Below are 72089 nucleotides of genomic sequence, written 5' to 3'. Positions count from 1 at the left end.
GTTAGGAACCGGAACTGACACAAATTTTCCGCAGGGATATAACAAAATTCGAAGACAATTTAGAGTATCAACCAATCTCATCGATAACATTTTATTGTCAATAGATCAGAGTTGACATTATCATAAGCATTACTGAATATAAAAAGGGTGGGCGAATTTGAGGTTATGAAGAAAATTGGTTTAAAAACTAACTTTTTTTGGACAAGTTAAGTTTTATTGATACCAATGTAAATTAGATATATGAAAACTAGTAATGAAATAAGATGTCGGGCTAATGTTCTCCTGTATGAAGTCGGCAGATGTCCGCTCTTTTCGCTTATCTCGACACATAACCTCTGCGTTTCAAATGGCCCAGAGAAAATAGTCCATAGCTCGTGGCACTACAGTTCACGAGAGTAGCATTTCATTCTTAAAATTTTCCAAGTTTGAACGGCCAATTTAATTCATAAGCTCAAATTTACCCACCCTTTACATATGTCTATTTGAAACGCTAGTTTTTCCACTAGATTTATTTTTATATGGAATTATATAAACGTTTTCTATATATCAGGAAAATAAACCATCAGCTAGTTGTGCTGATAGCACAACTAGCCTATAGTGATACTAAAAGGGAGATCAGCAGATACAAGAAGGAACTTTTTAAATATTTCAACTATATTTCCTATACTCTCATATACCGAAGGAAAATTGGACTTAAACCACTGAAGAGAGTCTAAGACTCCCATTTCAAACACACTTTCAAGGTTGCTTTTTTGACGGTCTCCTTGCCTGAAATGTGTACACGATTTTCATTTCAGACAAGATTTTAACTGATTTAACTGTTAAAATAAGATATGATTTTAACTGGGAATTGGAAATTTGAGGTAGCATATACGTCCGAAATCATACTACTTTCAAGACGTCTCAAGCGATTTCCTGAAATTGTTGTCCTTGTGGTTTCTGAATTTCGATTTAAATGTGAATTTTACGAAAACTGCAATTCACAGCAAGAACATTGTATGTACGTGCAGGATATCTATGCTTTGAATTTTGTTAAATAGCGAACATTCTTTGAAGTAGGTATTACTGGATAGTAAACCAGATTCGAGGAAAAATCTTTGTACGTGAATTTACATTTTAAATGGTTAACGTTGATCCTATAAGGAGCATAGTTCCTCAATAATTTGGTTGAACATATTCCTGTCTTATGCTAACACTCTCACTTCTCTCCAGCCCTTACCCATTCCGGATATTTCTGCTTCGATTTGCCTTCTCCAAGTACATATGAGCTGGTCGTATCTTTTTTCTGCTACCTTGTTGATTCCACTCAATTGCATTTCCTGTGATATCATTACATGGCCTTTTCAAGGTATGGCCAATACATCGCCATTTACGTCTTTTTACTTCTGAGGATATGGCAGTTTATTGGATTGTTCCGAGAGCATTATATTGGATATCACCCACGGCCATAATATTCCCAAGATCATGCAAAGACACTGGTTTACATATTTTGCATGTCTCAAGGGGAAGCGTTTCACGTCTCACAACATTGTTCCGAGAGCATTATATTGGATATCACCCTCGGCCATAATATTCGCAAGATCCTTCGAAGACACTGGTTTGCATACACCTGGATATTTTGCATGTCTGGAGGGGAAGCATTTCACATTCGTGTTAAAAATGTTTAACTTTGTACGCTGGGAAAGTAGAGACGAATTCCAAATAGGTCTTAAAATACCGAAGGTTTGTAGCGCTTTGTGTACACGATTATCAATGTCTTCACCCGACCTCCGTTTTTGGAAATTATGCTCCCAAGATAGCAAAAATGGCTGTCATTTTATATTTGAGTATTGCAAAATTTTAAACTACTCTGTCAGATAACGGTTTCCACGTGATAAGATAATTTTTTGCTCTCTTTGTTAAGAGGAAACCAACACCACTTGGTCTGAAAAGGTTTTCAGGTTTACCAGAGTATAAAAAAGGTGAGACCATTGGAAGTAATGTACTCGCCCACTCCAGGCCAGTTTCGGAGATTACTACAAAGTGGAGCTTGTATTTAAGCATTTCTTTGCAGAGCTGTGCTAGGCGCGATGGTTCAAAAAAACGTTCGTACATTCCAGGATCCAAATCTTGTCCTTATTTTCATGCTAAATGTCGTCAACTGTTGATCGGATTGTTCATTTGTATTGTTTAAGGTTTCCTTATTCGTAGTATCACGGATGAGCAAACGAATAGTCTACTGCATTGTAGTCTGATGATGCGGCTGCCATCTAAGCCAACAGACTGGCTGTTACCCGTTTGTATAGCGAACCGCTTAATGTAAGTATAGACCTCCGCTTACAGCCGCACCAACTAGGAGATCAAACGCTGCGATGATTTAGGGATTTACCAGTTCCGAGAATACAAATTGAAAGGTGGTACTCACACACCATGTCAATGTTGACAACAAGGCAGACTGTTCCGCTGACTGTTCAATACTGCTTATTCATGCAAAAACACTTATTCGCAGATAACATTTATATCTAAAGGCCGTTCCCTATTCACAATTTATTATTGTTGTCCCGTTGCCTTAAGCTCGGACCCCCAATTCCTAGGACCCCTATGGAGATTAGGTCTGATATATCTCAAGGTTGTCATGTAGAGTGTTCGGAGTCGATAGACTAGGGATACTCAGTAATAAGAGCAATGAGAATCAGTTCATATTTGAAATTATGTTATATATTATACCCATAGATCTGTATATCAAGCTGACGACAACGATTATTCGCAGTAAACTACATCGAATGGATTCTTCGAACTTTCTAAAGGTACGTGAAATGGGAATCGTGAACGATTTTTCAGCATAATGTAGGAGAGGAGTAAGGCCTACATATGGTCTTACTGACTCTATTTCAGTAAAAATGTCGGTGGTTTTCGCGGAGATGTTGACTGTCATTATACCCTTCACCATCGTGAGAAGATATAAGTTTGTCATTCCGTTTGTAATTTCCACAACCCTATAAAGTATATATATTCTGGATTCTTATATATAGCGGAGTCGAATATCCATGTCCGTCTGTCTGTCTGTTGAAATCAATTTTCTGAAGACCCCAGATATCTTCGGGATCCAAATCTTCAATAATTCTGTCAGACATGCTTTCGAGAAGTTTCCTATTTAAAATCAGCAAAATCGGTCCACAAATGGCTGAAATATGAGGAAAAAACAAGGACAACCTCGAATTTTGGCCTATTTTTGACCTACATATATCTGGATTACTAAGTCATTAATATAGACAATATGGATATCTAATGATGGATATGATATCAAAGACCTTCGCGACGACGTATATAAGACCATAGCAAGTTGGACCTACAATGGGACAAAATCGGAAAAAATATTTTCTAACCCCAATTTTTTTTTCACCAAAAAATTTTTTATTCTAAAATTTAAAAAATTTATTTTAACAATTCCAAAAAAATTTGTTTCCAAAAAATGAAAACAAAAAACTTTGGAAAAAAAATTGTGTTTACCTAAAAATATTTAAAATTTGTATTTTGAAGTATAATTTGGTGAAGGGTATATAAGATTCGGCACATCCGAATATAGCTCTCTTACTTGTTTTTCTTTTCGAATTAAGTGTAAGTCCAAGGACAAGGTTGGACTTTATAAGGGAATCGAAATGAGAAGCCTGATTGAATTATACAAGGAAGAGACGTCAGGGAATAATAATGGATCACATGGTTACTATAATGAATGCTATTCGTGTAACCTAACCTTAAACTCAATTTGTGTGATAAAGAGAATTGTGTAGTTTGTTTTCTTCAAGCAATATTGCAAAATTATAGTTTCGAGCTTGAATTGTCGGATGACATCTTTCTGTTATGTGACAATTCTGACAAAAAATTAATTTTTAGTGCAAAGCAGGAACCTTTTCAAAGTGACACGAAAAAGAGAATTATAAAAAAATTGTTAATTTAAATTGCAACAATCATGGCATTTTTTGTTTTGCAAGTAAAATAACCGTTATTGACCATGATTAAAATGAAAAAAAATTAAAACATACTTGAGCATAAAATGAACATGCGATTTCATTTGTCTTGATCAATGTCAGTGCACTAAATGAACAGAAATAAATGAATGAATACAAAAAAAAAAAACATCAACAAAATAAATAAAATCAATTATGCACGCGATTAACTTTTAAAGATACAAACTTAAATTAAATATTGTAAATAGTACTAGTAACCATAATTTTTCATTCGTTTTTCAATATTTTTGTTGCAAATTTGTTTACAAATTTAAATATGGTTTTGTTTTCTTGTTATTTGGTTATTTTTGTGTATTGTTTTTTTTTGCAATTCAATATTATTGCTATTATGCCGCATAACGATTTCGTAATTAAACAGCAAAAAAAAAAATTATAAAATATTCCATGTACGAATATACATGGCCCATAAACAATAAGCGACCTATTTGACGTGAAATGAAATAAAGTGAAATTGAAATTACGTTTGTGAATTGTGGAAATACAAATAAATTACAAAAAAAACCTTACTTTAGTTGGTCAGGTACGAGTTTGTTTTTCTATCAGTTTTTTTGGATCTCAAATGAATCATTTAGATTTAGAGTAAATTACGGGCGATAAAACAGTTTATGCAAAAAAGGGGTTTCACTTTTAATTGATGTAAAATACATACATTAAATCGAATGTTGAGTGTTCTTTTTTTGAAGTTGGGGATAAACCTATTTGAATTTAAAAGTCTAATACTTAATTTGATGATTCAGTGATTCAATTTTAATGAGTCAAGGCAGCTTGGGAGATTATCGAAATTCTGTGTAATTCAAAATGTAATTTTGTCAATTTTAATTCAAAACAAATTACATAAGTCTAATTTAATCTGATATCTTATTGAATATACAATATGTACATAAAAATGTAAGGAATACCTCCCGTAATTAAATGATCGAGAAAACTTAAAATTGTCTAAATCCAGTTCCTAGATAGTATAAAAATTCCGACAGAACTTTTTATACCCTTCACCTTCGTGAGAAGGGTATATATAAGTTTGTCATTCCGTTTGTAATTTCCACAATATAATTTTCCGACCCTATAAAGTATATATATTCTGGATCCTTATAGATAGCGGAGTCGATTAAGCCATGTCCGTCTGTCTGCCTGTCTGTTGAAATCAATTTTCTGAAGACCCCAGATATCTTCGGAATCCAAATCTTCAATAATTCTGTCAGACATGCTTTCGAGAAGTTTCCTATTTAAAATCAGTCCACAAATCGCTGATATATGAGGAATAAACCAGGACAAACTCCATTTTTGACCTATTTTTGAATTACTAAGTCATTAATATAGACAATATGGATATCTAATGATAGATAGACCTTTGCAACGACGTATATAAGACCATAGTAAGTTGGACCTACAATGGGTCAAAATCGGGAAAAATATTTTTTAACCCGAATTTTTTTTCACCAAAAAAAAATTTAAAAAACAAAATTTTTTTAAAATTTAAAAAAAAAAATTTTCTTTTTAAAAAAATTTTAAAATAATTCGAAAAAAAAAATTTCCAAAAAATTAAAAAAACAACTTTGGAAAAAACTTTTGTTTACCTAAAAATATTTAAAATTTGTATTTTGAAGTATAATTTGGTGAAGGTGCTTGTTTTGCTTCTATTTAAGCACCAAGATCCAAAGTATCTTTTGAGCAGCCCTTTCGTTTAAAACAATAACTATAGTTAGAATGAAATCCCGTGTGTTGAGATTTTACAAACATACCTTGGGCCAAATATAATACCTCCAAGAAACTAAAATTAAACGATCAAACATTTTTCGAAATATATAATGTGATAGGTTTATTATCGTTGGAAAAGTAGGTCAACTTAGACAAATCCTCAAAATAAAAGAAAATCTTCGTTGTCAAAAATTCAAAAGAATATTTAATCTTCACAAATGAAACATTTTCTCAACAACCCTTTTGCGTGGGAAACAACTTTGAAGGAAAAGATAAAATTTATTATTTTTAAAAAAAATATAAAAGTATTCTTAAGTTTCTTAAACATTTCAAGTATTACATTCTATTTGTAGAATAAATACAAACAAATACAACCGTTGAACAAATAAAGGTGGGGAGGTAGGTAGGTATTAAACGTGTCGCACAGCCTTGGTCTCGTCACAAAAATTACATGGATTCTTAACTTGTTTGTGTAAACATTAATAGGTCACTTATCTATCATTTGATTTTTTAAATTATATTTAATCGATCATATTTATTTTTGTTTTTATGAAAAAAAAAGTCGTTTGATAAGACTTCAAAAAACATTAATCTCCCACAAATGCGTTAAAATAAAAGTTGTATTGCGTTTAGTGTCTGTAAATTTTTAGGCTTAAATTTTTGTTTGAAATAATAACAAGTGAAAACATGATTTTGACAGTCAACAATACTGGTAGAGATAAAATGTATTTCCAAATTGTGTCTAGTATAATTGGCTGGCCTTAAGTTTGAACAAAAAAAAGGTAAGGCACGTAATTAAAAGATTTGAATAATTAATGTTCTTTTACGTGAGTAAATATCAATACGTATGATGATTTAATAACTAAATGATTGATTAGAATTTAATAGAAACAAACTAATTTAGGTTTCAATGGGGAATTTTAAAATGTTTCCAAATATTTTTCTACTTTATTTAAATGTTTTGTTTTAAAATATGTAAGAAAATGTTATAATTTGTCAATTTAGAATTTTCATTGTGTAATAAATATTCTATTTTGTTAAAAACATTTCATTGATTTATTGTTGCTCCAAAAATTTGTGGAATATCACGTAGTTTTTTTACTTTAAAATTTTTAGATTTTTTATTTATTGTTTTTAAAATTTGTTTAAGTAGTTGTCATTTGAGTTTTTACAAAATTCAGAATAACAAACATTTACTAATTGCTGTTGAATATTTAAAACCATACATATCGCTCATTTGCTGCAACAACGTCATAACTCGAAATCCGGGTGTTTTTAACTGAGTAATACAAAATATGCGCCGTTCTTTAGTCTTTCATATAGTTTTATCAATTTAAAAAAAAGTCAATTATTTTTTGTATGAGAGTGTTTTTTTGTTGTAAACGTCAAAATGAATATTTGACAAGTAAAAATTTCGGTTAAATACAGATTAGAAATATATTAGTATCTACTATTTAAATCAGGTTTTATTTCAGAAATCGCATGATTTGTTGAAAATTTATTTAAGAAATAGTAAAATGTCATTCAAAGTCGTTTTTCTCGAAACAACTTTTTTTTGAATTATGACGTTGTTACATCAAATGAGCGATATGTAATTATTTTTCAATATTTATTATAAGTATCGTAGGTTTACTTCATTTGCGGTCAAATATATTAAGAGATTTTATTGACGTCAGACATGATTTGCTACCGATGTAAGTATATTAAAGGTTATGGTATTTATTTCTTTCGGCATTAAATCTGGAAAGTGCATGCCTTCGTGCTGATATTAGTAACTCCCCCAAAATGGTCCTACATTCTTTTATTTTTATACCCATCATATTCTGGGTCCTCATAAGATACTAAGACCATCTAGCATGTCCGTCCATCTGTCTGTCTGTCTGTCGAAAACACGATAGGGCCCAAACGAAAGGAGCTAGTGTCTGAAAATTTGCACAAATAAAATTTGGCGAAAATAGGGCAACATTTTTCCCTAGTCCTTATACAATTGACACCCTGCTTAGGATTTACATTTTTAACAACAAATCTACCGTTATTCTACAATGAATTCGAAGTCATTATGTTTAGTTTTAGAAAGCGTAGACACAATGAAATAAGAAGCTAGAGATAAAATTGTGCACAAATACATATCTAGAAAATTCAACATTGTCGGGTTATAAGATAGCCAAAATCTGATTTTCGGCAGATATCAGATCAAACATTTGACATCTCGACAGCTCGAGTTGTGTGGCCTTTAAATATGAATACGTAAAATTGAACAAAAATATTAATTTTTCAGGCAATCCGCAGCTGAGGTTTGAAGAGTCAAGTTTTTAAGACATGTTTTTAAAGAATTTTCACAATTATATACACAGAAAAAAGAAATTCATAATTGGAATGAATTTTGTAATAAATATTATTAATCGAACTTGATTTTTTTTTCCCAAACTTTTTTCATTCAGAATAAGAACATGTTCATAAATATTGTTAATTTGTACATGACGGAAATTTTTGCTTTTTTTGCATAAATTTAATAATATTTTATAATAAATTGAATTATAATTGCATTATCTAATGAATTAATTCAAAACTATTTGCATAATAGCCATATACTGGCCAATATTTTAAGATGAATCAACAATATCTGAAAATTAAAAATATCATTAAACATAATAAAATATAAATAAACATAAACATAAAGCATATCATCCCTTAAAAAAAATTTAATCATTTTCGCGCATATTGGCTCATTTTGTAGCTGAAAATCATAAAAATAAATAACAAATTTTCCAAGAAAAATTTCAAACATTTTTCAACAACATAAAAATATAAATGAAATTGAAATTATATTTTTCAAGCCTTCTAGATTTAATTTGAAAACATAAAATATGAACAAAATCCTAATATTTAAGAAATTATTTATAAATGTTATGAATTGAAATCAATGAAATCAAATCATAATATTTATGTTGAAACTTTTTTCTGTGTATAAAAAGAGAGTTTGGAAAAGCGATTGCTGTATTTATAAGACATCTAACATCTGATACAAAGTTTTAGTCAAGTTGTCTTTTCTCAATGACAAGTTGAGAATAATATTGATGTTATACCAAAACACATTAATTAAACATATTGCCCAAATCTTCGTCCAATCGAGATATATTGGGCAATTGTTAAACGTAAATTAAACAAATAAGAGTGCTATATTCGGCTGTGCCGAATCTTATATACCCTTCACCAAATTATACTTCAAAATTTTAAATATTTTTAGGTAAACCAAATTTAATTTTTTTCCAGTTGTTTTTTTAATTTTTTGGAAAAAAAAATTTTTCGATTGCTATTTTAAATTTTTCGATTGTTATTTTTTTTTTAATTTTAAATTTATTTTTTTTAAATTTTAAATTTTTTTTTTTGTTTTTTCAATTTTTTTTGAAAAAACTTACTATGGTCTTATATACGTCGTTGCAAATGTCTTTGAAATATCTATCATTAGATATCCATATTGTCTATATTAATGTCTTAGTAATCCAGATATAGGTCAAAAATCGAGGTTGTCTTGGTTTTTTCCTCATATCTCATCCATTTGTGGACCGATTTTTGCTGATTTTAAATAGCAAAATTTTCGAAAGCATGTCTGACAGAATTATTGAAGATTTGGATCTCGAAGATATCTGGGGTCTTCAGAAAATTGATTTCAACAGACAGGCGGACAGGCAGACGGACATGGCTTAATCGACTCCGCTATATATAAGGCTCCAGAATATATATACTTTGTAGGGTAGGAAATGAAAAATGTAGAAATTACAAACGGAATGACAAACTTATATGTATATACCCTTCTCACGAAGGTGAAGGGTATAAAAAGAGTGCAATTACAGAAAATAATTAGATTTTGATGACAAAAAAGCGGTAGAAGTGGGAAGAAAAGTTGTGCAGCTATTAATGGAAGGCATAAGAAGAAAATCCAGAAAAATTATTCGCAATAAAGACACATAACCCTGCAGTTATATTTTTTTAAAGCTTAATAAATTACCTTTAATTTCATGTATAAGATGTTAACATACATTGTTTCATTTAAAAGTTATGCTCGCTGTAATCCGTACCGATTTTAAGTGGCCACTTCTTTATGATGATGTTGGGTATAATATAATAAATTCATAAAATGTTTGCATTATATTGGGAATTTTCTGCAGGCTAATTGTGGTCAATTACTCATTTACTAATATAAATAATAATAACAGTAAATTATGTACAGCATTTCTCGTCGAACAATGTTTTAGTTTTAACAATATATATATAAGTAATGGTTTTTATGCACATTTGACCACAACTATACAATACCTTAGAAAAGAAAAATGTAAATTCCAACCAAAAATAAAAAAGGTGTGAATATTTAAAGAAAAATATTTAATAATATTAACAATTGTTACCTTCGGACAGCAACAAGGATTTTCTTTTCAGGAAATCCTGAAATGACCTCCCGAAATACAACTTTATCGGTCATAAATGTTTAATTTATATAGGTATCTACACAAATTTCGCTTCAAATAAGTCGTATAAATACGGAAGTCGTGCCACCTAATTTTATGATGATCGGTCTTTAATTGACAGTAGCTCCCATATAAGGCCCGCTTTCTAAAATCACTATACTTTTTTACTATGTCATTCTGTTTGTAATTTCTACATATATCATTTGCGACACCATAAAGTATAGATATTCTGGATCGTTACAGATTGCGGAGTCTATATAGCCATGTCCGTCTGTATGTTGAAATCAACTTCCCGCTCCCCAAATGGCTTAGATACATGATTCATGGATCGAAAAAATCTTAACACACGTTTTTTCTTAAAACTTTTAACTTAAGTATTATTTGATCAAGTTACCTTTGTAAAGCATGTCAGTTATTATGTTTAATGTTCATTTGTTGTTAATCTGATTAAAATGAGTGACGAGAAAAAAATGCATACTAAAATTATTAAATATTTTCAACGAAATCCAACTTGGTCCTACAAAAAGTTGGCCAAACAATGAAAGGTCTGCCGTCAAACTGTTTCCAATGTTATTAAACAGTATGGGGAGAACTTGTCCGTTGATAGAAAATCTGGTTCAGGTAGAAGGAATGGTCCACATGATGTTTCTAAAGTCAATAAATAGAAAGCATTTTCAAAAGAGCTGCCAACAGATCTGGTAGGAAAGCAGTTCGGTTAGCTCAGTACTCGGAGTATGTGGTACGAAAAGTTAAAGCCAATGCAGGTTTAAAAACATACAATGCTCAAAATGTTCCTGACAAAAACTCAAAAAAAACAATTTTGAGGCCAAAGACAGAGCACGGAAATTGAAGTCAAATTTTGTAAAAAAATCTACATGCTGCATAATAAATGACGAAACGTATATTTTGGAGGACGAAATCAATATTTTTATGCTGCTGATGCTCGAGGGAATGTTGTAGAAAAGTTTAGGACCAAAAACAGATAATTTTCCCAAAAAGTTCTTGGTATGGCTAGCAATATGCAGTTGCGGCAAAAGAAGCCCAACATTTGTTACAAAGGGCTCTATAAATACCGAAATTTACATCAAGGAAAGTTTACAAAAAAGGATGCTTCCACTCATAAGATATCTGTAATGTGTCCACTTATTTTTGGCCTGATTTGGCATCCTGTCACAATGGTAAGCAAGGTCTTGAGTGGTACAAAAACAATAATGTGGTATTTGTACCAAGAGAGGCAAATCCTCCAAACTGCCTGGAACTATGGCCAGTGAAGAGATATTGGGCTATTGTTAAAAGAGAATTAAAGAGCACAAAAACCTATTTTGTCCAAAAGTTTGGTATATTTTAAATGGAAATGGACTTACTGTTCGAACAAAGCGACAGAAAGCACTATACAAATCTTAATGGAAGTGTTTCATAAATTCATCACTATTGATTAGAACTATAAAAGTAATATTTTTTGTAAATTATGATAATAATTTCAATCAAATAAAAAAAATAAAAACTGTACGTTTAGTTGTTTTATTTTTTATTAATACTTAAAGTATGTTAAGATTTTTTCGATCACATTCCTTCTACATTATAGTCCCGGTTCGATTGCTGTTTAAAATCGAGAACACAAATGACTGAGATATAAGAAAAAACAACGACTACCTAATTTTTTTTTACCTATTTATACCCTACACCACCATAGTGGGGAGGGTATTATGCGTTTGTGCAGATGTTTGTAACGCCCAAAAATATTAGTCTAACACTCACCTTAAAGTATACCGATTGACTTAGAATCACTTTCTGAGTCGATTAAGCGATGTCCGTCCGTCCGTCCGTCTGGTCGGCTGGCTGGCTGTCCATGTAAACCTTGTGCGCAGAGTACAGGTCGCAATTTTGAAGATATTTCGATCAAATTTGGTACATATTATTTTTTCGGCCCAAGGACCAAGCCTATTGAAAATGGCTGAAATCGGTCCACTATTTCACCTAGCCCTCATACAAATGTCCTCCCGAAATTGGACTTTATCGGTCATAAATGTTTAATTTATATATGTATCTCCACAAATTCCGCTCCAAATAAGTTTTATATACACAAAATTCATGTCACCAAATTTTGTTACGATCGGTCCATAATTAGTCATAGCTCCCATATATACCCGCTTCCGAAAATCACTTTAACGTGCATAAATCGCTTAAAAATGTTGGTAAACACACAAAATTCAACATAGTTAACTTTAATATAGACATAAATAACACGACCTAATTTCATGGTCATGGTCACTCAAAAATATAAATTATTGAAATTTTAAAAGAAAATTTTTTTTTGCTCTTTTACTTAGTGTAGGGTATTATATGGTCGGGCTTGACCGACCATACTTTCTTACTTGTTTTAATCTATATCTGAATAACTAAGTCAATAAATTGACAATTTGGACCTACAATGCGCCAAAATCGGGAAAAGTATTTCTTAACCTGAGTTTTTTTTTTCACCAAACAATACTTTTAATCTTTATGGTAAAGTATTCTTTGGTGAAAGATATAGAAGATTCGGCACAGCCAAAATAGCTATCTTACTAATTATACCCTTTACCTTCGTGAGAAGGATATGGGGCATTTCATGTCAAGTGAACCAACTTTTGAAATCGATGTCTTCCGATCGGGATGAAATTTGCACCAAGGTTAGCTCTATTGGATAGTAACTCAGACACAATTTTTCAACAACATCGGTCGAGAACTCTCTGAGTTATAGGGGGTAAAATTTTGACAATTTGGTCAAACAGGGGTTTTTTCTTATCCATGTAACTTATTACCTATTGTTCTTAGCAAAATGTGTCCCAAATAGTATAGATAGCTATTTCTTCGATCTTTCGAAAAAAAATATTTAAAAAAAAAAATAAAAAATTTTTAATATTTTTTTTCCGAAATCAAAAACTTTTTTGACTTTTTTTTAAAATGTCCATTCCTTTAAAAATATCTTAAAGGAATGGACCTAAGCTTTCTTTTGACTACAAAAAAATTTTAAAAAAAGGGCCCATATTGGAAAAAAATTTTGATTTTGCAAAAAAAAAGTCAAAAATTGTAAGTCTTGAGTTAAAAAATATTTATTTTGATAGATATCCCACTCGCATCCCACTAAGCGACCAAAAGGGTCTTCAAGGATAATATCTAAGATTTTGTTTGACCTAAAAAAAAAGATTAAAAAAGGGTCCATTTTGAAAAAAAAAAGTCAACAAAGTTTTTGATTTTGCAAAAAAAGTCAAAAATTTTATGTTTTGAGTTACAAAATATTTATTTTGATAGATATCCCACTCGCATCCCACTAAGCGAACAAGTAGGTGTTCAAGGAAAATATCTAAACTTTATTTTAAGAAAAAAAAAAAAAAAAAAAAAGGACGCATTTTAAAAAAAAAGTCAAAAAAGTTTTTGATTTCGGAAAAAAAATATTAAAAATTTTTTATTTTTTTTTTTAAATATTTTTTTTCGAAAGATCGAAGAAATAGCTATCTATACTATTTGGGACACATTTTGCTAAGAACAATAGGTAATAAGTTACATGGATAAGAAAAAACCCCTGTTTGACCAAATTGTCAAAATGTTGAAAAATTGTGTCTGAGTTACTATCCAATAGAGCTAACCTTGGTGCAAATTTCATCCCGATCGGAAGACATCGATTTCAAAAGTTGGTTCACTTGACATGAAATGCCCCATATATATAAGTTTGTCATTCGGTTTGTAATTTCTACATTTTTCATTTCCGACCCTATAAAGTATATATATTCTGGATCCTTATGGATAGCGGAGTCGATTAAGCCATGTCCGTCTGTCTGTCTGTTGAAATCAACTTTCCAAAGCCCCCAAATAACTTACATACACGATTCATACATCAATATCTCCGGTATAAGCAAAAAACCAGGACAACCTCGATTTTTGACCTATTTTTTGTCCTATATCTGGATTACTAATTCATTAATATAGACAATATGGATATCTAATGATAGATATTTGCAACGACGTATATAAGACCATAGTAAGTTGGACCTACAATGGGTTAAAATCGGAAAAAAAAATTTTTAACCCGAATTTTTTTTTTCACCATATGTTTTTTTTCGCTAAATATTAAAAAAAATTTAAAAAACAAAAAAAAAAATTTTTAAATTTAAAAAAAACAATTTTCCAAAACAACTTTGTAAAAAAAATAAATTTAGTTTACCTAAAAATATTTAAAATTTTTATTTTGAAGTATAATTTGGTGAAGGGTATATAAGATTCGGCACAGCCGAATATAGCTCTCTTGCTTGTTTATTAATATTTATGTATGTTAAGATTTTTTCGATCTCAGCCCTTAGTCCCGGTATGGTTGCTTTTAAAATCCACCACTACCTCAATTTTTGAGCTTTTTTAAATCTATATCTGGATTACAAAGTCATTAATATGGACAACAATGACTTACACTGTGCAAAATCGGAAAAAATATTTTTAAACCACTTTTCTTTTTCATAAACAAAATTGTTTTACCTTAAAATATTTTTAATCTTTATTGTAAAGTATTCTTTGGTGAAGGATATAAAAGATTCGGCACAGCCGAATATAGCTCTCTTGCATGTTTTAAATTACACCGTACTACAAAAAGATAAAAAAAATCGTTCGTTAGACGAACCGGATGATATACGTATGAAACTATAAATTAAATGGAGAAAAACTGCGTTTTCAGTTTTTCATTTCATGATCCTGTTCCTTTTAAAAGGACTTCAAATTTTCAGAGCAGTACATTTTTACTTCTACTTCTGATACTTCTAATCTAATCTTACTATACCAAATTTATTTGTCAAATGATCAAGAAGAGTTGTAAAATATTTCGTATTATTTTTATTTTTCCTGTAAGGATCAAAAGATGCCAAAAATGTTTTTTAAAATTGTTATCCTCGAATATCCTTTTAGATTTCCAATAATTTTTTTTTCAAAAAAATAGTGAGTTAATATTCTATACTAAATGTCAAAATTTTACCCTTTATAAATTAAAATTATTAGTATACAAAAAAGTTTTATCAAGAAAAGTGCATGTTTATAACCTACACCACCCCTACATAGTGTGGGAGGTATAATGGGTGAAGGCTGATGTTCGCAACATACAAAAATATTGTCCCATACGAAACTGCAAATGTCCGTCCGTCGATGTGAACCTTGTAATCAAACTACAGGTCGCAAGTTTAACGATAATTCGACAAAATTTGGCACAAACCTTTATATTGCCCCATGGATAAAGCCTATTGAATTTGGTTAAAATCGGTCCATTATTTCTCCTAGCCCCCATACGATTGCCCTATTTGAAAATAGTTAAGCTCTCATAAATATCTTAATTATAAACATCTTCAAACCAAATTCAGCACAATTAAGTTTTATATAAGCCGAACTCTCACGACAAAATTTTGTGACGATCGGTCAACAATGTTCCATAGCTCCCATATAAGCAACATTCTCGAAAATGTCATTAATATACATAAGTCACTGAAATATGTCAGTATCCAAACAATCCATATAATTCAACACAAATATATTTCATATATTCGAAAATCATCCCACCAAATTTTGTGACGATTGGTCCATTATTAGTCATAGCTCCCATATAAGGCCCACTACCTAAAATGTTGGTATTCAAATAAGATTCAACACAAATAAGTATCATATCAAAAGAAAACCCTTTATAATCATATACCCGGTATAGGGAATCATAAGGTCGGGCTTGCCCGACTATACCATTTTACTTGTTTATTAAAAAGTATTCTTCGTTGCTTTTCACAACGGTTTTTGTTATATTTTTTTCGAATGAAATATTAAAATAAAATATTAAAAATCAAATAATTCAAATTTAAAATATTTTTTAACACTTAAGTAGTGTAGATAGAAGGATGAAATTTTGGCATGTGGTATTCAATATTTGGATATTTAACTCACTATTTTTTTTGAAAAATAATTATTGGAAATCTAAAAGAATATTCAAGAATAACAATTTGAAAGGACATTTTTGACATCTTTTGATCCTTAAAGTATAAAATAAAAATAATACTAAATATTTTACAACTCTTCTTGATCATTTGACACCAAATTTGGCATAGTAGGATGCTCAGAAAAATGTACTCCTCTGAAAATTAAAAATCCTTTTAAAAGGATCACGAAATGAAAAACTAAAAACGCAATTTTTCAATTTAATTTATTGTTTCAGACGTATATCATCCGGTTCGTGTCTAATATTGAGTGTCGTACGGTGTTATATGAGTATCTTATTACATGATGTGTTTTTTTTTTGTTCTCGTATTATCGATTTGATAGTTAAAATTGATTTTAGCTAATGACATATTACCATATAAAAAAGAGGGTAATTAAATATTCTGTCATAAACTTATAGCTACAGGATATCATATTAATTTGAATAATCATTTTCCATTGTTTAACAAAATATAGGTTGCTAATAAACAATATTTCGCTTTCATTTTTGTTTTGTCGAAAATAATTATTAGTTTTCACAATTGAAAAACAATGTAATTGATCTTACATTGATTTCATGCTCATTTTCCAGTTCAAAACACTGTGACGCTGACACTGACCGCTTAACAGACTGATGAATGAATAAACGAGCGAGCAAGCGATCAAGTGAACTAACAATTCAACAAAACGCATTGCACACATTTTTTTCATACACACTTAAAAACACCGACTACTACTATTTACCACGGTAAGGTTACTTGCAGCAATACTATTACTACCATTTATTTACTCGCATTTGATTAGACAAATCTAAACATTTAGCCAAATAGCTGAGTTAACATATAGATGGACGGACGGAGATACCGATAGACAGACATATAAATGTGGTTACAAATTAAAACTAGAACAACTTTTGCTATTTTGGCAAATAGATTTAAAACCAAACACTTTGTACATTCGTATTTTATATTAATGAAACAACAAGTACAAGTTCAACTTAGCAAAAAAAACAGTAAATGAACGCATAAAAACCCTGAAATAAAACAATTTTTTAAGTTTTTTATTTTCAAATTTATTTAATTTTTCAGAATTCAAACGAACAATAATAATAATAACAAATGAAAAATGTATCTGTATCCATCAATCTAATACTTGTGTATTTATTGTGTGCATTCATGGATCTATATGCGAGTATCTCATAGATATTTATTGTTGTTGTTGTTATTCATGCGAATGAATACACACCAGCGCCAGCAGCAGTCATAAAATAATTATTAATGTTTATATGAGAAATCAATACCAAACAATAACAAAAAAAAACAAACACACTCAATACAACTCACACTGTACGTCAGCGCACGATCGGAGTAAAATTTCGATTAATAAACAAATAATGACAACAACAACAATAACAGCAATAACTACCAAATACAACAACAAAATATGCCGAAACATGAAAACAAATAAATTTATGAGTTCACAGAGAGCAAATAGCGTAAAAGTAACCAACCAACCAACACATTGAGTAAAAATTGTCGTAGTTACTCCGACATGTTGAGCATGATCATGATCACTACCAGCATTGTACAGTGGGTGAAAAGTATGACGATGCATTAGTAAACCTTGACCCTCTAGGCTTAATTGATCTTAACGGCACGTTTTTTGAATTTTTTGTGTAAAGATTCTAATTAAATAAAGTGTAAATTAATAAACCAGATGAAATTTGCATTATTTCAATTTTTTTTTTCTTTTTAATTAAAAATTCCAAATACAATTAATTATAGGGTGTTGCAAAAACAGCAGGTATTATTTGAAACCATGAATTCCACTAAAATAATTCCACAAATTGAACTTAGGTCTTCCGATTTTGGTTATATAAACACATAATATTTGTTTGATATCAATCTCAAACTATCCAGGCATAAATAAATGCCAATTTAATCATTATATCATATTGTTACGTTTTAACCTTTTCAAAACGTTGGTTTATTTCCTTTAAATAAACCGGATACTTTTGATTGCAAATAAAAGCCGTTTAGTAGTTTAAAAATTGTAACAACTCTTTATTTATTTAAAATGTACAACAACCACAGAATTAAGTAGCCACTCATTGTTATATACACGTTTATGAATTCTCAGAAATACAGACACAATTTATAATGTACACGAATTTACTTGAAAAACACAACACACTTTAAGGCATTCAGTTGATGTTTATTCGAAAAGCATCTCTGATAAACTCACTCACGACTGCAACCTCTGCCACTATTTATAACACTGCCATCTGCACTCTAGATTGCTCTTTAACTGTCAAAGTTCGAATATTCTAGATCATACTCCATCTGTGGTGTACTTTCTACAATGTTCCTTAACTGAATATTCGAATTCAAACAGCGTTGCCAACTTACGATCAATGGTCAACTGAAAGCTTTTATTTAATAATGCCCACAGATATGTGGGTCAAAGTTTTCATTTTTTGATCGAAGTGAGCATTATACTAACTGAAAAAATTGTTGTGAGTTATTATCTGAGCGAATTCTTATGGTCAGAGTTATATTATGGAATTTTATGGGGATCATCTTTGTGGAAGATCTTAACCCTCTAGCTCCTCTCTTTAGAGGTCAATTTGACCCTTTTATTGAGAAAATCCAAAAATGTCCTTTCAAAAATTACAGTGTAGTTAAAGTAAAATGAGTTATTTTGTTACCATTGTATATAAAATATATAAAAGTGGGTGGGATCTGAATAGTGGAGTGGTATCTCCCATAGCATAGGTGTGTGCTCGATTTTCTATTGGACCAGTAGATTTTCAGTATTCTTCTTAGGCATTTTGTTGGTGAAAACTTGCAAAGTCTCTAGCAAACATATTCCACGTTTCACAGCCATATAGGAGCACAGACTTAACCCACGAATTGAAAATTGTTATCTAAGTGCGGGTGGAGATTGATGGTGATTTCCACACTGTAATTAGTTGGCCAAAAGCTTGCCGAGCTCTCATTGTGCAGTTTGAGACATCATCAGAATTAAGTTAATTAAAACTTGAAGAAAACCAAATAACAAAATTCAAATCTACGGAAGGTGGTTTTATACCAAAAATTTTAGTTTTACTCTTTGTGAAAAAGCTAAATACTGAAATAATTCCACTTTCGATAGGGGTAGAATTCTGTGATAGCTGTCAAGCTCAAAACCCATCACATAAAACTAAGAAAAATAATTCCCGGGAATTCTCGCACAATTTCCCGGAATATCGGAATTGTAAATTTTGCGGAATTCCCGGGATTTCACGTCGCGGTAATTCCCATGAAAAACTCTAGTTAGAAGGCATATGTCGTCGTCATAGTCAAGATCGGCCAGGTGGCTAAAGCCCATGTTATGCCTCTGTTGATGCTCGTTGCATTTCTCATGACAATGTCCATCACTACGTTAAAGAGTAACGGCGACAAGATGCAACCTTGTCGTACACTAGCTTTAACCTTATCGCTAACTGAATTCCTCTTGGATAATCCCTATTATTTTCCTAGGCACGCCTTTACATGTGAGTTCCTTCCAAATGGTAGTGTGGACAAGTGTGTCGAAAGCTTTTTCAAAGTCGATGAAGACCAGGTATAGGGGGAATCTCCATTCCATTGATTGTTCAATAATTATGCGTTGGCTATTAATGTGGTCTATACAGGATTTTTGAGCTTTAAATCCAGCCTGTTCGCAACGAAACTCTTTGTTGAGGGAGTTAGCAAGTCTCATGTTGATAATGTTTGCGATTACTTTATTTATCATTGCTTAGGAGTGTGATCCCCCTCCAGTTTTTACACTCCGTGAGATCACCTTTCTTGATGATCAAATCCTCTTTCAGTTCGTTGGAAAGTTTATTATCCTTCCAGAGTCTTTGCACCATATTCTGAAGCAGTAAGGCACTTGTTTGGGAGTTTGCTTTTAGCAGCTCTGGGTTAATGTTGTCAGACCCTGGAGCCTTGTGGTATTTAAGGGCACAAATAGCGTTTGATATTTCGCTTATAGTGGGGGAGATTGTAGTTATGTCATTCCTTTTGATGTGCCGAGTGCAGTTAGATAATGGTTGGTGTATGTTCACGTCCATTGACAACATGTTGGAGTAGTGGTGTACCCAGATATTCAGCTGGCTGTTTTACCAGGTGATGAGATCTCCATTGTTGTTTCGTAACGTTTTGAGGAGTCGAAGTTCTTATTAGCGAGCTTTTTCGATATCCTGTATCGAGGGTTCTACCTGATTGGCTGCCGTTTGTGCCAGGACTTCCGTCCATTTCCTCTCGTTTCTGCCAGCTCTGCTCTTTACTTCTTTATTTTGTGAATACTCGATGTAAATAATGTCCACACAAATCTCCGTACCTAAATTTACAAATATCGGCCAATATGTAGTTGGTAATAGATCCTATATAAGAATCACTTCCGAAAAACACAATAACGAAACAACATGTTACATAGATCAGTTGTATATATTCAACAATCATACTACTGGATTATGTGACGATCAGTCCATAACTCTCATATTATACAAGATAATTAGATTCGGCAGCCTTGCTTGCAACCTTGCTAGACATAATGGGCATCGGTATTAACCTCAACTTATTCGGAATAATCTTGAAACATGTTATAGTTTTAAACGTTCTATTTAATATTATCTTAAAATGCCGAAGATAGAATCACGTCGTAGTTCCATTATACGATATATGTAATATACTCCAGAGAGCTTAAATAATCTCTCTAAATTATGAAAAATTTTGGATTACTGCATTAATGGATTGAACTATAAGTGACTGTTGGTCGTAAATGAATTGCATTACTAAGTTAGCCAAAGGCCATGTTCAGTTGATCTTCACATTCATGTTGTTACGATGATGGGTATTCCATGAACTCCATGAGAATTTCTATGGTTATTGGTGGTCGCGACAATCAATAGAGCTGAAATAATCTCTGTAAATTACGAAGAATGTTGGATTACTGTTAAGTGGATTGAATTATAACTGATTGATGTTAAAAGGATTAGATCACTACGTCAGCCAGAAGTCATGCTCAGTCGATCTTCACACGCAGCATTTGGTCGCCGTGATGTGTCTTCCATGAACTCAATGAATTGTCAGACCCTGATTTGAAGAGAATTGGGATGGTAATCAGGTGATCAAGATGAATGATCGAATGAACTTAATAACCTAAATTTGTTAATATAGCAATAGTAAAATATAACAGAGATTAAGGGACAGCTCAATATATATTCAAAAACTATTAAACCGGCTTAATATTTGTAAATTTTCCCACTTGCCCCACTGTCAATCAAGTGTAAACAATAATACAAATCAGCATTTCAACAACAACAATTGCAACAAAACAAATTAAATTGATAAGAGAGAAAGCGAAAACAAAACAAAACAAATAAAAAAGAACACAGATACTTTTCGAATGTAGTATTTTATTTGTTGATCAATGCTTTTCTGTGGCTGATCTTTGCCAGTTTTTTTTTTGGTTTGCTTATAAAATGGAAGAGAGTGAGTGAGTATTTATATCATGTATCGAGAACAATTGCTCAACAAGCACGTTCGTTCAATCGATACGAGATACATTCATTCAAAACATTCGTAATAAAACATTAAGCGAGTATTGAAATTTCAGTAGACGTTGAGTCTTTAAACTAAACGGTTTGTTTTGAATTTCTGAAGTTCAACTCGAGTTGTGGTAGTGACGGCACGCGACTACTGTCAACGCTCGCTTATACGTTTAAAGTGTGTGTTTTTTTTTGTTTGATTTTTCTTAGTTGTTTTTGTTTTGGCAAAAGTTGAAATCTGCAATTCAAAACTAAATAAATTATTGATAATCAAAGACTTGAAGAAAAAGAAAAAAAAGCAACAACTCAAGAATTTTACAAGAAATCTGTGGTGGCTGTATAAAAATATAAATAAATGCAAATACAGTAAATGCAAACAAAGAATAATTATAAGTGTTTTTTAAAAATAAAAAATAAATAAAACAAGGAAAGAATACAATGCAATTTTAAACTCCTTGAAAGATAAAAAATAATGTTAGTATGAGTGTTTTCTTTTTTTAATTTAAATAATTATATTTATGCTTTAGTTTCACGTTTATTTCTTTGAATTAATTCAAATTAAATTTATGTTAATTAAAATTATAAATTAATATTTGAATATGCAAAATAACAATAAACAAATGTTTGTTTTTTCTTGCTTTAGATATTTTAATCCGCCATTAATTAACGGGGGATTTTTTTTTATTAATTTAACATTTATTTCAATATTTCAATCAATAATAATTTGTGTGTGTGCACAAAGTGGTTTACAAACAAAAAATACACAAAAATAAGAATAAATATTCGAAAAAATAATGCCAAAATGAGTCTATTTGTTTTTGTTGTTCAATTTTATACATATAATTTCATTTTTGTCGCTTTTTTTTGTGTGTCTTTAAGTATTTTTGATTGTTAATGTGAGACACGTTTTCAGTTTCTTAAAAAAAAAGTCACTAACACCCGTTTTGAATTCAATTATTCGGGGAACTTGTCTTGGATTTCGTACGTACCATTAATCAATTAGGGTTGCTAAAGTAATTTAGTTTCCATCATTAAAGGTATTATGTGCAGAGCAATAGGCGCATGTTTGTTTAGTGTGTGATATACCAGTTGGCTTAATATTTTGAATGAACGATTTCGTTAATTTTAAAACTAAAACTAGCTATTATTCCCTCACTTATTCCCTGTGTTAAGCAAATAGCTAAGAAATCCGAGATCCTTATTAACGATCAATATCGGTACATTTCTCCAGCAAATCGAATACGTACAGGCTTTCTCTAAGTCTATTCTAAAACATGCTAAATCTACAATTTCAAAATTCACACATTTTTATTATTGGGTGTATGACTTAAAAATGCGTAATTTTTTTAAATGTTACCATTTATTTTGAAACTTTTGTGAAATATTTATTCAAAGTATTGGCCATTGTTAGCTATGATCTTTTCCAATCTTTCTGACAACATATGGTTTCCGCGCCAAAAGAACTGCTCATCTTTTGAGGCCAAACACGAATCAAACAAATTTCGGATACCCTATTGTGAATTGAATCGTATCCCGAACGAAACAAATACTATTTGGATATATCTGGACTATAAGGCGGGTGCGGCCAAACTTCCCAACCACTTCTTTCTAAATCCTTTTTAAGAGGTATTGTAACAAGTGGCCTAACGTTTTCAAGGTGGAATATTACGGTTTCATATCTGGCCGCATATTCTTGGACATTTTTCGACCAATGCTCGCTTCAAACGAATCAGTTGCGTTCGGTACAAGTTCCCTGTGATGGTTTGACCAGATTACATCAGCTCATAATAGATAGGATACTTTTGCTCCCACCAAATACAGAAAATTACCTTAGCGCCATGTATATTTGGCTTTGGTGTCGATTCGGCTGATTGGTCGGCCAACTCTAACGCTTCGGTTTATCATTCCATTTTTCATCACAAGTAATGATTCGGTGCAAAAATGTCTTTTATAGCGTTTAAGTTGCATTTTAGGCATACAAAATCGTCGTTCATGGTATCTCAGCTTCCCAATTTCCCTGATTTTGGATGAATCCTGCTTAGAGTTTTTCTTTTCCCGCACTTTTTCATTTCCCGGGAAATCGGGATTCATTTTGAAATTTCCCGGGATGCCGGGAAATCCCGCCTAGAACAAATTATTTAATTTTAAGAATGTAGACTTCGTTAAAAATCTAAAAAAGTCTTTGGTTTTAAAATGTAATTGGATACAAATAAAAAAAATCCAATACAAATTTAATATAAAGAGATAAACTGACTCGATTTCTAAATTTGGCTATTTACAAACCTGTCACCATTTGTCATTTGTATCGGAATATCTTCAATTTCCATTAGATTTTGATTTTGTTCTTTCTTAGTGGTTTTATTCCAAAAATTTTCGTTTTACTCTTTGTGAAAAATCAAAATACTAAAATAATTCGACTTTCGATCGGAATAGAACTCTGCGACAACCCTGAACATTCGCTAGTTTTTGGATTAATTTGAATAATGAACTTGTTAAATCTTTTTTGTTGTATGAATCTTCTGCATTTGTTTTGGAGCTTTAAGCATCTTTAGAGAAAGTCAAGTTCAAAAACATCACATAAAACTAAAGAAAACAATTCCCGGGAATTTTGCAAAAATTCCGTGATTTCTCTTCCCGGGAATTCCCGTGAAACCCTCAATATTGAAGAGGGTTTACTATTGGTTTATCTTACATCGCATTTTTATAAACCCGTAAACATTTGTTGACATCCCAAGCGGGAATGCGAAAGAAAGAACTGATTGTAAAGGTATTCCAAAAGGGACTTGTTGAAGCTACATCAGTCTAATTGGCTATCATTTATTCAGTATGTTTTTCAAATCACAATGGACAGATATAGCGTTCAATAGCATGTGAAAATAATAAAATTGTTTTATCAAAATGAGTGTTGTGTTCGTGCAACGTTCCGCGCGCTTCTTCCATTTTACGCGATAAGGTCCATTTCTAGATGAATGGGTACTTCAAGAAACAAAATTATCTAATTTGGGACGATACAACGTAACACACGCCATCGGTCAAATTCAATTTGATTAATGCGCCAGAGTCATGGAAAATTTAACATTTCGGATGATAGACCATTTAAACGAATAAATAGTATCGATAATATCTCACACACACTTTATTTTATTTAAATTTTAAGATAGGAAGCGCTTATTGAAAGACCCTTTAGAATTCCTAGATGTACAATGAAATTCTAGAGCATGTGGTTTGTGACGGTTCTGCTTCGGGGTCTTTTCGGGAGCCTTTACAACTCCTGACTTTGTTGTCAGTCGCTACCGAAATAGAACAATGGTCTTTATTCATGAACTGGACTTGTTGAGCAGATTAAAGGATCTGCAAAAAGATTGTCTGGTCTCCAAAACTATTCTGTTGTCCGTAAATCCTTTAAAATTAGTCTTTATTTCTATTATGACATTTTCATTCGAGTTAAATATCTTTCCCTGAACATGTTTCTTAAAGTTTAGGAGCAAAAAGTAGTCTCTAGGAGTCTGGTTTAAGCTTTAAGTTTTGCACCGAATTTGTTGTCATAAAAGTCGTACTTGGATTTTTTATTTTCATCGATCATTAATTCAATTTTAGACTAACTCGGTTCCTCTTTCGATAATGAATCACTATCATAGTTGTTTTTGCTACAGGATGTGTTTCGTGAAGTTCTTCCAAATTGAGTTGTTATTATGTGTAGATGGGACTGAAGAAATATTGAAAAGACAGATGATGCTACTTCAAAATATGTCATAGATTCGTAGCAGACTATAAGGATCTTTAAATTCCTGTAATTAAATCAATTTGCATCGTTTAATGCAGAATATTGAATTTGTGACCTGTCTTTCGAATTCGTGCATTTTCAAAGTAAAATCCTTCTCAACGTAAAATCGATTAATATTGAATGAATAACTTAGATTATCCTTTAGAGAAATAAGGAAAATCAACCGCCAAACATGGATCTCTACAGAGCGATCTCTCATAGATCGTCTCAAATAAGTGAATTTGCAGGGTCAATGTTGTCCAAAGTCTGCAGATGCGGTTATTAAACCAATAAATATAAAACTGAGCTTTGTATAAAAACCTTTTCGCTTAAGTCATTGTTCGGATATAACGAAACTCTAATCAGATTTCTTTCGCTTAGAAAATGATGGAAAGCATTCGTTCAATATAGCAATGAATGCTTTCCTTCGTTTTCTAAACGAAAGAAATCTGATTTGAATTTCGTTATATCCGAACAATGACTTAAGCGAAAAGGTTTTTATACAAAGTTCAGTTTTTCTATTTCAACTCTAACAGCGCATAAGCAGTTTTCATTAAAATTTAAACTCAGTCCCAGTTTAGACTAGGCAATTCGTCAATTTTTGTTTCTCCCTTTTGAACTTGCCTTTACGTCATTGGTAGGCGTTCATATTGTTGAGATTACGAACATTTTCGTGAATTTACACGTACACAACCCGAAAGTAAACAAAACACACAGCAAGAGCATAACAAATACAAATTACTCATTTAGTTGCAAACAATAAAGCGTAAAAATACAAATATTTCATTCTGTTGCTTGATGTTGTTGCGGATTTTTTATTTTTAACCCATACATGCACACAAACTACAATTTCTCTTTTTGCGCTTCCCTGCTTTACGTCCACACAGGAAAGCAAAAAGAATTTCGGTACGTTTGGCCTCTCTCCAACGTACTCCGACTTTATATAAACAATCAGTAGAACGAAAGTTTTTCCAATTTCAATCGTCTTCGATTGATTAAGTTTCATTCGGCCTTCTTTTCTTTCGAGATCAAGGAATATTGAATGATAAATATGTAAAAAAAAGATTTTGTAATTGTTTTTACTTCAAACCAATATTTCAATACCCTAAGTTATAATAAATAAAACTTTCGGCAACCCTTAATTGAGATAAACCACAAAGATAAAAAGTTTTAAAAACTCTGATAAAATCTTAACCCAAAAAATCGCGATCTTTTCTTGTTTGTTTGTTTGTTGTCTGTAATTGTTATTGTTGGACAATATTGAAGTGTTTAAATAAAGCTTAAATAACATTTATTTCATTGCATTTTATTTTATTTTATTTCAAAATCTGTCTGGCTTTTGAGCTAAATATTAAAAATTACAGTTGCTATTAAATACAATGTAATTATTTAAAATATTCAAAACCGGCATTTAAATAAAGATAATGTAAATAATCTATATTGAGAGCAATTTAATATAGTGTTAAATGAAAAAAAAATTAATGAAAAAAATATTAAATAATGAAAAAACACAGATGTTTAAGATAAACAGTTGCAAAAAAAAAGAATTAAATTAAAATATTTGCTATACATAAATTATTTGTAAAAAAATTAGTATAAATATGAACTTTGTATTTGAAAAACAACAAAAAAATAAGATGAAAAAGCTAATAATTAAATTTGAATATTGGAAAAGAAAACAAAAAAAATAGAAAAATATCCGTGTTTGAAAAGCTGTTTTTTTTGAAAATAAATAACGAGAATATTATTTAATACAAAATAATTTTCAAATTAAGAAAACAACAAAATATTTAAATTTATAAATACTTAAATTGTAAATTGTGTTATTCTAAAACACACCTGTTATTATAGATAAAGTGATAAAATAGACATTATATCGAGTATCAAGAATGTTCCTTGAAGTTAAATAAGACAAATGTTTTTACAAGAGAACTAATTTAATAATAAAATCAATTTAAACAAAAAAATAAACAATTGGCAACAATAATAACAAAACTACAATTATAAAAGTTCAGCTGAATGGTTGGTTCCCTCCCTACAAAAACATCATCACATCAACATCATTATAACAGTCATCCATCGACAGGCAGCGTCTATCGTTTCATAATTTTTATTATCAATTGTAAAAACTGAAAATACTACAAATAATGATTGTGGACAAGAAGAGCATGCAGGCAGCACTGGCAGAAGATTTCAATCAAATCAATTTAAATAACATAAATTTAAATATTACAACAACAAATACAGCAACAACAACAATGTCGAACACTGAGCCACAAATAGACTTAGCTACAACAACCGCATCCACAACCACAACAACACCAACAGCAATAGTGCAACATACACAACACAAACAAACCAAGTCCATGGCTCAATCACCTCTCAATAAAAGGCGTCACACTGCCTTGCCACATTCACTGATTATGAATCAACAGCAACAACAACACCATACCCAACACCACCACCACCATCAGTCACAAAAACAGACCCTAGAGGAACTGAACGATTTTGATGTACTGGAATATAAACCGATTTTAAGAAAATCTCTGTCAACGCCCACCTTTAATGCTTTAGAAGCACCCCAACAACATCCCCTAAAAAGTGAAGTTACAATAATTACCAATCATAATCATCATCACCAGCAGCAGCAGCAACATCATCATGAGCAACAGCAAGAACATCATCATCACCTTTGTCAAGTCCATACAAAAAACATGATTAATTCATGTAAAAATAAATCAACGATTTTAAATAATAATTGCAACACCTTATCAGCAACAACAGCAACAACTACAGCATCGAATATCACAACAACAACAATAGCTACTAATTCTAATTCTTCCTCATCATCAGATACAACAACAACATCATCATTAAATCAACGCTTGGGTTGTGCTCATTATAAACGTCGAGCTATGTTTGTGGTAAGTTTCAATTTTGTTCAATTCACACACAATAATTTGCATCTAAATTACAATGCTGACTACAGGCGGCAATTGCCAACTATATTTGAGAAAACGGACTTAAAGTTTGCATTCAAAATAATTGAAATAATTATTGAATATTCCATCTGATTCCTATTTAATTAACTTTTTCTACGTCCATTATTATAGATAATTCAGAAAGTAACATTCGAATAAAGAAAAAGTACCATAAAATCTCCCCCTTGGATTCTTATTAGCTCAGGATCACATTTCTAGGCCCATTATTAAAGAAAATTCAAAAAGTACCATTAGATGATGGAAAAAGTACCTATAGTTCTCACATTTTGGTACATAAATATTATACCCTATTCCTAACTCTAACTTCACTCCGATACATATCAGCTAACTTTAATGTCGATAAGTTAAATAATTTAAAATATTAAAAAAGTACCAATTTCTCTTTTCCTCCTTAAACACCCTCTAGTGTGAAATTTAAAAATACTTCATTTTGCCAAAATTGTTTGTGCTACAGACATGTCTCAAATCTTTGTTAATGTGCCCAAGAAAAATATGTTTTAAAACAAATAAGAGAGACTATATTCGGCTATGCCGAATCTTATATACCCTTCATCAAATTATACTTAAAAACAAATTTTAAATATTTCCAAAGTTATTTTTTTAATTTTTTGTTAAAAATGTTTTTTTGAATTGTTATTTAAATTTTTTTTTGTTTAAATTTAAAATTTTTTTTTTAAATTTTAAAAATTTTTTTTGGCTTTTTAATTTTTTTTTTTTGTGAAAAAAAATTTCGGGTTAAAAAATATTGTTTCCGATTTTCAACCATTGTGGGTCCAACTTACTATGGTCTTATATACACACGTCGTTGCAAATATCTTTGAAATATCTATTATTAGATATCCATATTGTCTATATTAACGACTTAGTAATGCAGATATATGTAAAAAATCGAGGTTGTACTGGTTTTTTCCTCATATCTCAGCCATTTGTGGACCGATTTTGCTGATTTTAAATAGCAAACTTCTCGAAAGCATGTCTGACAGAATTATTGACGATTTGGATCCCGAAGATATCTGGGGTCTTCAGAAAATTGATTTCAACAGACAGACATGGCGTAATCGACTCCGCTATCTATAAGGATCCAGAATATATATATTTTATAGGGTCGGAAATGAAAAATGTAGAAATTACAAACGGAATGACGAACTTATATATACCCTTCTCACGAAGGTGAAGGGTATAAAAAAGTACGAAACTGTTTATCCAGATTTGGCTCAATATACACCTTGGCAATCGAGTTCCAACTAACACTCTGTTAGTTAATTTTTGTATGAATACAGGAACCAATGTTAAACATTTTATAAAAATGTTCCTAATAATATCAAATAAAATGTAGTTTCTCCCGATTTTATCCCCTTTTTGGTACCTTTTTTATCCCCATTGTAGTGCTAAAATTGTATTCAAATAAATTTTTGTATCGTGGTGGGAGCTCATAATAAACTATTCATATTGTTACGTTTTAACCTTTTCAAAACGTTTGGTTTATTTCCTTTAAATAAACCGGATACTTTTGATTGCAAATAAAAGCCGTTTAATAGTTTAAAAATTGTAACAACTCTTTATTTATTTAAAATGTACAACAACAGAATTAAATAGTCACTCATTGTTTTTTTATACACATTTATAAATTCGCAGAAATACAGACACAATTTATAATTTACACGAATTCACTTGAAAAATACAACACACTTTAAGGCACTCAGTTGATGTTTATTCGAAATGCATCTCTGATAAACTAACTCACGACTGCAACCTCTGCCACTATTTATAACACTGCCATCTGCACTCCAGATTGTGCTTTAACTGACAAAATTCGAATATTCTAGATCTTACTAATACATACGCCATCTGTGGTGTACTTTCTACAATGTTCTTTAACTGAATATTCGAATTCAAACAGCGTTGCCAACTTACGATCAAATCAACTGAAAGCTTTTATTTAATACTGCCCACAGATATGTTACAGTTTGCTATTACAGCACTGTTATTTGAAAGCATTATACTACTTTTAAATCAGCCCTTAAAATCGTTATATTTGAATTCAAGTACAATTTCGTAACAATATGTCTATGTCAGTTTATAGAAAATCGTATTTTATAAAAAAATACCAAAAACAAACACAATTTTTATCGCTTAAGGTTTCGAATTTCCAAAAAGTACCAAATTCATGTTTGTTATTTTTTTATAAGTAAATAATCTGATAAAAATTTGTTTCTATGTTTATTGGTTTAAAATATACATAGAGTGCTAAAAAAATGTACCAAAATACAGTTTTTAACCGATTTCTCCCCTAAAAAGTTCGAATTTTGAAAAAGTACCAGACACCTGTCATGTTATTTTTTAAATGGAGTAACGTGCAATTTTAAGTTTTTTGTGTGTTTATTAGTTTTGAAGATATAAGGTTACCGAATTTACCCGTTTTTACCCCCTAAACGTTCGCATTTCCAAAAATCCAAAATTAGTGGATCGTTTTGGGGATGGAGGAACCTACAGTTAAAATTTCATGCTTTTAGCTTTTGTCGTTTGGGCTGTGCGATGATGAATCTGTCAGTCAGTAACGTTACTCTTTTATAAATATAGATTGAAGATTGATCAGTACCGATGTGCAATTCTGACGTTGCCATAATGTATTAAACAGATCTTCATTTGCAAAAAATCTGTAATCCTTATTCCTTTTTTCCTGGACTTCCTCTGATAGATTTCCAAGTGGTACAAAATGATGCTTAATATCGTCTTCTCCATGATAAAGAATTTGTTTGAACTGTTGCAGACATATTTCTCAACTGTTGCAGTTCACCAAATTTTCTAGCATCAATTTGAGCACTGCACACAAGTACATCGATAATTGTTTTAAATCTTGAAATAAGATTTATATCAACACCTGGATCTCAAAATAACCTTCTTGTTGTATTCCATCATTTGTATTGCCTGATCCTTGTTTTGGATGATCTATAATCAATTCGCCTTGAACATGTTTCAATTTTAAACTTCTTAACTCCTTATTAGTGTCGTTGTTTCTTATAGATCCTGTAGGTCAAAAATGTCATTACCGATTCTTAGTATTTATCATCGTTAGCACCAATTGGTAGCTTATTTCAATTGTCTGGCCGTCAATCTCTAATTCGAATGTCTGCAATGTTGCAATTTGGGCTCTAATATCACTGACTTCTTTTTTAATGGCATCATGAGTTTCGTTTTTAAATTCAAATTTAATTGATCTGCTGTATTTCGTAGAAGATGGTATTTGATTTTTCCATATATCCTTTGTTTGCATCCTACTGGTCGAAGCCTTCCAAATTCAATCAATATCAATCGCAATGGTAGAAATGACACCATGAACATATCTGTGTCTGAAGTATTTTCACATACATATTGCTTGTATGGTTTTTATCCAGAAGAACCATTTGCAAAAGAGAGTTAACTTGCAGTTTCCATATTTCTTCATTTCCTTTAAGTAGATCTTGTAATAGTTGCCCCGAGCCTTTTTCAATCTGAACAAAGTTTCTTGAATATTCTCAAATCCGATTTCTATCGCTACAGTTGTCGCGTGATTTTGGTGTCTCCCAAGATTGTTTTGGTTTATACTTTCTAAAAATACCTGGACAGTAAGTTAGCTCTTTAACTTAACGATAAGCGAGAATTTCTTCAGTAAATATATATCGCACTGGTTCCTCTAAAGAGCGTCAACTCAAAATTTTTCAATTTTCACTTTTTGCAAGAAATCGATGTGCAGTGGTCACATCTACCCACTGTAAAAATCTGCTATCATTTTCTCTACTATTTCGCCTAAAAATACAGTTGCATCCGTACAGTTGTTTCATTGTAATGTATTGAAAAAAAATAGTTTTTTGCTTCTATTGAACATTTTAAAATCTTGAGTTGACGATCTTTAGAGGAACCAGTGCGATATGTCTTTTAATACTTATTTTACAATGAAGCATAGAAATATTAAATGTTCCTAAACTGCTTCTCTAAATTTGATTCAAACGAGATAATTTTGGATAAAAAAACACCAACGAACGTATCAATTGAAGAACATCTAAGTAGAAATTGTTCCGGAAGTGAAAATTTCAGTCATTGAGTATTTTAGCTTGTAGCCTTTAGATAACTTGACAATCAAGCTCATTCAGGGTCGAATGGCAATCATATTTGCAGCTGCCTGGATCATTGAAGAATCTTCGGCTCATCATCGATCCAGAAGAGGTTCTTGGGAAAGATACACTGGGCGACCTATCGTATAGGTATCGTGAACTTGTTTGAATGACAATTTTAGATTCTTCACAGCCTCGGTCTAGATCTAGTAATCTACCACAAATATTAGGCAGTTACCTGACAATATGTTCATCGACGAGTAGTACATTCGAATGTTGACCGATCAAATTCATATTAAGTTAAAAATCGCTGTCGCTTGTCGCCGGCCGTTTCAATTGTAATTTACTTTAAAAGTGTTGCAGTGGATATCGATCGATCTAATTGTATTTCATTTCACAATTGTTGTCATACAGATTTTTCTGACAGGCTACCCCTATTTCTTACACAATTCTTTTCAACAAGTTGATTCATGTCTAAATTGTTTAGAATACTACACGATGTGCCTCTCTTTTCTTCTATGTTCTTTTGTTTATTTTATCACTGGTGTTAATTAATTTTGATTACTGATATGGGTACAATTAATGTAAAAAAAATTTAAAAAAAAAAAAATAAATGAGAAGTTTAGTACCAATTACATGTAACATGTAAACAAATGCTTGTATTTGTAGTTAACAAATATTTTCAAAATGTTTTGAATTCCCTTAAATATACATTTCGTTTTTTTTTTTTTTGTAATTGAAAAAGAACAGTAGCTAATAAGTAATCAATTGTTTAATTATTTAGAACGTATGTAACTTTGTTAAGCAAAATCTATTTTAAAATTTGTTGCGGTGCACAATTACTTGGAACTACGACGAAAATATCGTACTGCTATAAAAATATTTGTATTTGTTATTAGCGGCTAAAAGGTGTTTAAAATAAAATTGAAATATTAATAAGTGTGACTGAAAGTCGTGCTGATTTAATTAGTGCTATGATTTGACTTTTTTTAATCTTTTTTAAACGAATTGTTGTTGAAAATTAATATGTACCATATTTATCATTTCAATAACGGTGGTTAATTTGGATATTATTTGGTAGCTCTTAAACGAAACAGCAGACATGTTACAACATATGTCGCTGGAAAAAACTTTCGACGACTGCAGACATTTAACGACAACAGCCGAAACAATAAGACCTGTCGCGTATTTGTATGTTAACATAAATACAAGATTGAGTCTGACAAGTATTAAATTAACGCTGATAGATGGATTATTCTGAATTGGAACGTTTTACAATTTCGACAGATTCTTTTACAAACAAAACCTCTAAAAAATCCAACAGCATCTTCTTATAATTCATTAAGTTATATAAAATATATAATTTTAAGAAGGGAATAAAAGAAGTCATTAAAACAAAAATTAATTTTCAGAATGACAAGACTGACGGTCATGTAAAAACTAACTAATACAACAAGCTTCCGTAATCTCCTGTCATCCTCTGCTCTGGCCGTAATGTATTTGCGTGCACACCAAACCATCTGTGTACAGAGATTATCGTTATCACATTTCGCAAAATTCCTATTTGTCTTGGTTGGGTCGAACTGGGGCGATAACGCAGGTAGTCTCAAGCAACAATTCTTTAATTTGCGAAAAATAGTTTCCAGACACATTAGTATTCTATAGAGTGCAACTGTAGAATGTCTCGGTATCTCGTTTGGAGATGCCAGTTTTGACCTGGTTCGATAGTCTGAATAACATACTCGTCCTTTAAAATCATGAGTGTGAAACGAGTTTACAGAACATTTGAATATCTGTTTCACAGGTCACTTTGGGTATCGGAAAGAAAATAGCTCGGAATCTTTTTGATATAGCAATATTGAGATCCCTGGATTATAACCCAAGCCTGAGGATCATGTCGGTTTCCTTCTACAAGCAATACCGTTTCTCCAAGCGTTCGATGGCGGTATCAACGACGTATAGAGACATACTTCCATCACTGCGAAGGATTTAGGGTCCACCATTCAATCTGAACCTTCCTACAGAATTACAACGGCGTTAGTTTACTTAAAAATGGGAGATTTACTATAGATGGCTTATCTTTTGAACGTGGTTTTTGTTTTTAATAACTTTATGTATTTTGAACATTATAAGTTTTTGATTCGAAAATGTCGAATTTTGTGCCAAAGTTTTGCTTTACTTCTTTAATTTGAAAAAGTGCCGCTGAAACCCACCGATTGCTCACCGAAGCTTATGGTGAATGTGATCCATCTGTCTCAACGTGCGAGAGATGGTTTGTGCGGTTCAGAAGTTGTTATTTGCGAGCATCTGGATTCATCCAAAAGCAGGAAAATTGGGTACCATACGAATTGAAGCCGAAAGACCTTGAAAGATGATTTTGCATGTCCGAAATGATGTTTGAACTCTTTAAAAGAAAATCATTTTTACACCGAATCATTACTTGCGATGAATCCATTACGATAACCCGAAGCGTAAGATCGTATGTGAAGCCCGGCCAACAGGCCGAATCGTCGCAAAAGCCAAACATCCATAGCGCTAATGTAATTCTCTGTATTTGGTGGAAGAAAAAGGGTCATATATATTATGAGCTGCTGAAATCTGACCAAACCGTCACAGTGAAACTGTACCGAACGCAACTGAATCGTTTGAAGCGAGCGAAAAACGCCTAGAATATGCGGTCAGACATGAAACCGTAATATTACATCGTGACAACGCTCGGCTAGATGTTGCAATACCTTGTAAAAAACTATCTAGGGAAGTTTTGATTCATCCGCCTTATAGTTCAGGCCCTAACCCTTATCTATTCATTGCTCTTCATTGCTTTTTTTTTTGGACCAGCGCTCAGGGGATGACCCCTACTCATGCAAAGCATTGTGTTGGAACTAGGAAAATAGGTTATGGGAGGGAGGATAGAGGGAGTAGTGTTTGTGGACATTTGATTTGAATTTTCCTATATTGAAAGTGACAGGAAAGACTTCAGGAGCAAGCGGACAGTACTGCTAAAGAACGAATTTTCCCTGTAATGTGATGTGCGATCCACTGTCCAGTCGACAACGAATTGATGTGGCCTTGCCGAATAGCGTGTGTTGCGTAAAAAACTACGGATTTCGGGAACAAGTTCCCTAATTTCAGCAGAGCACATACCATTGTAGTATCGGTAGAACAGTGAAACACAACTCACATTGCGACGATATTCCAGTGAGTCAATAGAGCTGGATACCCTACTGTCACCGATAAGCATATTCGCCCTCTCCTGTACGCGGTCGAGTAACTCCAAAATAGACTTCGAAGCACCGGCCCACACATGAGAGTTGTATTCCATTTTAGGTCGGATATAAGTGGTGTTAATAGTAAGGAGATCAGATGGAGTGAAGTATTTCTTACACCGTTTTAGAAAACCAAGGCACTTGAATGCTTCTTTCGACACTCGACAAATGTGTTTTGTCCAGCGGACATCGCACTGAATACTCATGCCTAGAACATCAAGAACTTCTGATTCCTTAATATTTACACCACCCATAAAAACAGATGGAGCAACATGATCTGTTGTGCGTTTGTGAGTTAACATACAACATTGAGTCTTGCATTTAAATCGACTCATTTCGCACAACCCCATTCAGAGATTTCACAAGATCTTGGTTGAGCATATCATTCATATTTTATAATTGAATGAATATGAATGGTAAATGTTGCTGTCATCTGCAAAAGAGTAGATAGGGTTGGAAGTTTGGCGTAGAAGGTCGTTTATAAAGATAAGAAATAGAGTAGGAGAAAGGAAGGAGCCTTGCGGTACCCCCGAATTGATCTTGAACTCGTTTCATGAAATTCCATCTATAACAACTCGTATAGTGCGATCTCTCTCTCGACACCAAAAGCAATAAGTTTTGCTAAAAGCGCACCATGCCATACTCTGCCATACTAGCAAGTCTACCGTAGAGTGTCCTCTACGAAAGCCATACTGCCGGTCGCTGAGTAAATTGTTGGACTCTAAATATTTCACAAGATGGTAGTTAACCATACTCTCCATAACTTTGGAAAGTGCAGCGATAATTTCCAGGGTTGTTAGCCTCTCCCTTTTTAGGAATTGGCGTTACATTACATACTGGAAATTTGACGGCACGGTATAAAGTGCTGAAAAGGTTAGCTAATGATCTAGCGTCGAAGAACACTGCTTCAAGACCAGTGTTGGTATACCATCAGACCCAGGAGACTTATTTATGTTGAGATCCGCTGTGAAATTTCAATAAGATACTCCAAACCTTCACGATCTACCGAATTATTTCCAAAATAATAAGTTTCTAAACCACTGTACGGTATGCTACTTCAAAGGTGTCATATTAAATTAATAAATAAAACAAAAAGACAATTTTTTGAATTTTGACAACTATTAGATGTGAGAAAATTTAAAGAATTTACTGACGTGACATTTGAATGGTAATAGAAATACAAATACATATTATTTATTTACATTTGTTTACAAATTGTTGTAAATTTTAAGAAAAACACGTAAATGTAATTTTTTAGGAATGTTATTGTTATGAAAATTTCACTTTTATTATTCTATTACATAATTAACGGGGCGCCAGAATATAATTACTTAGGGAATAAATCAATAATTTATTTTTCACAGATCTATGTGGCTTTAACATTGTTAGGGTCTTACAAGTTAAGTAAGGCGAACAAAAATCATATATTGACCAACTCATCAAGTGAAATCATTTTTCAACGATCTTTTATATAAATCATCTCACACACAGTGCCATTTAGTCTGCTATTTCTAGGACATATTTCACTTGTTAGAAATTTAAATAATAAACTGCTTAACCCGGCAATTCCCATACCCTCGCAAAAGGGAGAAACAATTTATTTTTATTCTAAATAGTAAATATACGCCTAGTTTACGCTGTAAAAAAATTTAAAATAAAAAAACTATTGGTAGTTGTGCTTTTATAGCGGTGTCACCTATAGGTGACACTGGGCATAATTTATTAAATACTTCGAATTTTATCTTCCTGTTCCATCAATGTTATGCCCATGTAAATAATTTAGCTAAGGCGGACCAGTAATGAAATTATCAAAGTACAGATTAAAAGGACCTAGATCTTAAGGAAGTCTTGAGTGAAGTTCTAAAAAAAATTGCGACACCTAAGATATACTCTGACTACAACTTCAAGCTTGGACCCTTGATCCTTGATATAATACGCAGTTTAATAAATATCCTTTTGCCGTAGCTGTAGACCAAATTTTATACCCAAATCGTAATGGTTTCCCATGAATATGTTGCTTTGTGCTATGTCTCCCATAATATGGAGCAGTAGTTTCATCAATTGAAATAAAACAAATTACTCATATCTGCAATGGGGCATATTAAATCTTTGTTGTACAATAACTCAAAGCAATCAGTGACACTGATATCTTCAGGAAGTGTGCCAGGAATATCTTGATCGCTGTCCCTTTACCGCATGAAGAAAAAACTGAAGTATTTTTTGACCACTTCTTTACCGTAAGTTCTTTCTTTTTCTTCTTCGGGGCATGTTCCTGGACTGCAATGTGTTCTGATACTTGTGGCGCATCTTGATCCACTTCTTAATTTTCTCTGTTGGGTCTGGGTTGCACTTCAACCTCTGAGGCCAACATTCGGCTAGGAAAGCATCATTTTCATTTCCACTGTCTTCATTAGTAACCTCACCATCCTCAGGAGGAAACAATATGATGTTAGCAGGGTCATCTCCAGCCTCTAGTATATCAACAATTTCATAAAACATAGTCAATAGTCAAAATTTTGCAAGATATAAAATTTGTGGTATGCATTCATACACATGTATGTATAATACCCAGTGTCACCTGAAGGTGACACTTGAAAAACAGCCCATAATTTTGGGTAGAATATAATAGATTTTCTAAAAAAAGTTGCTCACATTGTTAGCCTGAATATTTAGCAGTATTTATAAAAAAAAATTATTGTGATACTTTCCCTTTTGGCATTTTTATAAAAATTTATTTATCATAAGACACACCAGTATGTTAAAATCAAAAACCATGCTTAAAGATTTTTAAAAATCCCCTAGTTAATAAAATTCTAGCGTTGCAAAAATAAAATCAGATATACAACAGGGTAATGTCTGTATATAAGTAATATTAACATTTATCAGTGATGTCCGTTTTCATGTTTAAAACTACCGTTAATCTTTGTCACCTGTAGGTGACACTGGGAATTGCCGGGTTAAGATTTAACTTGATAACCAAATAAATATACAATTCAAATGGTGACAAATAAGTTTACAAATACTTTTCATTAATTATTTATACGACTATGCATATGTTTTATGTACCACTTGGCATTGTCTATATTTGAATTGAATTGAAGTTTAAAAAATTAACAAGATACAATAAAAAAATATTAAATTATCTTGATCGACAGTTTTTCAAAACATTAAACAAGACAAAAAAAAAACTGTCAAACACCAGTTGCAGTTAAAACAATTAAATTTTTTATTAAATATGATCGTTTTTTTTATAAAACACATTCATATTTGCATAGTTTCTGCTATTAATATGATAAATATTTGATTTAAAATGTAAAGCAAGGCCTTGGTAAACGGCTGGCTATAAATCAATAAGATATTTTTATCTTCGATATTTAATAATGAATTATCTGTGCCAACCATAGCCAAATAACAATAAAAAACATAACAAATATTGGGATACAAATTGAGATAATATATTACTGAACAAATTTAAATTTTACTCACAGTTTCTGGATTATTTATTGTTTCCATCTAACGTCTTCAGCCAGTAGCGGTTTTAGAAATTGCTATCGTCTTGCAATAAGCGTATCGTGTGAGCAATCCAGTGCCATTACCATCTTTTATTAAGAATGACATCTAATATCAAAGGCTTTTATGCCCGCATTATGCGGTAGTAGTGTAAAGATGGTATGAAATTTAACCGGTTTCATATGCATTTAAAGATAAAACAATTAATAGACGAAGTATAAATTAATATGTTGAGAAAAACAATAACAAAAATAACAGAAAATAAGTATTTATTTATTTATTCTATGTACTCGATCGTACTCAACTCCATGCTTTAGAAATGATAATAACTAAATATACGTATGGTTGGATGAATAGAAGGGGAATTATTCTTTTATTTATTTTTAATAAGAAATAATTAAAATAAACATTGTAGTTTATTTTTATCAGTAGTGAATACTAAGTTTCAAAATATATAATTTGTACAATACCCAGAAGCAGCGTGATTGAGATAGATGGGTTAGGTTTTAAGACAAGTGAATTAAAGTAAGTTTTATAAGAAAGAGTGAGTGGATTAGTGAAATTATTATAATGATTTAAATTTAATGTTATTTCTAAGGAAATTATAGAGAGATACTAAAAGTATCTACTAAACTATTTAACGATCTTACAAATAATAATAATAGTATAGACAAACTTAGCACAGAAACGAACCCATAAACAACGCCAAATAACCAAGTACCCATTTAAAAGTTTATCAATCTCTAATATATATTTCGACATACATTTATTCCACATTCGATTATTGTTTTGCAATAATTTATAAAATAAACTAGTTACAAGAAGTGTTAATTAAATGGTTTAATTGGAAATTCAAACAATATTTGTTTGGGGTGGGGATTTCTTCACAAGTTTATTCAATTTATTCTGTAACAAATAAACATTAAGAAATTATGTTACAGATGTTTTGTATGTTTACCATAAAGTCAACATAAATTTGAAAATTTTCCTATATTTTTGGTGGCTGTCAAAAGAAATTTAATTAACACGGTAACACAAATTATTCCAAAAAACTATGAAATCTATGCAGGTTAAAATCAAAATTCAATTGAAAAATAAATAATAAAATAATTTAAAGAAGTTTAAATGATTGACTTTACTCTAAAAGGCAATTATTGTGACTGTACTCAAAACGTTTCGTTAAGTACAATATATGACAGTAAAATATTTTTCTGATATAGGGTTATATGGGGGGCAGGGTCAATTATGGACCGATCCTCACAAAAGTTAGTAGAAAGATTTAGGTTCATATAAAATTAGTTTATGAACAATTTCATCACGAAATTATTTATTATAAGACAGTTATGAATGTTCAAGTCATTTTCTGAGGGGGATATTGTATGGGGACTAGGGATAAATGTTGTCCGATTTTCACCATACAATTTCAGAGTACTTAGAAATAATTTGTAAAAAAATTATATCGGGATTGCCGCATAATCAACATATTTATGACTGCTCAAACAGTATTCCGGAGGGACATTTGTATGCGGACTAGGAGAAGTGTGTTACAAACGGAATGACAAAATCAATATACCCTGCATATTTTTTGATAATGTATATAATTATAAATAAGACCTATAAAATGAAACACAAATAAGAGCGTACTAAACTCCCATATAGACCAATATCTAAATCGTGAAATTCTCGGAATTAAGTTTCTCTTAATAAGCTTTGACAGATCATTAGCTTGTTTAAGTACAAACCACATTAATACGGATTTCTCGAAATTATGGGTCTCTTAATTAAGTTTTATATAAAGCTCACTTCCTCAACAAATCCAATGTCTTTATTGTTTATTGGGATAATTCCCTGAATAAATTTTGAACTATTATTAATTTCAGAGTATAACACAGTACAACATTTTTCAGTCCATTGCTTTGGGACTCAATTCTGACAATTGTACGTGAAAGTAGCCCCAAAAATAAGAACTTCTGTATCATTAGTTTTGTCAAGTTGGCTGCCATAATAATTTAATGGCCATACGAATTTTTTTCCTCAAGGTGGATTTTTATCACTTTTTCTATATTTTAGCACGGTTATATCTCGTATACCGTACGGAATATCTCTTTTGTGGCTGAAGAAAAGTTGTAGATATTGAATAGTAGAAGAAAAGTACGGAATATACCTACCCGAAAAAGTTGCATCCAGTGCCTTAAAAATCGCAAAAATGCCCATTTTTTCAAATTTTTTACCAATTTTTCACCTTTTTTGCTCAATAACTGGATTACAAATCCAATTACGGACCAAACACCATGAAATTAGGTCGTGTGATTTGTGTTTATATGAAAGTTATTTATCATGAATTTTGCTTGTATACCATAATTTTCTTATATGGGAGCTATGAATAATTATGGACCGATCATAATAAAATTTGGTGACATAAATTTTGTATATATAAAACTTAAATAAATCTGTTAAAAATGATGGTATAGAAGCAAAATTCATGATAAATAACTTTCATATAAACACAAATCACACGACCTAATTTCATGGTGTTCGGTCCATAATTGGATTTGTAATCCAGTTATTGAGCAAAAAAGGTGAAAAATTGGTAAAAAATTTGAAAAAATTGTAATTTTTGCGATTTTTAAGGCACTGGATGCACCTTTTTCGGGTAGGTATGTTCCGTATTTTTCTTCTACTTTTCAATATATACAACTTTGCTTCAGGCACAAAAGAGATATTCTGTACGGTATACGAGATATAATCGTTTTAAAATATAGAAAAAGTGATAAAAATCCACCTTGAGGAAAAAAAATTCATATGGCCATTAAATTATTACGGCAGCCAAATTGAAAAAAACTAATGATGCATAAGTTCTTATTTTTGGGGCTACTTTCACGTGCAATTGTTAGAATTGAGTCCCAAAATCATGTGTTGTACTGTGTAATCAATAGGTCTGGAAAATATAGTGCTAATCTTTTATCATCCACAAATATTAAATCAGTTAAATAAATATATTTGGTTATATAGAGGGCCACTCAATTCTATTCATGCATCTTGTATACACTGAAGTGACTAAAACAATTTTAAATTTTTTAGAAGGAAACTAACACAAAACTATTTATGTAGCTCATTATATGAGGATGCTTTATCACTTAAACATGGCTCTGGCATAGAAGGTGTCAAATTGAAGGGTTATGTGACAGGTCCCATATTTGTATACCCTTCACTTTCGTGAGAAGGTTATATATAAGTTTGTCATTCCGTTTGTAATTTCCACAATATAATTTTCCGACCCTATAAAGTATATAGTATATTCTGGATCCTTATAGATAGCGGAGTCGATTAAGCCATGTCCGTCTGTCTGTTGAAATTAATTTTCTGAAGACCCCAGATATCTTCGGGATCCAAATCTTCAATAATTCAGTCAGACATGCTTTCGAGAAGTTTACTATTTAAAATCAGCAAAATCGGTCCGCAAATGGCTGAGACAACCTCGATTTTTGACCTATATCTGGATTACTAAGTCATTAATATAGACAATATGGAAACCAAATGATTGTAGGACAAAATATTTTTTTAACCCGATTTTTTTTCACCACAAAAAATTTTAAAAAACAAATAATTTTTTTTAAAATTTAAAAAAAAAATTTTGTCAGAAAGTCAAAGATTATGTTTATTTTTTCGGTTTGGTGTATGAAAGTAGAAGCAGTCTATTGCTGATCATGGTATAATTCTAGATGTGAAGTTGATATTGAAATTGGAAAGAGCGAAGAAGGCTAATGATCAAATATTAATCCTGCAAAAGGGTCATTGGAAGGACTTCGTCGGGTTCGCCACCAAAAATCATTTATACAGTAATTGTATGTATGGGGTTATTTTTTGGTGAACTGCTCTAGTGAAATGGATTATGCGCACCTACTGAAAAGCAATGAACTTCTCAATTATTTTATAATGTACTTCGCACTGAAGTAAAAACGTTAAGGTTCAGATTGAATAGTCGATCCTACATCCTTCGTAGTGATGGAAGAACCTCTATATAAGTCGTTGATACCATCATTGGACGCTTGACGAAACGGTATTGCTTGTAGAAGGCAACACACATAAATCCGTTCATTCCAGGGATCTCAATATTTCTATATCAAAAAGATTCCAAAGTGTTCTGTGAAACAAATAATCAAATGTTCAGTAAACTCATTTCACACTCATGATTTTAACTGACGCGTATGTTATTCAGAATATTGAACCAGATTTGGTTGAGGTGTTATTGTATAGACGGGAAGCATATTCGAAAATACACGACATCCAAACTAGCATCTCCAAACGATATATCGAGACATTCTATAGTTGAACTCTATAGGATACTAACGTGTCTGAAAACTGTTTTGCGCAAACTAAAGCATAGTCGCTTGAGACTGACTACCTGCGCGATGGCATCTGTATCAATATCGGCCACCAAATAGAAATTCTGGAAATGTGATAACGAAAATCTCTGGACACAGATTGTTCGTTGGACACGCAAATACATTAAATCTCCCATATAATAACTTCTGAGCAAGTTCTCAATTTGAAGGTTAGGAAAAACGCCCAAAGTCGAGGCTGACAGGAGATTAGGAAAACTTGTTGTCTTAGTTAGTTTATGCATGACATTGATTTTGTGTAAACAAATCTGATCAAACTGTAAAACTTCCCAGTTCAGAATAATCTATCTATCTGCGTAATTATTACGAGTATTTTTTTATACTCACCAGAATCAATCTAGTACTTATGTTAACACACAATACGGGACAGATCTTATTGTTACGGCTGTTGTCGTTAAATGTCTGCAGTCGTTGAACGTATTTCCATAAGGAATACAGCTTTCGCTGAGTTGATCATCTATGGCCGAAAGAGACCCGTGTCGTTGTTACAGAAATAAGATACAATTGCCGTGGGAGCAAATATTGTAGTTGCAACATATATGCTGTAGTCGAATGTCCTTGACAATATTTGGCAGAGTAAGATTATTCGGGGGTGCAAGATATTTACTTATCATACCGAAAGTAACGTGAAGATTTCAAATACTTTAACGAAATTTGAGCGAATGACGACCGATTTAACACGTTTCACAGTGTCAATGTAAGCGCCTTCACAAAGTGGAAATAAGTCCTGTGTTAATAATCACTGACGTTAGTCCTGTGTTAAAAAAAGCTTGAAATCCACCCAATTCCACTGCACCTCAACATGTTAGATAGCAGTGGCCACATTCAATTAAGAAGGAGGGACACAGTAGACCTATTCCAAAGACTAGAAGGAATAATGTGAATTTAATCAGAGCAACAATGGAAAAAAATCTCTATCTTTTCCGGATAAATGACGAATCGATCCTTATAGCATTAAAGTTGAAATGATTTAACAACAATTCTGAATCTTATTTTTTTAAATTCGAAATAATAAAATATTTTGCTTGATTAGAGCTGGATAAGTATAATAATATTTCATCAACTTGTTTACACCATTGGTTCAAAAAACTTATAAGTAAATTATATTTAATTGCCAAAATAAGAATGATGAAATTAAGTTTACTTCTCGTCTGATCTATAAATAGTCAAAACATTTTTATTGCTCTACAAACAAATACGTCTTCAAACACCAAAATGTTTATAGAATAAATCAAAGATCACACAAACAAAAACAGTGTAGCCACAAAAAGCAATCAATTCCATTTAAACGCTGTTAACACATTATACGAGTAATCGAGATATTAATTTATAAAATATTTACATTTAATTTACACCTGTCTAGCAAATTCACATAACATTATATTTTTTTGCAAAGTGAAATTGAACGAATAGGGAAAATAAAACCGGCTATATTCCAAGCTACATCACAAGGTTTTCGATAACAAGATAGTAATTGGAAGGTTGTTTTTCAAACTCATAATTTTGGAACAAGAACCGAAAGAAAATTTCTTTAGAGTTTCATATTTTAAGACGGATGAATTCACTTCCTGAGTCGATAAAGTAGAAATAAAGATATTCAATGACATCTTTTTATTGTGTGTTACAAACATCAGCATAAACTCATAAATATTTCCCGAATAACAAAGGTGTAGGGCATTTAAGCAATATTTCTTCCCTTTTTAATAAACAAAATGAATGACGTATTATATTTCCACTTTTCAACCGGCAGTCGTCGTTGTGGGAGTGAATTATTCAAGCAGTTTATCAAATGTTTGTTTGTATAGAAAATATTCGCTTATATCGATTATTTAGTGTAAATTAATTGTCTTGTTTTGTGTTGTTCTGTTGCTGCTACTTTTAATATTTTTTGTACTTGATGTTAATTAAATTTTGAATGGGAAACCACAAACTGATCGATTATTGTGAAATAAATCATAAAAGAAGAATATCTTTTAAAAGTTGTTTATTTTGATTTTATATTCATTTTTCTTAATTTACATAGAGCGTTCTTATGTGATCAAGATGATGATGATGATGATGACAAGAAACAACCAATAAATATACAATAAATAATAATTTTATTGATTGACTGACCACCTTTTCATATGTGACGTTTTATTAATAACAAATAATATAATTTATATAAATTTGAGAGAAAAAAATACTGGTAGTTAAGCAATTCTTACTGTTGCCAGGCTATAAAACGTGAGACAGTCCAAAGTCATACATATGTTTTCGTTAATTAGTGCTAGGGGTGTGTTCTGTTGTTTTAAGTTCTAATGATGCATTTAAAGATTACCACTTGCTATAGATATTTAAATATTACTTTAGGGAAAACGTTTATGTCTGGGAAGTTACCTCTCACTATCGGCCATCACACGGGCACTTCAGTGAATCGCGAGGAGCAAACGAATGATGTTGTAGTGGATGCTCATCGGGAAAGCGTTAACTACATCACAATATGTTTTTTAATGATATTAGGCTGATGACATGACAACAGGAACAATATGAAACACTCAATGTTGTCTGATCGCAAGCATTCTGATCTCCTCATGTATACAGTCTGCATATCCGGATGCGTTAATGGTCCGTTTGTAAGCCTTGCCACTGGATGTCGATAATAATGAGTTCTATATTGAGTGAGCAATTGCCTGTATGTCGCTACAATCGTGTTTTTCTCAGACTCTAAGAACTGCTAACCAGAATATTTAGGACCTTATTTCTGTTTATCAGTTTTCGATTTCCATTGTTGTAACAGTGAAACGCCAGGAACAAACTAATGATGTCGGATTGGTACTGAAAGTCCATCCGGATGTGTCGGGGAAGGGTATCCTACATCACAATCTGTTGGTTAATGATACTAGACTGATGACATGTCATCAGGAACACACAATGTAGTCTGATCGCAAGCATTCTAATCTCTACATGTTGACGGTCTACATCCATCATCTTGATATCTGGATTCGATAATGAGTGTGATAATTAGTGCATTTCTAAAGTTCAATATTAAGTGACCAAAAGCTATTATGTCGCTACAATAGTGTCTTTCTCAGACTGTAAAAACTGCTAACGGGAATATTTAAAACATTTTTTCTGTTGTAATAGTGCATTCAGTCATACTTTCGGGGGTTCTACCTTGAGCTTAAGGCCAAAGAGTGAAGGGAGTCATGGACATATGTTGGATAAGACAGGGTCTATGGGGGAAGACATTAAGCTATCCAGATTTAGTTGGGTCAGAACTTCTCCTTTTCATGCCTTTGTCTGGCTGCCTTCTGCAATATTGCCCCAATTACGATATGCTTTTCTATGAATATTGTTCAAAGCTGCCTAGTATAATGTGTGATTGAGCGGATCAGGTTCATATGATCTTCGGATGAGAAGATAATTCTTTTATGTTGATATTGGAGTGGTTCCTTTGATGATACCGCAAGATAAACTTGTGATCATAATATTGTATTCCCTTGACTACTAAGAACTTTATTTCATCATGAAGATATTGTTCCAAGGACAACTATGAAGCAGCTTTGAATATTTCTGTCTGCTAACGCTTTTGATTTCACTTCGCAGCTTATATAAGATAGCTGTACATGTCGGAGGTGGAGAAGAGACTGTTGAACGTCTGGTTTACAGTCGGAATTCTTGCGCCATCGACCTCAACATTCAGTTAGAAATTAAAGCATAGATATTATAAGATCCCACCTTGAGGACCCCTTGTTTAATTATACAGTGTTTCGATGGGGTGTCTCTAAATTCTACGAACAAGCGAAGGCCACTCAAATAGTTCACGATCCATCTCTTCAGGTTCTTCGGGAGGTATGCTATTGAAGGGAGTTGTGTATCTGACGGTATAGAAAGCTTTCGATAGAAATTATAGGACCGCGTCTTGAGGGACTTTTTGTTTAATTCTGCTGTGTTTTGAGCGGGTTTCAGTTTGTATGTAGAGTGGTGTGCTCTCGAAGAGGATTATACGTCACCCGGTATAAAAAGCTTTCGATAAGTCGGATCTACAATCTTTCTTTCATATATTTTTTTTGTTGTTGATGTGCCACTATAACATGTTGTGTCAGCGTTGGGAGGATAATATCCTCGAATGCCTTCTGAGATAATAGACTACACGATACTCCCAAACTTCTATTTTCCCAGGTTTGATCAGACTCGACCCACTATCATCATCGACTTTAACTCAAACTCCGGGTTCATCAAGGTTCTTCAGCACCACCTCAGAAATTCCATTTAGGCCATAATCTAAGGATAAGAATTTTTTAAGACTGGAAGATTGTGAAGTTAACAAAAAAGGAGATGCTGTCGAAGACGATTTTTAGGATTTTAGTGTTTTGTACCGTAGGGTTTTTAACAGTTTTTGACAGTTAACATGAAAAAAATAAGTTCATATTTCATTCATCATAGACAATATTGGTTATCTCCTCTAAAAGATTCGTTATCTCTTCTTAACCGGCATCCGTCAACAATTTTGGAATGAGTAAATTAGTTAGGAATCGTACGACAAACTCACATTAAAGAAAAATGTCATTCTTTCTTTTTAGACTATGTTTTCTAGATTATTAATCTTTGAAATTGAGTATTTAGATCTTTGAATATACATAAATATTTCTGCTTAAAATATCATAATAACTCTTCATTCATTATTCTTTCAGACACCTTGCTGCAACAAATTCTACAAATGTCGCTTTTGTCATGATGAAAATGAATCTCATCATTTCGATCGCAAAACCCTCACAGAACTGATATGCTCGGAGTGTAATACAAGGCAACAAGTACAAGAACGTTGTCAAACCTGTGGCATACGTTTTGGAAAGGTAATTTTAAGATTTTTAAATTGACCGTTTTTTAATGAAAATATGTCTAATAAAATATATCTTTTATTTTCCAGTACACCTGTCTCATTTGTAATCTCTTCGATGATTCGAATAAACGCCAATATCACTGTGATCAGTGCGGCATTTGTCGCATTGGTGGCCGGGAAAATTTCTTTCACTGTAAAGTCTGCAACATGTGTTTACCCATACAATTGAAAATTGATGGCCACCGGGTAAGTTGCTATAATTAAGCTAGTAAAAATAGTGTTGGGTGTTGAATGTACTTATTTATTCAAGAAAAAATATTTGAAATATTTTAAATATGTTTGTTTATGGGCAATGAATTGTTTTAAGGGGAAATTTAATTAAAAAAAAAACATAAAAAATATACAACTTCAAAGTGTTGGGAAATTTTTAAATTATGAGGCACAAATCGCGTGTTTAATGGTAAAGAAACTGAAAAGTTTGATAATATTTTAAACATTATAATGGAATAGTTTATGTATGAGTATTGTTTCAAATGATTCAGAGATGATTTGTTTTTAATGAAAATTGATTTAGGCTTTTTGTTTTTTGTTACTAATTTAATTCAAAATTATGTTTCTATTAATTGTTTGGCATTTTTCCTTGATTGATGAGGGTTATAAATAAATATTATTATAAACTCATCATTCTCAAATCTGTTAAGAAATTTGTATAAAATTATTGCAACACAATAATTGTCAAGAAATTATGTCTGCCTGTAAGCAGTTTTGTAATGTGTAAAGAAGACCAAGTGCTAGATATAGAAAGTCTGAGTATAGGGTTTGTTTTAATCTTGGGAAACTAACAAGTTTGTTTTTGATGAACTTATTGGTGAGAAATTAATGGGTTAGTTTAAAATTATTGCAACACAATGTTTGCAATGAAATTATTTCTGAATCGCTGTTTTGTAAAGAAGATTAAGTGCTAGAGATTGAAATTCAGGTTATAGGGTTTCTTTTAATCTTGTGAAATTAATATGTTGATTTTAATGAACAGGCCATATGACTTAAAAATGCGGGATTTACAACAAATGGCGTATGTTTTGAAAGCGGTTTTTGTTTTTATGTCATTTTAAAGGTACATATCTGTCATTTATTCTCACTTAGTTATTGAACTTTATAGTGCAAACTATAAAGTTCATACAACAAATGGCGTATGTTTTGAAAGCGGTTTTTTTTTATGTCATTTTAAAGGGTACATATCTGTCATTTATTCTCACTTAGTTATTGAACTTTATAGTGCAAACTACGTTTTTTTGCTTCGAAAATGTTGAATTTTGTACCAACGAATCGTCAAATGCGGGAAGTTTTGCTTTACTTCTTTAATATGAAAAAAGAGCCGCTGGAGCACACCGACTACTCCCCAAAGCTTATGAGTTCCATCAGTTTCAACGTGCGAGAGATGGTTTGTGCGATTCAGACGTGGTGATTTTGACATGGAAGACAAAAATCGCCCAAGCTAGCCAAAAAAAGTTTTAAGCTGCAATTTCAAAATGTTTTCGAGTATCAGGATTCATTAAAAAGCAGGGATGAGTACCACACGAATTGAAGCCGAGAGACCTTGAAAGACGATTTTGCATGTCCGAGAAAAAAAAATTATTTTTCACTAAATCATTACTTGCGATGCAAAATGTATCCATTACTATTACCCGAAGCGTAAGAGATCGTATGTGAAGTCTGACCAAACAGCCGAATTGGTGTCGAAGCCAAATATCCATGGCGCTAAGGTAATTCTCTTTACTTAGTGGGTGAAAAAGGTTCCTATCTATTAAGAGCTGCTGAAATCTGACCATACCATCACAGGGAACCTGTGCCAATCGCAACTGATTCCTTTGAAGCGAGCATTGGCAGAAAAACTCCCAGAATGTGGGGCCAGACATGTAACCGTTGCAATAACTGTTAAACACTATTTAGAATGAAGTGGTTGGATAGTTTTGCCTCGCCCGCTTTATAGTCCAGTCCATGCCCCGTCCGACTACTATTTGTTTCGATCGATGCAGAACGCTCTCTCTCTGGGATACGCTTCATTTCAGAACAGAGTATCCCAAATTGGCATGATTCGTTCTTGGCTTCAAAAGATGAGCAGTTCTTTTGGCTCGGAATCCATTTGTGGCCAGAAAGTTAGGAAAATATCATAGCTAACAATGGACAATACTTTGAATATATTTATATTGTACAAATAGTTCAAAATAAAAGCTACAAATCTGTAAATATCCATAATTTTAAAATTTCTTTTTTGGTGAAATGTAGGCAAATTATTTATGAGGACATAATATGTAGATGAGTAGGTATTCAATTATTGCAACACAATGTTTGCGAAGAAATTATTTCTACCTTGAAGTAGTTTTGCCTTGTGTAAAGAAGTTTAAATTCGAGATATTGGTTATAGGGTTTCTTTTCCTTTCTTAGGAAACCAATAAGTTTGTTTTCAATAAACATTTCATAATAAATTTTAGTTTCGGGCAGAATGAAAGCTTCATATTCATTGGGAATAGATTACTTGTAGTAATTAAAATTTTACTTACCCAAATACTATGTATTAAGTTTGTTAATATGTTATTTTCTTTTTATTTCTTTTTAGTGCGTTGAAAATATATCACGTTCCCACTGTCCAGTGTGTCTCGGCGACATACATACCTCACGCATTCCATGTCACATTCCCGATTGCGGCCATCTGCTGCATAAAATGTGCTTTGATCAGCTATTAACCTCAGGCCATTATACATGTCCCACCTGTCAAACCTCACTGATAGACATGACAGCACTGTGGGAGTATTTGGATGCTCAGGCTGAACTGATGCCCATACCTAAGAAATATGAAAATCAAAGAATACATATATTTTGCAATGATTGTCATAAGGTGAGATATAATGAATTTATAGAAATAAAATGGAGGCTTTAAGATCAACTTTAAGCTTCCATTTTACTTTAAAACTACTTTCTAATCATTACAATTTAAATAAAACTTATCTTTTATAGACTTCCAAAACAAAATTCCATTTTATTGGTTTGAAATGTTTAAACTGTGGCGCTTACAATACCACTCAGGATGTTAAGAGACGCATGTCTCTGGTAACAGGTGAATATACAATTTTTTCTCTTTTATAAATACATGATACAAATATTACTTGTGCTTTATTAATTAACAATATATTGATGTTGATGTTTTATAATTTTAGATGAACCCACGTCCGCATGACATTTGGTGTTTTCCAAAGCTTCTGTACTAAAGACGTCTACAATGCATAAATTGAAAAACTTAATATTTAGTTTATTCGAAAATATGTTTTAATTTTCTACAGGACTTGCCACTTTTTTTTAAAAGATTGATTATAAAATAAAAAGCTTGGTTTTGGAATTGAAAAACCCAAAAGTAGGCCTTAGATTAAAAGAAATACCAACCACCTTTATGAAAATTACAATAAGGATGAAGAGAAAATATTTGTTTTTAGAGTTTCCTTTTTTCTTTATCTACTATTTATAACTTTGACACAAAATATTCCAATTTTACTGCATTTATTTTGGATTTACACTAAAGCTGATTTCGAGCTGGTATCGAATAGAAAAAAACATTTATACAAAACAAATTGTATTGAAATAAATTTAAATGCTAATTTTTGTATGACAATGTAAAAGAATTTAATATAAATTTTCTAATATTTTGAATAAAACAGCCCCATTCTGTAAAATTCGAATTTAATTATACATAATTTTAAGAAAATATTTAACCCATGTTTTTATAAAATTTTAAGCTCATTCAATTTCTTTCGTAACGAAAGAAATATTCTTTTCGTATTTATTAAAAGGATTTTGCAAACCTATTTTTTGAACATTTGAAACTTTGACATAAATTATGTATTCAAAAGAAACTAAACTAATAAAAGAAATACTGCTAGTTTTATATAATAAATGAAATGAAAAAACTTGCTTTTTTCCTAACAACTTTAAAAATATAGAAAACTTTATAACAGAATAGGGCTGATTATTATTACTAATTATCTCAAGTACATATTTTTTCAAAAATTCTTATTTAAAAACCCCATTGTGTTAATAAAAAGTATTGTATTGAGTGCCTAAAGACTAGTTTTAATTAAACAATAAATTATACATATTTTTTTAAGCAAACAAAATAAGCCAATAATAATGATTATTTAATTAAACGTATGTATACAAAAAAAACCTGCTAAAAAGCTAATAATAATAAATTCTATAAAAAAAAGGTTTGTATGTGTATAAAAAAAGCTGTAATAACTATAATATCTATAATTTAAATGACACCAAAAAAAACAATTTGTGCGAATGTTTGTTTACAAAAAAAAATATATCTCTAAAACGCAATTTGTTAGCTCAGAAGACTGCTTAGAAGACATTCATTAAAATACACTGAAATCTCATTGTACTTTTTCTTTGTGCTCATTAACCGAATCGCCGCCACCAGCTTGCTTCTCTGCAGCTCTTTTGCTACGTTTCTCAGCGGCTTTCTTTTGCTGGGTCAAATAAATACCCAAACCCATCATTATAGCCCAGCCTATGTAGCCAATATGATAAACTGAACTATAGAATTTCCAAATATTGCCAAAGGAAACCAACAAAAAGGCAGTGCCTAAATAACTGAAAGCAAAGAATTTAGAAATCCAAAAGATGACATCGATAATCTGACGTTTCAAGCCGGTGGCATCTTTGCGCACCAAACTATTCCACATATCTTCGAGGGGCACATACAAGGGAGCACCCATTATACAGAAATAATGACCCGGTCGAAAGCCATGCCAGTAGGCAGAGCAGAGTAATGTGGCAGCAGTTCTACAGCAAATAAATACAAATGATTCTCGGTAACAAAAAATAATGATCAAAATTTCGTATTCTCACCTATATTTCTTGCTAGGGAACAACTTGTATATATTCACTGCCAACCAATACTGTACGCAGATATTCCAATGTTTCATGGCCTCACGGAAGGTCCAGCATTTCTCCACGTTCATGACACGCGTATTAACAATCGAGGTAAAGTTATACGTTCTCTTGTCGGCATCACGCTTCAAATGCTGATATTGTTTACGGGGACCTTCACCGTTGGCCACATCTGACTCATCGGGATAGGCGCCAAAGCCAGCCATAGTGCAAACACACTCACTCAACGTTAGACCGGTGTACATGCGCATACGGAATATAAAGAAGGTGGGCCACACATACATTAGACGATAGAAAAAGGAACGTTGGGTATAAAACTCATCACTTAGGGCGTACTACAGTGGTGGGGTCAAGGGGGAATTTTTTTGTACGATTTAAAAAAAAATATATACAGAATTCAAGCTGAAATTTATGTCGGCGTTATACTTACACTCAAGGGATATATATAATTAGCTACCAGATATAAAGCACAATAAATACCAGCACTTTTAAGTTTTTCCACGGTAGCCTGTACATTGGGAGCATAGTTTTTAAAGGGTGTTTCAAAGTAGTCACGATAGGTGCGATAGCGATAGTAGGGACCTTTAAATGAAAATAAGAAGGTTAATAAAGGTTTGAATTTGATAAATACAAATTTAAATATAATAAAATCAAGCTTACAGAATCATACTCGAGATTCCGTAAGCATTAAACAAAAATCAGAAAAAAATGTTCATTCAAACTTTTCCGATTGGGTTTTTCAGAAAACCTGGTAAAAAATATTTTTTTACAAGATATTTTTTATAAACAAACGTTTTTAAAGAAGAAAATTTCAAAAAGCGCTTTTTCACAAAAATTCCATTTTACCAAAATATTTTGATTTTTTCACATAATCACCAAATTTGATTTGATTCCAAACTGATTTTACCAAAGTAAACAAATTTCCACCAGATATTTTTGATCACATCTCGAATTGGTGAGACCGAGAAGAAAGGACACAAGAGGAAACTCTATGAGGGACATTTGAGGGAACTGGATTAGATTCAACAGGAAACGCTTTGTGAATATGACGGGGAAGGATTACCGAAGAAAGTAGAGTGGATTTTATCTCTTGGTCAACAACACTCACTACCTATTACTAGGGAAAACTATCCTACACTAAGATTTATAGCAGATGGTAAAAATTGCTTACAGACTTTGTCGGATAGGAAGAAAGGCAAGGACACAAGTCACGACAATTATGGGTAATCATATGAATAAAATGAGACTTGACAATAGGGAAACATTTATTTTGGAAGCGGTTAAAATGGCGGAAATATTTCTGAGGGGGAACAAGGAGTTACTAATATTAAATGCGGTTAAGATATGAAGATGAGGCTTATAAAAGGTGGCATGATGACATATAGACGATTGGCGAAGGATCCCACAAGTACACTGCAGAAGACTAACAATGAGTTGGAGGAGGAGCTATTTAGGAATAGAATAACTTGTGAATTTGGAAGATGAAAACTAAAAACAAACGAGGCAATATCGCCGAGAATATACGGACTTCCTAAAATCCATAAGAAACATTTTCCGTTAGCACCAATTTGCTCTAGCATAAATTCCCTGTCTATAGGTTTATGCATATTCATGACGAATATTCTTAGGTTAGGAGAGATTGATTTCGTATACGACGTCATCGATAGGTACAGATTTAGCATTAGGGGTAATAGATGAGATATAGAAATACACGGACATCAACAAACGATTGTTTTTAAGAATCTTGGAAAAATGTATACGCAAAAGAGATAACCGACATCACCAGTTGTTGATGATATTGTGATGGAAAGACTCTTAGACAAATGTATTTACAGACTTGACGAGAAATCGAAAATGTTGACGAAATATAATGATGATTTGTTTTGTGTAAGTAAAATTATTGGCAATTTAAATAACTGTCATCACAGATTTCCATATCTGGATACTGTAGTTATTAGGGGGAAAAACAAGATAAAAATAGATCAGAAACTAACTGCTACTAGTAGACTTATCAACTATTATTTAAAGCACCCAAAGAGAATCATCATGAATACGGCGAATAATTTCATTAAGAGAGTTTTGGGAATCAGTGATGAGGAATTTCAATCTAAAAATATTTTTCAGGAATATCTTATTAGATAATAATTTTTCAATGAAACTGATAGGAAGTAATATAAGACAATGGAAAACAAAGACCAAGAGACAAAGACAACTATAATGAACCTATGATATTTAAATCCCTTACATACTACGTCCCTGGAATTTCAGAGAGATTTGAAAAATCCAAATTGATGAAAGTATCAATTTACAAAATTGCACATAATACAGGCATAAAGATGGAAATTTGTTTAGTAGGACGAAGGTGCCCGAGATTTGAACTACATTTTATACAAGTTGATGAACCCTCATTACTATATTATAGTTGTTTTTTTTCATTAAGCTCGCGTTTTCGAAATATCGCGTTTTTTATATTTTCATTGAATACCCTATTTTTTGGCGTTTTTCTTAAAAAATTTGGGTAATACAGCTTAGAATGTGCAATTTTTTAGCATGGAACTGCTTTACGTAAACACATGTTTCTTTTGTGTATAATAATAATGTTGAAAATGTACTCTTTTCGCTTTATCCTTGAAATTTTTTGTATTCCGAAAATTCCAAATAAACTGCACATTTAAGGTTAGTTAGAAATTTAATGAAATATTTAGATAATACTCCGAACTTTTACATCCTAAAAAAATATTTTTTTTAAATCTAACAAGTAAGAGGGCTATATTCGGCTATGCCGGCTATGCCGAATGATGGGTATATCACCAAATTATACTTCAAAATACAAATCTATATATATAACAAGTAAGAGTGCTATATTCGGCTATGCCGAATCTTATATACCCTTCACCTTTGTTGTGGATGCATTATTATTTTTTATAATTAGTATATACATATGTATGTACATTGCCCACTTTCAGCGTACAGCATCCTAAATTTATCAAGAACACAAAAAACAACAACAACGCCAAACGAAACAAAACACCAAAAGAAAAAACAAAATACGCAAGCCAATGAAACCAACACACGTCCAAACATACGTTTAATTGTATAAAAAACAAGAACGCCAAAAGAAACAAAACACACATACGATTTGTTGCTTTTTTGTCCAAACATACGATTTGTTGCTTTTTTGTCAAAAAAACCAACAAACAACCAAACAAACGTTTAGTTGTATAAAAAACAACAACAACGCCAAAAGAAACAAAACACAAAAAAAAAACAAAACTTGCACATCCAAACATACTTTTTGTTGTTTTTTTGTCAAAGCATGCAATACATTGTGTTTTTTGATGAAATTTTCAGAGGTTGTCTCGGATTTTTGCTCATATCTCCGTTATTTATGGACGGATTTTGCTGATTTTAAATAGCAAAATTCTCGAAAGTATGTCTGACAGAATTGTTGAAGATTTGGATCCCGGAGATATCTGGGGCCTTCAGAAAATTGATTTCAACAGACAGACGGACATACAGACGGACATGGCTTAATCGACTCCGCTATCTATAAGGATCCAGAATATATATACTTTATCGGGTCGGAAATGAAAAATGTAGAAATTACAAACGGAATGACAAACTTATATATACCCTTCTCACGAAGCTGAAGGGTATAAAAATTAAATGGTCCATGTATGTAATGTCATCACGTGAGAACGGCTGGAGCGATTTGGCTGATTTTTTTTATTCGATTCGAAATTTTCAGGAGATGGTTTGTAAAGAAAAAAAAATTAAAAAATTGCCGCTTAAACCGGCTTTTTTGAGTCCAGTCAACTGTAATAAAAAAGCCCCTAAAGTATGCAGTACAAATTTTGATATTTTATTTGCAAATAAATAAGAACAGACAGGGTTGGAGAAACTTGACGAACTAACATTAGTAAATGATAACGGGCGAAGCTGGGCGGTCAACTAGTTTTAAATATTTTTAGGTAAAAAAATTTTTTTTTTTCCAAAGTTGTTTTTTAAATTTTTTTTAAAAATTTTTTTTCGAATTGTTATTTTAATTGTTTTTTTTTAAATTTTATTGGAAAAAAAATTTTAAATTTTTGTTTTTAAATTTTTTTTTTTTTTGTTGAAAAAAAATTCGGGTTAAAAAATATTTTTTCCGATTTTGACCCATTGTATGTCCAACTTACTACGGTCTTATATACATCGTTGCAAATGTCTTTGAAATATCTATCATTAGATATCCATATTATCTATTTTAATGACTTAGTAATTCAGATATAGGTCAAAAATAGGTAAAAAATCGAGGTTGTCCTGGTTTTTTCCTCATATCTCAGCCATTGTGGACAACCTCGATTTTTGACCTATATCTGGATTACTAAGTCATTAACCCAGATATGCCGACGGCTTGAGCTTGATCATTTTAAAAGTACTTTTATATTATTTTGGAAGCAAATGAGAAATAAAAAACATTGCAAATATAGTTTTTTAAAAATTTATTGAAAAAATTGGTTTTTTAAGTCGTCCTATATATAAGACATTGGGGTCACATCAACAAAACTAAAACGCAATAATGAAACATTCATGCATAAACAATCAAGCTACTCTTCATAAATATAAATTCCAAAAAATATAGTATTTATTCACTTGTAAATGTACAAAATTTTACTTTCCGTACAAACGAGATATGTCCATAATGACTGAATATGGGGAATTTGAAAATATCACAAATTAAAAATTCAATAACTCAAAAATAGTAGCAAAAAATAATGCGATCACACAATCCTCCATGAGTTATTGGTGAGTTCTAAGTATGTGAATAAAAAAATGGTATTTTGATAAACGTGACGTATACTGTAAACAAGAACTAGATGTACTACATGTAGAAAAGTCGGCATATCTGGGTTAATATAGACAATATGGATATCTAATGACGTATATAAGACCATAGTAAGTTGGACATACAATGGTTCAAAATCGGAAAAAATACTTTTTAACTCGATTTTTTTTTTCGCTAAATATTGAAAAAAAATTTAAATTTAGAAAAAAAAATTCAAAGACTTGCAATGACGTATATAAGACCATAGTAAGTTGGACCTACAATCGACATTTTTAACCCGATTTTTTTTCACCAAGTTTTTTTTCGCTAAATATTGAAAAAAAAAATTTTGGAAATTAAAAAAAAAAAAATTTCGAAAAAAAAAAATTTTACAAAAAAAATAAAAAACAACTTTGGAAAAAAAATCAATTTTTGTTTACCTAAAAATATTTAAAATTTTTTAAGTGTAATTTAGTGAAGGGGCAGCCGAATATAGTTTTATAAAATAAAGTTTTTCATACATATGTACATCAAGGAATTGTCTAAGTGGCGAATTTGAATACCAAACTAAGCAATTGGGTTTTTAGACTTGGACCTGATGGAGTGTCGTATTGTATAAAGACATCTGTGGATGCACCATTTTATATATTCACGTGGAAGAGAATTTGCGAACAGTGTGTGGGCATTGTTTTGGAATAGGAGGTTGCTTCTTTGTAAATGTTTTTTTTCTTTTAGACTTGTTGTACTCGCCATAGTTATTGATAAGCTTGCTTGTAATATTAGTGTTTGAGTATTGGCTAGTTATTTGGATATTTGCTACCTTGATGACTTGAATTTCCCTTGCAGGACTGTTCTATCTATTTTTTTTGTTCGCATCTCTGTGAATGACATTGACTAATGTACAATTTTGACCCTTCCATTAACACCTATGTATACTATTTTGTTCTCGTTATTCTCATACATACATATGGCTGCACTGCCGCTTATGCACCTTAGGTGATTGTATCTGTTATATACTTATCTGGATTATTGTTTTTGTAACACTGGTGAACGATTTTTTTTTATCATGTTACATGTGCTGATGTCATCTATCAAAACACTATAAATAGTTGATTATTTTTAGGAGTTGAGTGGAGTTTTGTTTAATTCGTACAATTTGTGTTAAGCTTTATTTATATTTATAATTTATATTTTTATTAATTAAATTCATTAATTAAATTTTTTGTAAAAAATTTTTATTAAGTAGAAATTTATAACCGATTATGGCCAATAAGCTAGGTTGTTGAAAATAATAATTAAATAAATAAATAAAATTAAAAAAAAAAATCGGAGATATTTTATGATCACGCCATTCTACAAAATTAAATCTTTAGTTTAAGTATAATCATGCAGGTGTTTAACATTAATTTAACATTCAGTAAATTTTCAATATTATTATATTAATTAGTTAATTGTTAAATTGTTTTATTGTATATCGTGAACAAATTTTGAACCATTTTACCATAAGTCAAACTTATAAGGATGTAACTGAAAAAAAGATAATTTTCAACATCCTTGCGATATCACCAATATATCCTAGAATTAAGATAAACCAAATTGATGTCAAAGATGAGATAATTTTGCGTAGAATACCAGTACAAAAATGCTTTTTTTAATTTTAGTCTCAATTTATGCAATATTCAACCAAAAAGAAAAAAGAAATTGAAAATCAATAAATAAAAAAAAAGAATAATAAAAAAAAATTAGAACCGCCATATTTTAAAAACAAGAGCAGACCAACAAAAATTAAAGATAGCTTCGAAAATGAAATGTCCTATGTTTTTTTATCAATTACATTTTTTGTTAAATCAAACAACCTAAATGTCAATTTTGTTCCTCTGTGTAATCATAAAATCCAAAATTTTACTTTTTCGAAATTACTTTTACCCCCAGTAACACGAAGTCTGGTTATGTGTTAACTAATAATTATACTGACAGTTTATATACAAAAATAATTTTAAGCAACAGTATAACTATTAGTTAGCACCTAACCAGACTTCTTGTTAATGGGGGTTAAATGAAATTTAAAAAAATTAAACAAGATGCTTTCGATTCTAATAATTCTTATGAGTTATCCGATTTGAAATTGGCGGATTTCAAGGAAATTTTGATTTATTATTTATTTATTCATTGAGAAACATAGTATTCACATAGTTTTTTTCTACTAATACATTCTCAGTACTTAGGTTTCTGACAACTGAGTTAGGTCTTTGACAGGAAAGTTTCCGCTCTATGTCTATTCTCTATGTGTTTATTACTAACCCTTTTATATCTGGGATTAAAATTATTCAATACAGCAAAGTGAGACACTAAACATTATTAAAAATATAAAATATTGCAATTTTGATAATACAGAAACTCGAAAAATCAAATAAAGTTGAGGTATTAACATTATTCGATTTTGCTCAAATTTTCTGCACATGACTTTTAGAAAATTGAGAACAATTTCAGTGATTGGCAGCATCGAAAAATTGCAAAATAAGGGCCACATTATATCTCGTATACTTAGTTCTGTATATAAGGGCATTCCAAAAATATTTTTTTTTAGAATTCCCCCTATTGAAATTTCAATATTTTAGAAATAAATGGCAACGATTTTTGACTTTTAAATTAAGTTTGTTATTCATTAATTATGTTATCATAATCCGCCATTGTTTATAAAACAAAATTTTAAGAATACATATATAGTATTTGCATAAATCCAAATGTGTCTATTAACGATTTATGGTGAGCATTATATCACCACACATCTTTAAGTAGCATATTTAAAAATATGCACATATTTTATTATTTATTATATTAAATCTCTTCAAATATGGTCACCCTATAGATAAACTTAATCAAATTTGCATTAAACCCGGCAATGCAAACAAAAACCCAATAATTTACGCCAGCTGGCAGTAGCTAGCGACACAAAGCTTATCAAATTGTCTGTTAAATTAAAAAAAATAAATTGATAATTTAAAAATAGTCTCACTTACCCGTAAGTATGCCAATATAGTTGAAAGTATAATGGAATATCTCTACTATGTTAATTGACTGAATTTCCACATCATAATCGGTAATTTCTACTAACTGACCACCTTCCCCCGCAGGATTCTTATCAATTTGTTCTTTTTCACGTAGTTGAAGTTTCTTCCAGGAAGCAGTTTTTTCAAAACCTATACCAGCCACCTACAAAAGCAAATATAGGCCACAATATTTATTACTACACTGCTATTAATCTCATTACGATAAGAATTTAAGCCAATTGCATATAATAGTAGTAACAAACCTTCAAGGTCAAAAGCATTTGTATCATATTTGTGTGACTGGGTGGCTCGGAAAAGCCAAAAAAGTCCACCAAACGGAAAAACATCAAGTAACCAAACATGGCCACAAAGGCAGCCAAATGGCATTTGCTATAACAAAATACAAAGTACAAAATAATTAATTTATGCAAAAACATAAATGTGCTTTTAAATTTTCATTTCCTATTGTCTCACCTGGGGTGTACATAAATTACTGCTGCTGCACCCATGCCAACCGACAATAAACAATGCCAAGTATGCCATCCTGATACCAAAAAGACCATTAACAGACCAAACCCGGTACCTAGGAATTTCCTTTGTGTTTCATCGGGTATTTTCTTGACATAACTCCCGGCTCCGATGCAAGTCAGCAAACAAACGACATAAATTATATCATCGAGTTCCATGTTGAGTGTAGTGTAATTGATTTTTATTGCCAGACAATTATAATATGTGCATACTTGAGTTTATTGTTATAAATCTAGTGTTTTTCCGCTTTATTACAATGATTAAATATATTTATTTTGGCCAACCTTTTTTCCGCTGAATGTTTTTGCGATTGCAATAAAAAACAATAACAACCTGACTGTCAGACTGAACAGCTGACAGGGGGGATTATAAGTGATGACAACTTTTTACAGAATAATGCCCCAAAAAGAGAAAAACTAAAAAGCACTGAATCAATTTTTTAAAAATTATTCTATTCAAATGCATGCAACATGTTGTTGCGATTTTTGTTTGTAAAAGGTAACGCCAATTTGGATTAGCTCGATAACGATGATTTAGCGGTAACGGTATTTTTTTTTGGCCAACATTTTTTTTCGCTGAATGTTTTCGCGTTTGCATGAAAATACAAAAAAACACAAACAATAACAACGACCTGACAGACATCATTCCCACGACAGCTGGTTCTACGCACCGGAATGACCCGAGTTCACTCGGCCAAAGGCTGTCAACTCAGTAAACACTGCTGCTACAACAACAACCTGAGAGACTATTGTCTGTCACTTCAAAATCTAAAAAAGAATGAAACGCAACAAGAAGAAAAGAAATTAGTGTAAAGAAAAATATGAAAAAATACACGAAAAACTTAAATCGAGTATATTTGTTTACCCCCCATGATTCTCTATCACATAAGCTGGCCACACACGGAATGATTTGTTCGCCTGATTTGTGATTGAAAATTTTCAATTACTTGTGATTTTGTTCGCGCACAGCCCCATTAACAAGTCGAACACGAACAAATCGGACTCACAAATCATCCGTGTGTGGCCAGCTATAGACAACAACTAGATAGGTTATCCGTTTTTTGAAATCGTTTGTTCTAAAGCTGATGTTACACTCCTAATAAAAAACAACAATATATCATTACAAATGGCAACACTTACTGAGGAATTTAATACCAAAAATTACAGCTCTGATTCTTGACCAAACTGTTCTCATCCATTTTTGGAGAAAGTTTTTTTGTTAAGTTTTTTGTTTTTATTTTTTTAGTTTAAAGTTAAATTTAAAAAGCGTTTTTATTTATTTTATAATAATTATTAAATGGATGCCGAAAATAATCAAGAAAATGCAAATACAAAATTGGTGAGCAAATAAATACAAACACGATTGTTTGTTTTGACCCAGATTTTTATTTTAAGCCCAGTTAAGAACAGACAAACAAAATTTCTATTTTTACAGAAAACAAAAAACATTAGAGATGCTAATCACGCAATACCTGTACGTTCGGTGTTAGTCTTTCTGTTGGCCACATTAGCAACCGCCATTTTAGTGGATTTGTTACCCACCAAATGTAGTTATTGGAATTGGCAGAGACAACAGCAGGATGTGAACAAGGATGTAGCTGCAACAAAACCCACTTATGCTATTTATGGTAGAAGCAAAACAGAGGAGCACTTAATACATGTCATAAATGTATTGGACAGATTGGGCTACAAACGTGTCAATATGGAGGATAATTGGGACTTGTTGTGGGCTCATGATTATCCCTTCATAAAAATGCCTCAACGTATGAAATCTTTAGACAAGTATCAAATGGTCAATCACTTTCCAGGTTGTGGTTTTATTACCAACAAAGTTGACCTATCCACAACTCCTCTGCCCTTTCTACCGCGAGCCTTTCGTTTGCCTTCCCAACGTGAAGAGTTTCTGGAATATGTTGAGCATAATCCAACTGCTTTGTTTGTAGAGAAACACAATGAACATCGTCATATAGCTATACGAGCACCCGAAGAGATAAATTTAAACTCAAATGATTCTTTTGTGCAGGAGTTTTTGCAAAATCCTTTCCTGGTAGATGGCTATAAGTTTGATATTGGTGTATATGTAGTGATAACATCAATTGATCCATTACGTCTTTATATCTACACGGGCGATGTGTTGTTCCGTTATTGTCCAGTCAAATATCATCCATTTAATGCCTCTAATGTTGATAAGTATGTGGTGGGTGATGATTATCTGCCCACTTGGCAAGTACCTTCCTTGGTTAAATACTATAAAAGATTGGGAGGCAGTATGCGTGGCGCCTTCGATGCTTATGTCAGAGATCAGAAACAAAATCCTTTGGGAATTTGGCTACAAGTAGAGGATATAATACGTCGCACTGTTTTGGCCAAAGAACAGGATATTAAAGGAATCCTAAGAGCATATAAAACGAAAAATTTCTTTGATTTAATGCGTTTTGATTTAATCATTGATGAAAATCTAAAAGTTCATTTAATGGAGGCCAATATGTCACCAAATCTTTCTTCGGCTCATTTTAAACCCAACTCATTGTTGTATGAACAGATTTTATACAGTGTAATGAATTTAATGGGCATCGGTTCACCATTGCACAACAAAACTCAACATGACAGGTAAGAACAATATTTTAAAAAAACTGCTAAGTATTCCAAAAGTGTTTTACTATAAATCTTTTATAAATTTTAGAACCGAAGAGGTAAAAGAAATGCTAACATCCGAAAGAAATTTAGCAACAAATATAAACGATTGCGCTGAACATGGCTGTGATAAATCCTGCAATCGTCAGGAATGTGATTTGTGTTTACCTTGTCTCAGTGGTAGTGAATATGATATATTGGAAAAGGCCCATCACGAACATTTGCATAGAATCAGCATGAAACGTATATTTCCCAAACCAATTGTAAGTTGTTTTGTACATAATTAAAATGTAATTTTTGTTTATTTTTCAATCCTTTAATCCTTTGCAGTTACAACCAGAGAACTTTGATATTGCAACAGAAGTACAAAATATGACAAAACGTAATGCTTGGATGACTCGCTGGTTTTATTATAAATGTCTATATGACTCTAGCTGGTGTATTTAGTTAAGTAAAAGATTTAAAACACCAATTTTTAACAACAAAAATCTCAAGAGCAGATAATATAATTGTATATTTAATAATATAGTGAACAAATAATAAATCTATTTAGTTGTAAAAAAAATCAAATTTTTTTCAGAAAATGTTCCAAACCGTTTTCAAAAATTATATTCTCTATACTAAACGTTTTCACCCGATTTTCAATACAAAAGGTTTCCACAAAAATCGTGACTTTATAAAATTTGTTTTTGTACATAATCGTTTCCAAGAAAAGCGTTTCTTTCAAGAATGTTTTTATAAAAAACGTTTCTATAGAAAACGGTTCTGTAGAAAATATTTCAACCTAAAATATTTCTATGGCAAACGTTTACACAAAAAACGTCAAAACGTTTCCACCAATAATATTTCTCTATTAAAAATTTCCACAAAAAACTTTTCCATATTAAACGATTCCACCAAAGTCGTTTCTATAGAACACGTTTCTGCCAAAATTATCGAAAACATTTTTATTGTAAATGTTTCCAACAAAAGCGTTTTTACAGAAAATGTTTACACCAAAAACGATTCTTTTGAAAATTTTTACACTAAAACGTTTCCAACAAAACATTTTCCCAAAAACGTTTCCACAAAAAACAGAAAATATTTTTTCAATAACGTTTCTATAGCAAACGCTTTCAACAAGATATTTTGTATATAAAAAACGTTTCTATAGAAAAAGTTTCCAACAAAAATATCTTTCTATAAAACAATTCCTCCAAAAACGTTTACTTTCCATCAGCATCAAGAACGCAGATCAATAACGTTTCTATAGCAAACGTTTTCAACAAGATATTTTGTATATAAAAAATGTTTCTATAGAAAACGTTCCACCAAAAAACGTTTCCACCAACAATATATTTCTACAAAACAATTCCTCCAAAAACGTTTACACAAAAAACTTTCCATCAACATAATGAATCGTGAAAAAACTCCCGCAGAATTTTTTATTCGTGATTGGGTTGTATATATTCCGCTAAAGCCGTGTCTAACAAAAAATATTTCCACCAAAGCCGTTACTATATAAAACGTTTGCACTAAAACCGTTTTTATAGAATACTTTTCCCCAAGAAACATTTCCGTCAAAATTATTTTTAAAAAAATGTTTCCACCAAAAGCGTTTATATAGAAAACGTTATCAACAAAAGCATTTGTGTTGAATACGTTTCCACTAAAAACGTTTCTATAGAAAATGTTTACAACAAAGATGTTTCTACAGTAAACATTTCCACCAAACATTATTCCGTCAAAATCGTTTTTCTTAGAGAAACGTTTTCTATGTTTCTCTAAGAAAAATTTCCACCATGAGCGTTTCTATAGAAAATGTTTATACCAAAAACGATTCTTTTGAAAACCTTTACACAAAAACGTTTGCATCAAAACCGTTACTATAGAAAACGTATCCACTAAAACCGTTTCTATAGACAACTTTTCCACCAAAAACGTTTTTATAGAAAACTATTTCTCTATAAATCACCACTAAAACCACCAAAAATATTTCTATATAAATCATTTTCACAAAAAAAAGTTTCCATAAAAAACGTTTCCTATAGAAAACCTGACCAGCAACATATTTTCTATAGAAAACCTGACCAGCAACATATTTTCTATAGAAAACCTGACCAGCAACAGATTTTCTATAGAAAACCTGACCAGCAACAGATTTTCTATAGAAAACCTGACCAGCAACAGATTTTCTATAGAAAACCTGACCAGCAACAGATTTTCTATAGAAAACCTGACCAGCAACAGATTTTCTATAGAAAACCTGACCACCAATAGATTTTATATAGAAAACCTGACCACCAATAGATTTTCAATAGAAAACCTGACCACCAACAGATTTTCTATAGAAAACCTGACCACCAACAGATTTTCTATAGAAAACCTGATCATCAACAGATTTTCTATAGAAAACCTGACCACCAATAGATTTTCTATAGAAAACCTGACCACCAATAGATTTTCTATAGAAAACCTAACCACCAATAGATTTTCTATAGAAAACCTAACCACCAATAGATTTTCTATAGAAAACCTAACCACCAATAGATTTTCTATAGAAAACCTGACCAGCAACAGATTTTCTATAGAAAACCTGACCACCAATAGATTTTCTATAGAAAACCTGACCACCAATAGATTTTCTATAGAAAACCTGACCACCAACAGATTTTCTATAGAAAACCTGACCACCAACAGATTTTCTATAGAAAACCTGACCACCAACAGATTTTCTATAGAAAACCTGACCACCAACAGATTTTCTATAGAAAACCTGACCACCAACAGATTTTCTATAGAAAACCTGACCACCAACAGATTTTCTATAGAAAACCTGACCACCAACAGATTTTCTATAGAAAACCTGACCACCAACAGATTTTCTATAGAAAACCTGACCACCAACAGATTTTCTATAGAAAACCTGACCACCAACAGATTTTCTATAGAAAACCTGACCACCAACAGATTTTCTATAGAAAACCTGACCACCAACAGATTTTCTATAGAAAACCTGACCACCAACAGATTTTCTATAGAAAACCTGACCACCAACAGATTTTCTATAGAAAACCTGACCACCAACAGATTTTCTATAGAAAACCTGACCACCAACAGATTTTCTATAGAAAACCTGACCACCAACAGATTTTCTATAGAAAACCTGACCACCAACAGATTTTCTATAGAAAACCTGACCACCAACAGATTTTCTATAGAAAACCTGACCACCAACAGATTTTCTATAGAAAACCTGACCACCAACAGATTTTCTATAGAAAACCTGACCACCAACAGATTTTCTATAGAAAACCTGACCACCAACAGATTTTCTATAGAAAACCTGACCACCAACAGATTTTCTATAGAAAACCTGACCACCAACAGATTTTCTATAGAAAACCTGACCACCAACAGATTTTCTATAGAAAACCTGACCACCAACAGATTTTCTATAGAAAACCTGACCACCAACAGATTTTCTATAGAAAACCTGACCACCAACAGATTTTCTATAGAAAACCTGACCACCAACAGATTTTCTATAGAAAACCTGACCACCAACAGATTTTCTATAGAAAACCTGATCCCCAACAGATTTTCTATAGAAAACCTGACCAGCAACAGATTTTCTATAGAAAACCTGACCAGCAACAGATTTTCTATAGAAAACCTGACCAGCAACAGATTTTCTATAGAAAACCTGACCAGCAACAGATTTTCTATAGAAAACCTGACCAGCAATATAGAAAATCTATTGCTGGTCAGGTTTTCTATAGAAAATCTGTTGCTGGTCAGCTTTTCTATAGAAAATCTGTTGCTGGTCAGGTTTTCTATAGAAAATCTATTGGTGGTTAGGTTTTCTATAGAAAATCTATTGGTGGTTAGGTTTTCTATAGAAAATCTATTGGTGGTTAGGTTTTCTATAGAAAATCTATTGGTGGTTAGGTTTTCTATAGAAAATCTATTGGTGGTTAGGTTTTCTATAGAAAATCTATTGGTGGTCAGGTTTTCTATAGAAAATCTATTGGTGGTCAGGTTTTCTATAGAAAATCTGTTGGTGGTCAGGTTTTCTATAGAAAATCTGTTGGTGATCAGGTTTTCTATAGAAAATCTGTTGGTGATCAGGTTTTCTATAGAAAATCTGTTGGTGATCAGGTTTTCTATTGAAAATCTATTGGTGGTCAGGTTTTCTATAGAAAATCTATTGGTGGTCAGGTTTTCTATAGAAAATCTATTGGTGGTCAGGTTTTCTATAGAAAATCTATTGGTGGTCAGGTTTTCTATAGAAAATCTGTTGGTGGTCAGGTTTTCTATAGGAAATCTGTTGGAGGTCAGGTTTTCTATAGAAAATCTGTTGGAGGTCAGGTTTTCTATAGAAAATCTGTTGCTGGTCAGGTTTTCTATAGAAAATCTGTTGGTGGTCAGGTTTTCTATAGAAAATCTGTTGGTGGTCAGGTTTTCTATAGAAAATCTGTTGGTGGTCAGGTTTTCTATAGAAAATCTGTTGGTGGTCAGGTTTTCTATAGAAAATCTGTTGGTGGTCAGGTTTTCTATAGAAAATATGTTGCTGGTCAGGTTTTCTATAGAAAATCTGTTGCTGGTCAGGTTTTCTATAGAAAATCTGTTGGTGGTCAGGTTTTCTATAGAAAATCTGTTGGTGGTCAGGTTTTCTACAGAAAATCTGTTGCTGGTCAGGTTTTCTATAGAAAATCTGTTGGGGATCAGGTTTTCTATAGAAAATCTGTTGGTGGTCAGGTTTTCTATAGAAAATCTGTTGGTGGTCAGGTTTTCTATAGAAAATCTGTTGGTGGTCAGGTTTTCTATAGAAAATCTGTTGGTGGTCAGGTTTTCTATAGAAAATCTGTTGGTGGTCAGGTTTTCTATAGAAAATCTGTTGGTGGTCAGGTTTTCTATAGAAAATCTGTTGGTGGTCAGGTTTTCTATAGAAAATCTGTTGGTGGTCAGGTTTTCTATAGAAAATCTGTTGGTGGTCAGGTTTTCTATAGAAAATCTATTGGTGGTCAGGTTTTCTATAGAAAATCTATTGGTGGTCAGGTTTTCTATAGAAAATCTATTGGTGGTCAGGTTTTCTATAGAAAATCTATTGGTGGTCAGGTTTTCTATAGAAAATCTATTGGTGGTCAGGTTTTCTATAGAAAATCTATTGGTGGTCAGGTTTTCTATAGAAAATCTATTGGTGGTCAGGTTTTCTATAGAAAATCTATTGGTGGTCAGGTTTTCTATAGAAAATCTGTTGCTGGTCAGGTTTTCTATAGAAAATCTATTGGTGGTTAGGTTTTCTATAGAAAATCTATTGGTGGTCAGGTTTTCTATAGAAAATCTATTGGTGGTCAGGTTTTCTATAGAAAATCTGTTGATGATCAGGTTTTCTATAGAAAATCTGTTGGTGATCAGGTTTTCTATAGAAAATCTATTGGTGGTCAGGTTTTCTATTGAAAATCTATTGGTGGTCAGGTTTTCTATAGAAAATCTATTGGTGGTCAGGTTTTCTATAGAAAATCTATTGGTGGTCAGGTTTTCTATAGAAAATCTGTTGGTGGTCAGGTTTTCTATAGAAAATATGTTGCTGGTCAGGTTTTCTATAGAAAATCTGTTGCTGGTCAGGTTTTCTATAGAAAATCTGTTGCTGGTCAGGTTTTCTATAGAAAATCTGTTGGTGGTCAGGTTTTCTATAGAAAATCTGTTGGTGGTCAGGTTTTCTACAGAAAATCTGTTGCTGGTCAGGTTTTCTATAGAAAATCTGTTGCTGGTCAGGTTTTCTATAGAAAATCTGTTGCTGGTCAGGTTTTCTATAGAAAATCTGTTGCTGGTCAGGTTTTCAGATTTTCTATAGAAAACCTGACCACCAACAGATTTTCTATAGAAAACCTGACCACCAACAGATTTTCTATAGAAAACCTGACCACCAACAGATTTTCTATAGAAAACCTGACCACCAACAGATTTTCTATAGAAAACCTGACCAGCAACAGATTTTCTATAGAAAACCTGACCAGCAACAGATTTTCTATAGAAAACCTGACCTCCAACAGATTTTCTATAGAAAACCTGACCTCCAACAGATTTCCTATAGAAAACCTGACCACCAACAGATTTTCTATAGAAAACCTGACCACCAATAGATTTTCTATAGAAAACCTGACCACCAATAGATTTTCTATAGAAAACCTGACCACCAATAGATTTTCAATAGAAAACCTGATCACCAACAGATTTTCTATAGAAAACCTGATCATCAACAGATTTTCTATAGAAAACCTGACCACCAATAGATTTTCTATAGAAAACCTGACCACCAATAGATTTTCTAGAGAAAACCTAACCACCAATAGATTTTCTATAGAAAACCTAACCACCAATAGATTTTCTATAGAAAACCTGACCAGCAACAGATTTTCTATAGAAAACCTGATCATCAACAGATTTTCTATAGAAAACCTGACCACCAATAGATTTTCTATAGAAAACCTGACCACCAACAGATTTTCTATAGAAAACCTGACCACCAACAGATTTTCTATAGAAAACCTGACCACCAACAGATTTTCTATAGAAAACCTGACCTCCAACAGATTTTCTATAGAAAACCTAACCACCAATAGATTTTCTATAGAAAACCTAACCACCAATAGATTTTCTATAGAAAACCTGACCAGCAACAGATTTTCTATAGAAAACCTGACCACCAACAGATTTTCTATAGAAAACCTGACCAGCAACAGATTTTCTATAGAAAACCTGACCAGCAACAGATTTTCTATAGAAAACCTGACCTCCAACAGATTTTCTATAGAAAACCTGACCTCCAACAGATTTCCTATAGAAAACCTGACCACCAACAGATTTTCTATAGAAAACCTGACCACCAATAGATTTTCTATAGAAAACCTGACCACCAATAGATTTTCTATAGAAAACCTGACCACCAATAGATTTTCAATAGAAAACCTGATCACCAACAGATTTTCTATAGAAAACCTGATCATCAACAGATTTTCTATAGAAAACCTGACCACCAATAGATTTTCTATAGAAAACCTGACCACCAATAGATTTTCTAGAGAAAACCTAACCACCAATAGATTTTCTAGAGAAAACCTAACCACCAATAGATTTTCTATAGAAAACCTAACCACCAATAGATTTTCTATAGAAAACCTGACCAGCAACAGATTTTCTATAGAAAACCTGACCAGCAACAGATTTTCTATAGAAAACCTGACCAGCAATAGATTTTCTATAGAAAACCTGACCAACAATAGATTTTCTATAGAAAACCTGACCACCAATAGATTTTCTATAGAAAACCTGACCACCAATAGATTTTCTATAGAAAACCTGACCACCAACAGATTTTCTATAGAAAACCTGACCACCAACAGATTTTCTATAGAAAAACTGATAATAGATCTTGTACTGTGCTAGCCGAACGAAAATTTAAAATGGCTTTGTATTGTAACAAAAACGAAACACAAGTTTAATTTTCGTTCGGCTTACTCAAAAATGTTTTATAAACATTTTTATATCGTTCTTTGCAATGATTCA

The 72089-nt window shown here is 31.8% G+C and overlaps 3 protein-coding genes across 4 annotated transcripts; 2 read left to right on the top strand and 1 right to left on the bottom strand.

The window, feature by feature from the left end:
- Positions 1 to 21830: 21830 nt before the first annotated feature.
- On the top strand, positions 21831 to 51929 carry Rchy1 (Ring finger and CHY zinc finger domain containing 1). 2 transcript variants are annotated; one of them, XM_065499446.1, is made up of 7 exons: positions 21834 to 22187; positions 27328 to 28400; positions 48425 to 48586; positions 48661 to 48819; positions 51191 to 51469; positions 51589 to 51688; positions 51789 to 51929. In XM_065499446.1, exons 2-7 carry the CDS (start codon positions 27624 to 27626, stop codon positions 51806 to 51808), a joined length of 1497 nt encoding a protein of 498 aa, XP_065355518.1. In that variant the 5' UTR covers positions 21834 to 22187; positions 27328 to 27623; the 3' UTR covers positions 51809 to 51929. The 2 variants fall into 2 exon arrangements, with proteins under 2 accessions (XP_065355517.1, XP_065355518.1); XM_065499445.1 differs by lacking the exon at positions 51789 to 51929 and having other exon boundaries at positions 21831 to 22187; positions 51589 to 51717.
- Positions 51576 to 62205, bottom strand: frj (farjavit). Its single transcript, XM_065499447.1, has 6 exons — positions 61852 to 62205; positions 61641 to 61767; positions 61348 to 61540; positions 53951 to 54102; positions 53479 to 53855; positions 51576 to 53412 (listed from the first exon to the last, which is right to left on the bottom strand). Exons 1-6 carry the CDS (start codon positions 62061 to 62063, stop codon positions 53001 to 53003), a joined length of 1473 nt encoding a protein of 490 aa, XP_065355519.1. The 5' UTR covers positions 62064 to 62205; the 3' UTR covers positions 51576 to 53000.
- Positions 62206 to 63106: 901 nt separating this feature from the next.
- TTLL15 (tubulin tyrosine ligase-like 15) lies at positions 63107 to 65108 on the top strand. The gene is made up of 4 exons (XM_065501730.1): positions 63107 to 63243; positions 63340 to 64514; positions 64588 to 64801; positions 64869 to 65108. Exons 1-4 carry the CDS (start codon positions 63202 to 63204, stop codon positions 64983 to 64985), a joined length of 1548 nt encoding a protein of 515 aa, XP_065357802.1. The 5' UTR covers positions 63107 to 63201; the 3' UTR covers positions 64986 to 65108.
- The last annotated feature ends 6981 nt before the right edge of the window (positions 65109 to 72089 follow it).

Source organism: Calliphora vicina, chromosome 2 (assembly GCF_958450345.1).
Source record: "Calliphora vicina chromosome 2, idCalVici1.1, whole genome shotgun sequence".
NCBI lineage: Eukaryota > Metazoa > Arthropoda > Insecta > Diptera > Calliphoridae > Calliphora > Calliphora vicina.
The sequence above is the reverse complement of the archived record's forward strand: the minus strand, read 5'-3'. Positions and strand labels throughout refer to the sequence as shown.

Coding starts and splice junctions, on each gene's coding strand:
- Rchy1 (XM_065499445.1), top strand. CDS start 27,624: ATGATTGTGGACAAGAAGAGCATGCAGGCAGCACTGGCAGAAGATTTC. Junction 48,587..48,660: donor GTGGCATACGTTTTGGAAAG/GTAATTTTAAGA, acceptor TTTATTTTCCAG/TACACCTGTCTCATTTGTAA. Junction 51,470..51,588: donor TTTGCAATGATTGTCATAAG/GTGAGATATAAT, acceptor TATCTTTTATAG/ACTTCCAAAACAAAATTCCA.
- frj (XM_065499447.1), bottom strand. CDS start 62,063: ATGGAACTCGATGATATAATTTATGTCGTTTGTTTGCTGACTTGCATC. Junction 61,768..61,851: donor GTAATTTATGTACACCCCAG/GTGAGACAATAG, acceptor ATTTTGTTATAG/CAAATGCCATTTGGCTGCCT. Junction 61,541..61,640: donor AAATGCTTTTGACCTTGAAG/GTTTGTTACTAC, acceptor TTGCTTTTGTAG/GTGGCTGGTATAGGTTTTGA.
- TTLL15 (XM_065501730.1), top strand. CDS start 63,202: ATGGATGCCGAAAATAATCAAGAAAATGCAAATACAAAATTG. Junction 64,515..64,587: donor AACAAAACTCAACATGACAG/GTAAGAACAATA, acceptor TATAAATTTTAG/AACCGAAGAGGTAAAAGAAA. Junction 64,802..64,868: donor GTATATTTCCCAAACCAATT/GTAAGTTGTTTT, acceptor AATCCTTTGCAG/TTACAACCAGAGAACTTTGA.